The sequence below is a fragment of the Coturnix japonica genome, chromosome W, assembly GCF_054131305.1.
Source record: "Coturnix japonica strain WE chromosome W, WE-NBRP24, whole genome shotgun sequence".
Classification (NCBI taxonomy): domain Eukaryota; kingdom Metazoa; phylum Chordata; class Aves; order Galliformes; family Phasianidae; genus Coturnix; species Coturnix japonica.
In genome coordinates this window covers 8,854,173-8,926,261 of record NC_140701.1, presented here as the reverse complement: position 1 = coordinate 8,926,261, position 72,089 = coordinate 8,854,173, and the positions used below count along the sequence as shown (strand labels likewise).

Here is a 72,089-nt window from a genome sequence, read left to right as displayed (position 1 = left end):
ACCCCAAACCCCATAACTGCATCTCCAGCCCCATAATTGTATCCCCAGCCCCACAACTGCGACCCCAATGGGGACCTTATGGGGGTCCCTGGTTGACATACCTGTACCCAGCCCCATAAGTGTGACCCATATGTGGTTCCTCAGCCCCATAAGTTCATCCCCAGACCCATAAGTGTGTCCCCAGCCCCATAAGTGTGACCCATAACTGTGTCCCCAGCCCCATAAGTGGTTCTCCAGCCCCATAAGTGGTTCCCCAGCCCCATAAGTGTGACCTCATAGGGGCCAGTGGGGACCCCAGCCCCATAAGTGGGAACACAGCCCCATAAGTGGGAACCATAAGTGGGACCCCATAGGGGCAAATGGGGACCCCAGCACCATAACTGTGACCGTGGCCCCATAACTGAGACCCTGAAGACTTCAAGATGTCCCCAGCCCCATAAGTGTGACCCATAAGTGTGGGGATACAAGAAAAGCTGTTCAGAGCAGCAGCTGTGGAGCAAGATAAACAGCATGAGAACCAAGGACACCTCTGCAAGGAGAAGAAGAGTCTCACAGCTCTGATTGGTTATGTGCCTGCATGGACAGTTGAAAAGTGTTTTGTAGAATGCTTTGTTGACATGTAAGATGTTTGGGAAAGTTGTAAGGGCGGATGGGAAAGTTAGAAAATAACAACTTGTGAAGGTATATAAGGGATGTGAGAACTTGTAATAAACGATTTGGATCGTTCACATCTGAGTCTGTGCCGAGACGCTGCAAATGGCGCCCACAACGTGGAGCAAATCAACCCGCGGCTGAGCGAGCCCGGTCCGGCAGCATCGCCCGACTGAACTTCGGAGAGACTATTTCGCGCGCACCCGCACCGTTCTGCAGGACAGAAGGTGAGCAGTCGGGAACTATGGGGAGCTCACTAACGAGGGAGCAGAAAGTAAATCTCGAAGTATTGCGGTCAGTGTTACCGTATCAGGATAAGACTGTGTCTACTTCAGCATTAGCTACTCTTCTTAAATGGATAAGCAAAAATGTCCCTGAATTTCCAAAAACTGAGTTCTCTCTCGATGGAGAACTTTGGGACAAAATCGGCTCAAAACTCTACAAGGCTTCTCTCGCTAAAGACAGAACGGCTGCTAAGCTGTTGCCCGTTTGGAGCCGGATAATGGAAGGGATTAAGCAATCACGACGGGAAAGAATTTATTCCGACCATTCCCTGCCGCCCTCCGTCCCAACCCCGCCGCTGCCTCTCGCTGCGGGAAGCGGCCCGTGCCCGGATCCAACTTGCGGCTCTGACCCCTCCCGATTCGGGGAGATGAAAAGCCGCAACCGCCCCCCCTCGCGCTCCCGCCGTTCGCTCCTCCCCCGACGTTCGCCGCGTTGCCGCCCTCTACGGCGCCCCCGCCCTTCGCTCCGCCTACGACGTTCGTCGCGCCGCTTCCGCCCCCCGCTCCGCCCACGTCGTGCGCTGCTGCGTCTGTGCAGCCCGCGTGTAACGTGGTTAAAGACACGGACGGATCGAAACCAGGGGATCGTTGTGACCCTGGTCCAGTAGATCCGGAAGGCGAATTGGGTGCATTGCCTCCTGATGATAATTTGAAGGGAGCAGGAACGACAAATTTCTCTACAGCGTACTGTGATGTCTTAGGGCAGTGCAGAAAAGAAGCAATATGGAAAATTGCATCTCACACTATCCAGCCACAAATCCTCAAAATAGTACCTCACATACGGACATTAAACAATCTGCAAAAGTTATTAGGAACCATCAATTGGTTGCGGCCACTTTTGGGAATTACTACTCAAGAGCTGCATCCTTTATTCAAACTACTGAAAGGAGACCCAGATCTAACTTCTAAAAGACAATTAACACCAGAAGCACAACAGTGCTTAGACTGTGTAATAACATCAGTGCAAAATCGATATAGCCATCGTGTTTGTTTATCACTTCCAGTACATCTCATAATAATATCCAACTTCTATCAGCCATATGGCTTGTTATGTCAATGGGATACCTCAAGAAAGGATCCTCTCGTTATCCTCGAATGGGTATTTTTACCTCATACATTTTCAAAAACTATTACATCACGAGTGGAAATGTTTGCTATGCTAATACAGCGAGGTCGACATCGTCTACAAATTCTACGAGCTCTTGACCCTGTATCATAGAATAGATACCTCTCTTACATCCAACTAATTGGGATTTTTGAAATATAACCATGCATCATTTTAGACAAAAGTGCACACTAATAGAACTAAACTTGATAGTTTATTTTGTTTTCCAAGCAGGTGTTCCACTTGGGCTCTATATCACGCACTGGCCATGCGGATATGGTGTACAACTGGAAGAAATCCTTCAGACCCTGAATGCAGGAGAGAATCTGTGATGGGTGAGAGAGGAAAGGTGCACCTTGAAGCAGGGGACGCCCTGCTGGCACTACCTGTCGCATCCACCACCAACATGGCTTGCTGTTTCTCAAGGGTCAAAAAGTAATAATGCCCCTAGCGATACTTTAGTACATTTGTCCTCTAAAATTGGTTCTATTTGACATGCTATTCCATTAAATTGTGCGATCATTAATCAATTATTAGCCCGGATAACTCAGTTGGTAGAGCATGGTTATGAACATCTTAAAAGCATTTACTGCACAAATTTTAGTGGTCATTAAAAATCAATATATCAGAGTATATCAAAATTGAAGACTTTTCCTGATCAGTTACAGATTAACACAACGGGACCCTCATGGATTTATTTTCAGGTTGCAGAAACTTAGGTTGCAGTACAAACATGTTTGTTCTTTTTAGTGGTTTTAACAGTAATGTTGTTATGTTGTATTTGACTTGTCTCTTTTTTCACTTTTAGAGTATTGTCAATCGAGGCCTTGATTGAGTTATAATGATTATGTTATTAATATAATTAGTGTTATTATTTTATAGTATGGTAGTAGCTTGTCAATAAACAAAAAAGGGGGAATTGTGGGGATACAAGAAAAGCTGTTCAGAGCAGCAGCTGTGGAGCAAGATAAACAGCATGAGGCCCCATCCATTCCTGCCCCACAACTTATGGGTCCCATAGGGTTCTGCTCTGGGTCCGTATGCTGTATTACCTGAGGCAGGAGGTGATCGGGGACCAGGCCGACAAGGTGCTGGCTGGAGCCATGGCCAGGTGAGTCCTCCTGCCCCATAACTAGGTCCTCCAGCCCCACAGCGAGGTCCTCCAGCCCCATAGATTCCCATATTAGGGTCCTGCAGCCCCATAGCGAGGTCCTCCAGCCCCATATTGTGGACCTCCAGCCCCATTGATTCACTCCCTTGCCCCTTATTAAGGTCATCCAGCCCCATAGATTCTCATATTAGGGTCCTCCATCCCCATATTGGGACCCCTGCCCCATATTGGGGTCCTCCAGCCCCATATTAAGGTCCTCCTGTCCCATAGCGAGGTCCTCCAGCCCCATAGATTGCCATATTAGTGTCCTCCAGCCCCATATTAAGGTCCTCCAGCTCCATAGATTCTCATATTAGGGTCCTCCAGCCCCACATTGAGACCTTTTAGCCCCATATTGGGGTTCTTCAGACTTATATTGGGGACCCCATACCCATATTGGAGTCCTCCTGCCCCATAGCGAGGTCCTCCAGCCCCATAGATCCTCATATTAGGGTCCTCCTGCCCCATATGAAGGTCCTCCAGCCCCATCGCGAGGTCCTCCAGCCCCATATTGGTGTCCCCAGCCCCATATTGGGGGTCTTCTAGACCCATTTAGACCCATTTTGGGGTCCTCCAGCCCCATATTAAGGTCCTCCAGCCCCATAGATTCCCACCCTCTGGTCCTCCAACCCCATATTAAGGTCCTCCAGCCCCATATTGGAGTCCTTTGGGGTCCTCCAGCCCCATAGATTCCCTCCCTCCGGTTTTCCAGCCCCACATTGGGGTCACTTGGGATCCCTCAGACCCAATATAGGGGTCTCTGACGTTCTCCAGCCCCATATGAAGGTCCTCCAGCCCCATAGATTGCCACTCTATGGTCTTCCAGCCCCATATTGAGGTCCTCCAGCCCCATAGATTCACTCCCTTGCCCCATATTAAGTTCCTCCTGCCCCATAGCGAGGTCCTCCAGCCCCATAGATTCCCACCCCCTGGTCCTCAAGCCCCATATCAAGGTCCTCCAGCCCCATAGTGAGGTCCTCCTGCCCTATATTAAGCTCCTCCAGCCCCATAGATTCCCACCCCAGCCTCATATTAAGCCCCTCCAGCCCCATATTAAGCCCCTCCAGTCCCATAGATGCCCCCCTGCCCCATATTAAGGTCCTCCAGCCCCACATTAAGCCCCTCCAGCCCCATAGATCCCCACTCCAGCCCCATAGATCCCCCCTGCCCCACACTGTGCCCCACACTGTGCCCCACAGCGCTGTGTCCATCTCGTTCCTGTTGCTGGATCAACTGGAGCCCCCCACGTCCTGGTGGGACACGGAGGCTGACAAGTCCCTCCTCATCGGGGTCTTCAAACACGGTATTTTTGGGCTGAAAAACGTCGATTTTGGGTCATCTTGGGGTCTTTAAATATGATATAAAATATGAGGTGGATTTTGGGCTGAAAAACGGGGGTTTTGGGGCTTTTTGTGGGCTTCAAATATGGTATTTAATATGGAGGGGGGCATGGATTTTGGGCTTAAGAACGGGGTTTTGGGGGCTTTTTTTGGGCTCAAAAATGGTGTTTTTGAGGACTTCAAACATGATATTTAATATGGGGGGGGGAGGGTGGATTTTGGGCTTAAAAATGGGGGTTTTGGGGCTTTTTGGGGCCTTCAAAAGGGGGTATTTAATATGAGGGGTGCAGTGGATTTGGGGCTTAAAAATGGGGTTTTTAGGGTCTTTAAAATGGGGTTTTTGGGGGATTTTTGGGGTCTTCAAATATGGTATTTAATATGGGGGAAGAGGTTGGATTTTGGGCTTAACTTATGGGCCAGACCCATAAGTGTGACCCATAAGTGGGGATCCAGACCCATAAGTGGGGGGACAGACCCATAAGTTGGGGGGCTGGACCCATAAATGGGGCCTAAGACCCCATAAGTTGGACCCCAAAACTTTGGAGATATCCCTAAACCCATAACAAGATCTTCAAACCTATAAGTGGGACCCCAGCCCCATAAGTGAAACCACAGACCCATAAGTGGAACCAGAGACCCATAAGTGTGACCCATAAGTGGGGGGCTGGACCCATAAGTGGGGGAACAGACCCATAAGTGGGGGGCCAGACCCATAAGTGGGACCCCAGACCCATAAGTGGGACCCCAGATCCATAAGAGTGACCCATAAGTGGGGGCCGGACCCATAAGTGGGAGTCCCAACCCAAAGGAGCTGGAGCAGGAGAGCAACATGGAGGGCAACGACGGGTATGTGAGGCCAGACCCATAAGTGGGACCCATAAGTTGGGGGGCTGGACCCATAAATGGGGCCTAAGACCCCATAAGTTGGACCCCAAAACTTTGGAGATATCCCTAAACCCATAACAAGATCTTCAAACCTATAAGTGGGACCCCAGCCCCATAAGTGAAACCACAGACCCATAAGTGGAACCAGAGACCCATAAGTGTGACCCATAAGTGGGGGGCTGGACCCATAAGTGGGGGAACAGACCCATAAGTGGGGGGCCAGACCCATAAGTGGGACCCCAGACCCATAAGTGGGACCCCAGATCCATAAGAGTGACCCATAAGTGGGGGCCGGACCCATAAGTGGGAGTCCCAACCCAAAGGAGCTGGAGCAGGAGAGCAACATGGAGGGCAACGACGGGTATGTGAGGCCAGACCCATAAGTGGGACCCATAAGTTGGGGGGCTGGACCCATAAATGGGGCCTAAGACCCCATAAGTTGGACCCCAAAACTTTGGAGATATCCCTAAACCCATAACAAGATCTTCAAACCTATAAGTGGGACCCCAGCCCCATAAGTGAAACCACAGACCCATAAGTGGAACCAGAGACCCATAAGTGTGACCCATAAGTGGGGGGCTGGACCCATAAGTGGGGGAACAGACCCATAAGTGGGGGGCCAGACCCATAAGTGGGACCCCAGACCCATAAGTGGGACCCCAGATCCATAAGAGTGACCCATAAGTGGGGGCCGGACCCATAAGTGGGAGTCCCAACCCAAAGGAGCTGGAGCAGGAGAGCAACATGGAGGGCAACGACGGGTATGTGAGGCCAGACCCATAAGTGGGACCCATAAGTTGGGGGGCTGGACCCATAAGTGGGACCCATAAGTGGGGGGTCGGACCCATAAGTAGGACCCATAAGTGGGGGTCCAGACCCATAAGTGGGGGGCTGGACACATAAGTGGGGGGGGGGGGACCGGACCCATAAGTGGGGCCAGAGACCCATAAGTGGGATGGGTCAGTGGGGGGGGGCTTGGACCCATAAGTATGACCCATAAGTGGGGGGCTGCACCCATAAGTGGGACCCATAAGTGGTGGGAGATTGAACCCATAAGTGAGGCCCATAAGTTGGGGGGGGGATCGGACCCATAAGTGGGGGGCTGGACCCATAAGTGAGACTTGAGACCCATAAGTGGGACCCATAAGTGGGGGGACAGACCCATAAGTGGGACCACAGACCCATAAGTGGGGACCCAGACCCATAAGTGGGGACTCAGACCCATAAGTGTGGGGCTGGACTTATAAGTTGGGGGGCTGGACCCATAAGTGGGACGTAAAACCCCATAACTGTGTTCCTTAGTGTGACCCCAGCCCCATCAGTGGGGCTTCAGATCCATAACTGCATCTCCAGCCCCATAAGTGTGACCCCAATCCCATAATTGTGAACACAGACCCATATGTGGGACCCATAAGTGGGACTTAAAACCCCATAACTGTGTTCCTTAGTGTGACCCCAGCCCCATCAGTGGGGCTTCAGATCCATAACTGCATCTCCAGCCCCATAAGTGTGACCCCAATCCCATAATTGTGAACACAGACCCATATGTGGGACCCATAAGTGGGACCCCAGCTGCGCTCGTGCATCCGGTGCCGTCCTGCGGCACCCAGTCTTTGTTACAAGCATTGGAACGAGGCACAGGCTCTGTCAGTCTCATCTCCGTGTTGTTGTACCTCAGCGGTGTCTCCCGGTAATAGGAGATGAGGTCGTAAAGGCTGTCAAATATTTGGTTATTAATGAGAAAGTACTTATGTGGCTGCTGGCATCCTTCCACCATTGGATGCGACAGTGCTGCACCTCTCCATTGCTCCAGATGGACAGGACATAGTCTGTAGAGAGTGTTTTTTACAGCTAGTTAGCTGAGATGGGTCGTAAACACAGTGCAGCTAGACAAGCAGCCGTATCACCTGCAAGGGCAGTTAGAATAACAAGATGCCCTGGGATGGTGAGAAACTAGCCATGGTTTTGGGAACTCAGCAAGGGAGTAGCTTTCAGTTGATAACAACAAGCCGTTAAGATACTCGGGGATGGTATGTAATTGGGAACCAATGATGAGCTCCATTTTTGCAATATGTATGAGCTAATTATCCGTATTATAAATGTACACGCAGCCAAGGAATAAACAAGAATAGCTGATCATATGTCAATGACAGGTGTAGTCGTCTGCTTTTCTCCAACCGTTCTGCAACAATTGGTGACCCTCGACGTGGCCTACCAGGAAGGATCGCAGCGGTGAAGGTGTTCGGATCCTTAAGCAGCGGGGATAGCATGCGCCAGGAAAAGAAGGTGCAAGTGCTCTACGTGACCTTATAGAAGGGCCTAGCTGATACGAGCCGCCAACGTCCTTTAAGGCTGCAACAGCGTGCTGACAAACAGGTATGGGAAGGCAAGCGGTTTATGAATTATTTTCTTGCTTTTTTAAAAAAAAATGTCAGGTATTTTCTTGCTTTTTGAAAAGAAAGCGTCAGGTTAGGGGGATAGACTTGCAAAAGGAACTCCCCGAGTTATTAGCGTATGGGTATGCTAAAGGGTTATTTCAGAATCTGCATTTAGTGCATGACCTTGCTGAGTGGCGAAAATTTGGAGATGTAATTTTTCAGGGAATGATAGATGGGGAGAAAATGGCTAAGAAATGCGGGAAATGGTGGCGTATGGTTTATAATGATTTACTGCAATATCAGGCAGAAAAGGAAGTGGCAGAGCAAGCTAGTGCTGTGCAGGGGAGGAATAAGAATTATAATGAATGGTCAGATTGCCCGGTGCCCCGTGCTTTGTCCACCGTAAAGTTGCTGCCGGCCGCCGAGCCTACATTGCCAGTGGCTGCGGAGCCGAGTGCCCCGTCACCGCCTCCCGGCACGTCTGTATCAGACGAGCCGCCTGCATCGACCATGGCGCTACAGCCGGCCCCCTCGACCCCCCTTTGCAATGAGCCGCTCCCTGGGGCACAGAGTGCCCTGGCGGAGGCCATCGCGCGGGAGTGGGGGGGGGCTTGGGCTGCGCTGGCGTGGGCTTGTTTAGAGGCGGGAGACGGTGAGGTGTTGGAAGCGGTGCAAAAGGTGGTGCTGCCGGGGGGGCATTCGCCTGATCCTGCAGGCAGGACACAGGCTACTATCAGTGCCTTAGGTTGGAAGTTGTTGTCACAATTGCGGTCTACGGTCAGTCAGTTTGGAGTAAAAAGTGAGCCAGCGAGACAGATACTGGATTATATCTGGAATACTCAGGTTTTGTTGCCATCTGATTGTCGGGCTATAGCTAGGTTGATTTTTTCGCAGCACCAACAACTGCTATTTAATGCTTATTGGGAAGAGATGTGCCAACAGAGCGCTGCGATAGTTAGGCAGCCCAGAGATCCCTTGTATAATGTAACCGTTGAAGAACTTTTAGGGGTGGGTCCTTTCATCCGGACGGAGGCCCAGGCTTTATTAGGACCAGCTAAATGTAGGGAGTCAATGTATCTGGCCAGGCAGGCTATGGATAAGATCAAGGTGCCAGGTGGGCTACCGTCTTATATGGGAATCCAGCAGGGAAGAAATGAGGATTTTGGAGCATTTCTAGATAAGGTAGCTGGAGCCATAGAGAAGGCTCTATGGAGTACCAGAGTACATGAGGGAAATAATGCTAAAACATTGTGCACTTCAGAATTGTAATGCTACAGCTCGTGGCATTCTAAGTACTTTGAGGAGTAACTGGACAATAGAGGAGGCGTTAGACAGATTATCAAGTGTGCCCACAGGGGCTCAGGCTTTCATAGTTGAGGCTATTAAAGAGCTAGGGGCAGGATTAAAGGCACAGGCTGAGGCTTCTCAGAATCAAGTGTTAGCAGCTCTTGCACCCTTACAAGCGTCTGCGGTAACCAGTGCAGGCCCAAGCACCTCTTTTAAATGTTTCCGGTGCGGCGTTAAGGGACATTTGCGACGGAATTGCCAAGTCGCCGGTGTGTGGTGCCAGAACTGCCGCTCGGACAACCACAACACCGTCACCTGCCGTCGCCGGTCAAGAAACATCCAGCCCAGCGCAAGAAAGAACCGCGGCTGCGCTCCGATACAAGCAGCCGTTCCCAGCCAGCGGCCGCCTGCCCCCCGGACACGTCGCTCGCAGCGTTGTCGGTCTCTACGGCGCCCCCGCCGTCTGCTCCGCCCACGTCGTTCTCTGCGCCTCGCCATGCCGCCCCCCCCTTGTCGTGCGCGGCTCCGTCTGTGCAGCCCGCATGTAACGTGGTTAAAGACACGGATGGACCGAAACCAGGAGATCGTTGTGACCCCGGTCCTGTAGATCCAGAAAGAGAATCGGACGCATTTCCTCCTGATGATACTTTGAAGGGAGCAGGAATGACACATTTCCCTACAGCGTACTGTGATGTCTTAGAGCAATGCAGAAAAGAAACAATATTAAGGGGTGATGCTGACACGTTGCAAACTTTTCCTGCGTTGAATCAGGCCCCCCGTTGGGAATCCCTACCTTATGAGGCAGTGAAGGAGCTAAGGGAGTCAGTGATAACATACAGAATTCAGTTAGCCTTTACATACAATCTTTTGGTTGCAAACAGTGACAGTTACGCTATGACCCCTCATGACTGGAAAATTGTGTTAAGAATGATCCTCTCTGCTATGCAGTACACCGTGTTTATGACTGAATACCGGCTACATAATTTGACTGATACCTCTTTGCCTCAAACTGGGACAAATCCATGTGGCACAGCACCTCTTCAACTGTGTCAGACAAATGTCACTCACGTTCCTGAATTTGGCTGTCTAAAATATGCACATATAACGATAGATACTCATTCTTCTTATGTATTTGCCACAGCACATACAGGTGAACGCAGTCATGACACCCGTAAACACTGGTTATCTGCTTATGCTGCTATGGGAATCCCACATACTACAAAAACAGATAATAGGCCTGCATATACTTCTAAGGCCACTCGAACTTTCCTCCAAGAAGGGAGTGTTAAACATACTACAGCCATTGCTCATTCTCCCACTGAACAAGCTGTCATTGATCACATTTATCAAACATTGAAATCTATTCTTATTATTAAACAAAAAAGGGGGAATATGGGAGACACACCACAAGAAATATTATGCAAGGTTTTGCTTGTTTTGCTTGTGCTCAATTTTTTGAATCGTGTTCATAGAGATACAGCTTATGTGGATCGTCATTTTGAGGCTTCCCCAGTGCTAAAGGAACAGCCTATGGTTAATGTTTGGAATATGGCCACAGGACTTTGGGACTGTCCCCTACCACTGACAACTTGGGGTCGTGAATATGCTCGTATTTCCACAGGGACTGGCCCTTCGTGGGTTCCAGCATGATATGTTCGGTCTCATCTGAAGGCAGAAAATAGCATCCAGCCTTTATAGTAATTGTAATGGTGTGTTTCTTACTTAGTGGTATTGCTTTGTAACTTGCTGTGTTATAGATGATATTAGTAATATTTTGACATAGTGTGTGATTTTCTGTTTTACCAATGCAGTCTCAAGAATTAGAGTTTAAGGCATTAGCTAGGATGTTGTGTGCTTCTTCTATTTTAGTAATAGATCAGATGTGTATTAAACAGGATTTGATCTAATCAATTCTAGAATCTACCGGAATAGCTCTTTCAAAGTTTTAGTACTGTTTGGTTATGATGTTATTAGCCTATTAATTAGCTTTTCTTAATTTGCAAAGACAAAACCTGGAAAGGAATCTCAGTCAAAGAGATGACCCTGTATCATAGAACGGATACCTCTTTTACATCCAATTAATTGGGATCTGAAAATATAACCATGCATCATTTTAGACAAAAGTGCACGCTAATAGAACTAAATTTGATAGTTTATTCTGTTTTCCAAGCAGGTGTTCCACTTGGGCTCTATATCACGCACTGGCCATGCGGATATGGTGTACAACTGGAAGAAATCCTTCAGACCCTGAATGCAGGAGAGAATCTGTGATGGGTGAGAGAGGAAAGGTGCACCTTGAAGCAGGGGACGCCCTGCTGGCACTACCTGTCGCATCCACCACCAACATGGCTTGCTGTTTCTCAAGGGTCAAAAAGTAATAATGCCCCTAGCGATACTTTAGTACATTTGTCCTCTAAAATTGGTTCTATTTGACATGCTATTCCATTAAATTGTGCGATCATTAATCAATTATTAGCCCGGATAACTCAGTTGGTAGAGCATGGTTATGAACATCTTAAAAGCATTTACTGCACAAATTTTAGTGGTCATTAAAAATCAATATATCAGAGTATATCAAAATTGAAGACTTTTCCTGATCAGTTACAGATTAACACAATGGGACCCTCATGGATTTATTTTCAGGTTGCAGAAACTTAGGTTGCAGTACAAACATGTTTGTTCTTTTTAGTAGGTTTAGCAATAATGTTGTTATGTTGTATTTGACTAGTTTTTTTTCTTTCATATTTAGAATATTGTCAATCGGGGCCTTGATTGAGTTATGATAGTTATGTTATTAATAGAAGTAGTGTTGTTATTCTATAGGCAGTATTGTAAGAAGAATTCTACGGAGCGTTAGTCATGGATCGAGATGCGAAGTTCACAGAACAGCAGCTACGAAGCAGGATTAAACTACATGAGAACTGTTTGAACAAATGAACTGAACTGCTTGTTAAATATGATTAGTCGGTCGGTAAACTGAGCCTTTTCAGCCTAAAGGAAAACGGGGGAAATGTAGAGAGTGTTTTTTACAGCTAGTTAGCTGAGATGGGTCGTAAACACAGTGCAGCTAGACAAGCAGCCGTATCACCTGCAAGGGCAGTTAGAATAACAAGATGCCCTGGGATGGTGAGAAACTAGCCATGGTTTTGGGAACTCAGCAAGGGAGTAGCTTTCAGTTGATAACAACAAGCCATTAAGATACTCGGGGATGGTATGTAATTGGGAACCAATGATGAGCTCCACTTTTGCAATATGTATGAGCTAATTATCCGTATTATAAATGTACACGCAGCCAAGGAATAAACAAGAATAGCTGATCGTATGTCAATGACAGGTGTGGTCGTCTGCTTTTCTCCCGCCGTTCTGCAACAATAGTCCCCAATGAATGTCCCGCTCTCCCTAACAAGGAATGAGCCATCGGGAGCCCTCATCACAGTGCAGTAAGGCGTCATCAGCTGCTCAGCAATGTGCCGCCCACTGCGCCCTGCTCCCATCCTGCCATGGAACCATTCCTGGGTCAGATGCAGATTGATGTTGGCGCTCATCTCCCTCTGCACAGGTCGTCTCCCCTGTCTGTTCCAGGCTGGAACGTCATAGAGTGGGTTCCACGCGTAGGTTATGGGGGCATCCATGATTTCAAAATCTGCGGTCTGCTCCTTCTGCTCCTCTTCCACGATTTGGCTATCCGCTGTATGCTCTTCTGTATTTGTCATTTGCTCCTTGCTCATACATGAACCCATGGTCTCTTGCCACTCACTCCAAGCCACCTCAGGTTTGGCGGGTCTTGCCAATGGTCTTTATAGTATCTGCTCACACTTATGCTAGGCACACAAGCTAGATGTCCCGTGATCATGCCAAGATGGTCTGTCTGGCAGGAATTGATACAGTCTTTCGGTTTTTTTCCCTCCTTGTCTGCAGAACTGTTTGCACCTCTGAAGGTCTCCTGTTAGTCCGGGCAAGAATGTCTTCATTTTCTCCCAATAATATACACATTTAGGGAACTAGGGTAGGGGACTTGGACGGACTTGTTGATGGAGCTTGGAAATTGTATGGAGGGGGAATTGTAGTGGGGGAGTTATGAACGGTGCTAATTCCAGACATATGCTGAGTCCTCCCAGAGAGTGTTTGCTCAAAGAGGGCATTCATACAAGGATGGGATATCATTGAATCATAGAATCACCAAGGTTAGAAAAGACCTAAAAAATCATCCAGTCCACCTGTTCCTCATGGCTCTATTTTAGGGCCACTTCTCTTTCATGTTTTTGTGGATGACTTGCATGCAGGACTAGAAGATGTTCTGAGCAAGTTTGCTGATGATACCAGATGAGGAGGTGGTGTTGCCTCTACTGAGGGGCGAGAGGACTTTCAGAGAGATGTGGACAAGTCAGAGAACTGGGTACCAGTTGGTACTAAGCACCAAGTGCATAAAGTATAACAAAAACAAGTGCCTGATTGTGCACCTGGGTAGGGGCAACCCTGAACATACACACACTGACTGGATATGGAACACAGGAGAGCGGTCTGACTGAAAAGGATTGGGGGTCCTGGTCAACGTCAAATTGAACGTGAGTCAGCAGTGTGCCCAGGCAGCCAGGAAGGCCAACGGTCCCCTGGAGTGCATCAAGCAAGTATTGCCAATTGGGTGAGGGAAAGGATTGTCCCTGTGTGCTCTGCACTGCTGCAGCCTCACCTGGAGCTCTAGGTGCTCTTCTGGGCACTGCAGAACATAACGTGCATCAAACTATGGGAGAGTGTGCACAGGAGGGCACTGGAACTGAGAGATCTGAAGTTCAGAGTTTCACTGTGATTGACTGCTTGTTCAGACTGGGCCCTTCTCACATCCTACATCCTGCGATGAGACACAGGGCACATGTGGGATATGAACTTCACAGCATCCTTGCACCGCATGTAGAGCCTGGGATCTTCTGTCCCCTTGTCTTTCATTTAACATCATACAGACCTCCATCCCACTGCCCCAGGAAGGGTCCTGAGCCAACATGAGAGACAGGATCTCTCTACCACTGGTCTTGCAATCAGGGCTTGACCTGTCTGCTTTGTAAGGCAAAGGAGAGGTTTCTTAGCATGCCAGTGCCTTTCCCTGCCTATAGTCATGGCTTCCAATTATCTTCTCTAACAAGTCCCTAGGGAAGCTTGCTTGATAATGGCCCTCAGTGGGTCCATTAGTACTGCAAGATACTTCACTGTTACTTCTGACTTTGTCTTGCTGAGTACTTTGTGCAAACTTCTCTCTGCACTGGAGGTTGATGGACTCAGCATCAAATGCACCCTGGGGCCCATTATAACCGAAAGAGTCTCCTGTGCCTTATGCCATCTTGTTATCTTATTCAGGTTATCAGAACTTGTTCAGCAAAAAGGAGGGATATCTGGAGAGAGCTTAAAGAGAAAGAATCCATTATAAATTTACTGTTTATTTGTTTATAGTTGAGTTTAAAAAAGACATTAAAGCAGCACTGTGCAAATGATACCAATCCAGGATGTCCCAATGAGTTCTGTACTGTTACTGTGTTGACAAAGGTCCTTCTCAACCTCCCTACCCAATTTCTGCTCACAGTGGACCTATGGGACTTGCATCACTTTTCTTCACATCACTCTTCTCCTCTGCATTCATCCACTCAGTGTTAAAACTGCTTTGCACCAACTCCCACTGGCTTTCCTCAGAGAACCAGCTGCACATGGAAAAGGAAAGATTTCTCTTTTTTATCTGGCCAGCAAATGGAAGGAAAGGTGATACAATTGAATGAACAGTAAAACACAGTGATCAACTGCATGCCATGTTCAAGCTGCATCAAAATTTGTCTTTCCTATGGAATACTTTTAAAAGAAATTATTTAGACTGAGATAGGATAGGATAGATTGAATCACAGTGAAGTAGTTGACAACAGAGGCCATCAGACTCTGGGAGATGGAGCAAATTCCAGTAATCTCCCTGGGACATTTCAGCCAGGTAGTTGAGAGGTATCAACTTAAAATTGATCAGGACTTGTGAGTATTTCACACACTGAGACGGGTTAACACATTCTCATTGATTTCTATCTTTGTCTCCAACTCTGTTTTTCACTTTTACTGACATTAATGAACATCTTTCAGATTTCGTGCCTTAAAAAAAAAAAGAGACAGTGATTGAGAAAAAGAAAAAGTATAAGAAGAAAAAGAAAAAGAATAGATAGGAAGGGATAGATCAAATCACAGTGAAGGAGTTGACAACACATTCCATCAGACTTTGGGGAGATGGAACAAATTCCAGTAATCCCCCTGGAAGTCGGAAATCAGACAGATAATTGGGAGGTATCTGACTGAACAAAGAGCAAGGGATGGAGAAATCCGGAGGGCAGTGGGAGTAGTGTGTGCCCAAATGGCATCTGAAAACATGCCCTTAACCATGGCCATTTATTTAGGAGAGCTGAAGACACCTGGAGGATGAGACACATCAAATAGGCAGCAGGGAAGAGTAGTGCCGGGCACCGGGCTATAGTCACAGGGCATTGGCACTGGCACCGCTGTCTGTGTCTCTGAACCTGAAGGCATTTGTGTCCAGCAAACACAGTTCTGGAAAACATCGTAGTTTCAGAAAAAGAAAAAAAAAAAAAAGACATCAAATCACCTCAAAGATTCATATTTACAACTTAAAATGGAACAAGACTCATGAGAATTTCTCATGTTGAGAAGGGTTAAAACATTTTCATTGATTTCCATCTTTGTCTTCAATTCTTTGTTTCAGTTTTATTGACATTTATGATCAACTATTAAGCTTACAGCCTCAAAATAAATAAATAAATTAAAAGAGATCCATTTGCATCTTGTGCTTGGCCTGATGCCCCTTTGACCTTCACAGTTCCCACAAGTCCTTCCATGCCGGAGAGTATGAGATCCAGCAGAGAACCTCTCCTCTTTGGTTCCTCCACTGCTTGGTCAAGAAGCCGCCATCTGTGCTCTCCAGGGATCTGCTGGATTCCACATGCCCTGCTGTGCTGTCCCTGCCACAGATAATGGAGTGACAAAAGCCACCAAATGGGACAAGGGACAGACAACATCAGATTCCCATCTGTCTGCAGAGGGCACCTTCCATTTACTCTCCCTGATCAGGAAGACAGGAAAAGACACTGATGGTCTCCTCTGTTGGCCATTTCCATTAGCTCTGACTTGTCTGCTCTTCCATCCCCAGGCAGAGCTCAGTGCATTCACACAGAGGGCAGTCGCCCTTCTTTGTATCCTCTCCCATCCATCCTAAAGACTCGGTATCCCCCTTGTGCTACAGTGCAGTTGTGGAAGACATTAAACTGTGTCTCCATGGTCAAAACAGAAGCTCAGGCCTGCAGCTCTACCAAGATTTCTAGCTTATTGTGTGTTGGTGTTTGCATTAGTGCAAAACCACAGAAGTAAACATCTGTCATGGTTTTGTAATTCAGTTATTTTGCTATCAGTATTCCACATCATAACATCATGTAAAGTATGGATACTTCTATTGAATGTGCAGTCCACAGAAGAAGACTACATATCCCAGAGAACAACAGGGTTAATGATAAGTCACGGGACCAGGACGCTGTATAATCTCGTTCCCAGGCTGGAGTGCCCTCCTTCTTCTCTCGAACTTCTCGGAGAGTGGGAAGCGTTCCAGCCGTGTCGCCTAGAGTTCACAGTAGGCCTCTCGGTTTTCGGGGACTCTCTCTCTCTGTTTCGTTCAATTTGTTAGCCTCAATTATATTATATTGTGTTATCTTGTATTTCGGTATCATATTTAGTAAAATAAGTTTTTCCTCCTTAGATTGTCGCTGTTTTATCCCACTCCCTTTTTCCCCCTCCTTTCCGGGCCCCGGGAGGGGGGCCCACGGGGTGGCTTCCCCTGTCACGGGCATAGGTAAATCTAAGTAACCCGTGACAGATTTTTTGGTGGAGAATGCGGGCATAGAGCTTTTTAGCTTTTAGAACGACTCTCTCTTTGCTCTTAAAGAGCTATGTTAGCTTCGTTACGGGAGTGTTATCTTTTCGTAGCTGCTCACTGAGAACGTGACCTTGAAATACCAGACAAATTGTCAACATTAAGGGCTGCTGCACATTCTCAGCATTGCTATCTAACTTTTGTGTAGAAAACAAAGGGATTTCTTTCTCCCTTAGAGCAAAGCTAGCTAGCTCTGACTTTTACAGAGCCTGCCAGCTATGAATCCACTCTTCATCCCAGTTGCTCTGTTTAAGGGATTGAAAGCAATTATGATCTTCTTAAAGTATTGGTCAACTATTAACACCATAATTTGGTGTTGTGGAATTGTGCAGGTATATAGCCTAATAAGGTGGATACTGATGGAGACACCTGCCTGGTACTTTTATGAGATGTGGTATGGTCAGAATTTTGGCACCTACATCCCAGATGGAATTGTGAATCTTACAAACACTTGCATCCCAGATGGAATTGTGAATCTTACAAGTACTTGCATCCCAGATGGAACAGGCAATTTTACAAACAGCACCATGTTTAATTCATTGTACAGGCTAAAAAAACCCTTTTTATTTAGGTTGTACTCTCAGGTTTCCACACGCCTTTCAATAACTGAGATAGGGTTCATACTTGCATCCATGTTATCACTATTAATGAATGCATATATGTTCCTATGCATTCGTTCTATGCGGAAGTCTCCTCCAGAACCAGAGAATGATGACTGGCAGGGAATATGGAAGGGTTTAGGAAAAGTCTTAGAAGCATGGGGACCCGCAGTGTCATGGGATTTCACTCTTGAACACCTAAGGGACCCTAAGAAATTAAGTGAGTATTTGGGTCAGAGATCTAAGGAGGTAAACCTTATGTGGGGTTTGGCTTATGCATACCGTGCTTTGTATCATACTATTCTGGAGAGAGAGAGTTTCCGATCTGAGATTCAAGCCCAAGTTAATTCTGACCAGTCACAGGAGGCATCAGTAGCAATATCAGTTGCCCCTGTGGAAGGCAAGAAATGGAAACGGGTGTCCATGCGTCTAGAACGAAAAGAAGGAGAAGCACAGGGGGGGGCTGCAGAAGACCCAGGTGCCGGGCATGGAGCAGTACCAAAAAAAGCAAAGGCAAAAACCAAGAGGCATGAAGAAGAGACTGATGATGAGGAGGAAATCACCTATTGTCGACCTCTGAAGCTGACTGAAATCCAAGGCTCAAGAAAGGAGTTCACACGGCGTCAAGATGAAGGTATCCTTGCTTGGTTGCTTCGCTGCTGGGACAACGGGGCCAACAGCTTGTCTCTAGATGGTAATGAAGCTCGCCAACTAGGAAGCATTGCCCAAGATGCAGGTATGGACAGAGGGATTAGCAGATGTTCGGATGGAGCTGCCACTCTCTGGTTGCGGCTGTTAGAAGCCGTGAGAGAAAGGTACCCCTATAAGGATGCTTTGAAGCCTAAATTTGATAGTTGGAATACCGTCCAAAAAGGTATTCAGCGCCTGAGGGAATTGGCCATGGCGAAAATGTTGTACAGCCCTGATCCAAGCGAACTTGACCCTGAGAGAGTGAGGGCCGATCCTGACATGTGGCAGAAAATCACAAGTACAGCACCAGAGAGAATGGCACAGTCATTGGTAACAGGTTCTAAAGGGTTCGTGGACAGATGGCCCCGAGTTGTTGAGCTGATTATAATGCTTCAAACCACCGATCAGCAGCTCCCTCAACTGCATGCCGCAGTTTCTGCCATCTCACGGCTAGAAGACCGACTAGATGAAATGTGCAAGAAATTGTTTCCACCAACTAATCGTAATGATCCCGTAATAGTATCAGAAACAACTGATGAAGGTCAATCCTCGTACGGGCCACCAGGTCTAATGAAGGATCTGATCAAAGTATTCCAGTCGTACTCCTCACCTGCATCATCAAAAGTCTCAGCTGTTAAACGCACACGCTTCCCAGCTCGAGCAAAGAACAACAGTACGATTGCACCGCGTGTTTCCATGTGGCGCTACCTACGTGACCGTGGAGAAGACATGAGGAAGTGGCATGATCAGCCTACGTCTGCACTACGAGCACGGGTGAAAGAACTACTAGACATACCAACCACCAGTGGAGTTGCTCCAGTCATCACAGGTAACCAATAGAGGGGCCCTGCCCTCAGTCAGGGGAGGGAAAGGGATAATAGAGTTTATTGGACTGTGTGGATTCGATGGCCTGGCACATCAGAACCACAGGAATATAAGGCGCTGGTGGATACCGGTGCACAGTGCACCCTAATGCCCTCCAGTCATGAAGGGACAGAATCAATCCATATTTCTGGAGTGACTGGGGGCTCTCAAGAATTGACTGTTCTGGAGGCTGAAATAAGCCTCACTGGCAAAGACTGGCAAAAACATCCTATTGTGACTGGCCCAGGGGCTCCATGTATACTGGGTATTGATTACCTCAGAAGGGGGCATTTCAAGGATCCTAAGGGGTATCGATGGGCCTTTGGGATAGCTGCTGTAGACATGGACAACATTAAGCAGCTGTCTGTTTTGCCTGGCCTGTCAGAGGACCCGTCTGTTGTGGGGCTGCTACGAGTAAAAGAGCAACAGGTACCGATAACTACAAAGACAGTGCAGAGACGGCAGTATCGCACCAACAGGGATTCCTTGCTCCCCATTCATGATTTGATTCGCCAGTTGGAGAATCAGGGAGTGATCAGTAAAACTCACTCACCTTTTAACAGTCCCATATGGCCAGTGCGTAAAGCCAGTGGAGAATGGAGGCTGACAGTAGACTACCGTGGCCTGAATGAGGTCACACCCCCATTGAGCGCTGCTGTGCCGGACATGTTGGAACTCCAGTACGAGCTGGAGTCAAAAGCAGCCAAATGGTATGCCACCATTGACATTGCCAATGCCTTCTTCTCTATTCCTTTGGCTGCAGAATGTAAGCCACAGTTTGCCTTCACCTGGAGGGGCATTCAGTATACTTGGAACCGTTTGCCCCAGGGGTGGAAACACAGCCCAACCATTTGCCATGGGTTGGTCCAAACTGTACTGGAACAAGGTGGTGCTCCTGAACACCTGCAGTACATTGATGACATCGTTGTGTGGGGTGATACAGCAGAAGAGGTTTTCACAAAAGGAGAGCAGATCATCCAAATTCTTCTACAAGCCGGCTTTGCTATTAAGCGAAGCAAAGTAAAAGGACCTGCCCAGGAAATTCAGTTCTTAGGTATAAAGTGGCAGGATGGACGTCGTCACATCCCAACAGATGTGATCGACAAAATCACTGCCATGTCTCCACCAACTAGCAAGAAAGAGACACAATCTTTCCTGGGTGCAGTAGGCTTTTGGAGGATGCACATTCCAAACTACAGCCTCATTGTAAGCCCCCTTTATCAGGTGACGCGGAAGAAGAACGATTTTGCATGGGGCCCTGAGCAGCAGCAGGCTTTTGAACAGATTAAACAAGAGATAGCCTGAGCTGTAGCTCTGGGGCCAGTACGGACTGGACAGGATGTAAAGAACATCCTCTATACTGCTGCTGGAGAGAAAGGCCCCACTTGGAGTTTGTGGCAAAGAGCCTCAGGAGAGACCCGAGGCCGACCCCTGGGATTCTGGAGTCGATCATATAAGGGGTCTGAAGAGTGCTACACTCCAACTGAGAAGGAGATCTTAGCCGCGTATGAGGGGGTTCGGGCTGCTTCCGAAGTAGCTGGGAGTGAAACGCAGCTCCTTTTGGCACCTCGAATGCCAGTGCTGAACTGGATGTTCAAAGGACAGGTTCCCTCCACTCATCATGCTACCGATGTCACCTGGAGCAAGTGGATTGCGCTGATTACACAGCGAGCGCGAATGGGAAACCTCAATCGTCCAGGAATCCTAGAGGTAATCATGGACTGGCCTGAAGATAAAAGGTTTGGAACATCACCAGCAGAAGAGGTATCACGAGCTAAAGAGGCCCCACCATACAACGAATTACCAGAAAATGAAAAGAAATATGCCCTATTCACAGACGGATCATGTCGCATTGTAGGGAAGCATCGCAAATGGAAAGCTGCTGTGTGGAGCCCCACACGACAGGTTGCAGAGGCCACCGAAGGTAAGGGAGAATCAAGTCACTTTGCAGAGGTAAAAGCTGTCCAGCTGGCCTTAGATGTTGCTGAACGGGAGAGGTGGCCAATGCTGTATCTTTATACTGACTCATGGATGGTGGCAAATGCCTTATGGGGGTGGTTACAGAGGTGGGAACAAAACAACTGGCAACGGAAGGGTAAATCTGTTTGGGCCGCTGAATTATGGAAGGACATTGCTGCCCGAACAAAGAATATGGTTGTAAAGGTGCGTCATGTGGATGCACATGTGCCCAAAAGTCGGGCTACTGAAGAACAACAAAACAACCATCAGGTAGATAAAGCTACCAAAATTGAGGTGGCTCAAATTGACTTGGACTGGCAGAATAAGGGTGAATTATTTCTAGCTCGATGGGCTCATGAGACCTCAGGTCATCAAGGAAGAGACGCGACTTATAAGTGGGCCAGAGACCGAGGGGTGGACTTAACCATGGACGCTATTGCGCAGATTATTCATGATTGTGAAACATGTGCCATAATTAAACAAGCCAAAAGGATGAAACCTTTCTGGGAGGAAGGGCGGTGGCAAAAGTATAAATATGGGGAGGCATGGCAGGTTGATTATATCACCTTGCCACGATCTCGCAGTGGTAAGTGTTATGTACTCACCATGGTAGAGGCAACCACTGGGTGGCTTGAAACATACGCAGTACCCCATGCTACTGCTCGAAACACCATATTAGGTCTTGAGAAACAAGTCCTGTGGCGACATGGCACCCCAGAAAGAATTGAATCTGATAATGGGACACATTTTAAAAATTCCCTTATAAATACTTGGGCCAAAGATCATGGCATTGAGTGGATTTATCATATTCCCTACCATGCACCAGCTTCTGGTAAAATTGAACGATATAATGGGTTGTTGAAAACTATGTTGAAAGCAATGGGTGGTGGAACATTTAAGCACTGGGAGAAGAATCTGGCAGAAGCCACTTGGTTGGTCAATACTAGAGGATCTGTCAATCGTGATGGTCCTAGTCAATCTAGCCCCCTACACACTGTAGAAGGAGATAAGGTCCCTGTTGTACATGTAAAGAACATGTTGGGAAAAGCTGTTTGGGTCCTTCCAGCTTCTGGAAAGGGCAAACCTATCCGTGGAACTGTCTTTGCCCAGGGACCTGGGTGCACTTGGTGGGTAATGCAGAAGGATGGGGATGTTCAATGTGTGCCACAAGGGAATTTGATGCTAGGGGAGTGCAGTCAATAATTTTATGTATTTATATATATATGTTTGCATGTGTAGTGTATTTTAGTTATTATAGTTGTACATTTAGTTATGTTACATGTAATTCTACTGTTTAGCTATCATAATTTTACATACGTGTATATATATGTATATATATATTTACCATGATGTAATAATGTAGAATAAGGGGTGGAATGTCATGGTTTTGTAATTCAGTTATTTTGCTATCAGTATTCCACATCATAACATCATGTAAAGTATGGATACTTCTATTGAATGTGCAGTCCACAGAAGAAGACTACATATCCCAGAGAACAACAGGGTTAATGATAAGTCACGGGACCAGGACGCTGTATAATCTCGTTCCCAGGCTGGAGTGCCCTCCTTCTTCTCTCGAACTTCTCGGAGAGTGGGAAGCGTTCCATCCGTGTCGCCTAGAGTTCACAGTAGGCCTCTCGGTTTTCGGGGACTCTCTCTCTCTGTATCGTTCAATTTGTTAGCCTCAATTATATTATATTGTGTTATCTTGTATTTCGGTATCATATTTAGTAAAATAAGTTTTTCCTCCTTAGATTGTCGCTGTTTTATCCCACTCCCTTTTTCCCCCTCCTTTCCGGGCCCCGGGAGGGGGGCCCACGGGGTGGCTTCCCCTGTCACGGGCATAGGTAAATCTAAGTAACCCGTGACAACATCCTAATTGAAAAGCATCACTGGACATAGCTGGACTAGATAGCTCACCTATGGTATCAGTGTGCAGAAGGTGGCACACAGACATTAGACCGATCATGGGTCTTGGAGGTGACGTAGCAGCACGGACACACCATGGGCATGTCTTTGCTGAAGGCCCTGTGCTGCTTTTGAAGCTGCATGTGAATTCACCAGACAGCCGGTACTATCCTCTCTCTGGCCCTCGGCTGATGCCCAGGAAGGAGGTGTCTATCTCAGGGACTTCCCACACGGTTTACAAGCACTGGCACACATCAGGAGCAGCCCAGGCATGGTGGGCATCACCCAGTGTCTGTGTGTAAGCAGCTGCGTCCCTGCTGAAGGGCCGAGGACTCAGAGCAGGAGCTTACATGCAGGCAACTCCTTGTGCACTTCTGAACTGAACCAGAGGAATCCCAGGTCCTGTGGTTCTGTTGGGAGCTGAATTCCATTTCAGCTCCAGGATTTCTGTCAAGGGATGAGACTCCTGCACTGCCTCAGCTGCATCACTGTCCTGCACAGGGAAAGTCCAAACCTCGCCTTCCTTGTCTGGGTGCCCTTATTGTTTCATCAAACGATCTCTGGTAGCACTCCCCATATGTTTCCAATCAGTCACTGACCACTGGACATGTGGTGGTTAATTGAGCGGATTTCAACACACAGTCATGATGCTGTTGTCTTTCAGGAGCTATTGGCCATGAGGACCCATGGACATGTCAGGGGAGATGAATGGGAAGGATAAAAATGACATAATCTGTTGCTGAGCTGGGCCGAGCTCCTGGGACACAGGGAGCTCATAAATGTGGGCAGAGCTGCAGAGAGACAGCTGTGCCCAGGAGCAGCTCTTGTGCACAGCACAACCTGCAGCTGACAGAAGGAGAGGAGAGAAACTGGAGAGAGCTTCCAGGATGTGTGTGGTGTGAGCGGGCTGCGTGCTCTCTGCAGGAGCATTGCTCACAGACCATGACAAGGTAAAGTCTCACTGCAGACCGTGAGCTGCTTTTCATAGAGGGTTAACTTAATTTGGGATATCCCATAGCAGATCTGGATGTAGGCACTGCATGTTTCTTTACTCTGGAAAAAGCCTCCTGCTCCACCTGAGGGCTTCCGTGCTGCAGCATCAGAGCACATCCCTGAGGGCTGCGTGTCCCAGCACGTGGTTTAAAGTTTATGGATTGAGACAAAGATAAAAAGAAAAGGATAATAATTATGACAAATGTATTTATACATATATAATATATTTAGTATATTTTCACACATATACAACATATGCAGTTGCAAACATATATGCACAGATACTAATACATATGCATATCTGTTTGCAAGTCCAGGACTAGTTGCAGGGGTTTTAACAGCCATAGGGTTCACTGTAGGAGCTGAAGTGGCTGTCGGGCTGTTGCAGGAGTTGAAGTGACCTCAGAGTTCATTGCCAGAGCTGGAATCACCACAGGACCTGTGACTAAGTTGGAGCAGCCACTGGGCTCATTGGAGGGGTTGGAGCCACTGCAGGACTGTACTTCCTCCCTTGGGAGGAATTTGTTGCATTTTCTTATTACCATACTTGGAACAGCTACAGGACCCGTAGCAGGAGTGACTGCAGAGCTCATTATGAGGGTGGAGTGACAGCGGGATCTTTCCCAGAGCTTGGAGCAACTGCAGGACGTGTAGCAAAACCTTGGAGCTGCTGCAAGGTCTGTGCCAGGAGTTGCAGAGGCTGCAGCACTGTCAGCATGTCCAGCTCTGTGGATCGGGCACACTGCAGTCATGTATGCCTCTTGGGGGTTACCAGTGCCACAGCAGACCTGCCCCCAATATTCTACCAGTTTCTCAGGATCCTGCAGTTGCTCAGAGATGAAGTTACAAAGCCCTGGGGGTGCCCACCGCTCCAGGCAGCTGCCCAGACCATCCCACACCCCCTGCCATGCAGAGCCTTCTCATCATGGGGCAGATCTCTCAGTGATATTCCTGAATAATTGTTTAACCTCAATCATAGATTCATAGAATCACCAATGTTGGAAAAGGCCTAAAAGATCATCCAGTCCAACCGTTCACCTATTACCTATAGCTCCCACTAAACCTTGTCCCTCAACACAATATCCAGTACACCCCCGGGCTCACAAATGCGACAATGTAAATTGTGTAATTCCTAATCATATCGACAATATTACTTCCAAAACCCAAAGATGACCACAGAGCTGAATGTGCACAAAACTTCACTTTGTCAGTTGCCAATTTTATCGTGGTACAAACTGAGGTCAAACAGCATAGCAAATTAAATACCCTATTCCAGCATCCAAGCACCAAGTAAGGAGCTGTGCAGTGAAGCTTCATGAGAAGACTCAACAAGCTCCACAAATAGGGAAACAATTAGCATCATGGCCTGCACTTTTCCAACTCCCACAAAGCCCTGAGTTATCTCGCTCTGGACAGTTGTGCTGTTATCTCAACCCTTGGAGTCTCACATCAGGCACCGAAATGACAGTGGTTGTTGAACCCAACATGTGGCTCAGCAGCACACAGTGCTTGGTGCACTGCCCCATTCCCTGTGGGATGGGGAAGAGAATTGGCAAAAAAAAGTACAGCTTGGGGTTGTAACAAAGCAATTTACTAAGAGAGATAAAAGGAGAGGAGTAATAGTTATCACTATATATCCGTTGATATGGAATTTATGTAACAACTGATGCGCAAGCACTTGCTCAGCACCACCAGACTGATGCCCAGCTGGACCCTGGGAAGTGAAGAGACTGAGGTGAACTCCCACCTGTTTCAATACAATTTCTGCTTGCTGTCAGCTGATAGAGAACGCCCCTTTGGCCACTTTCAGTCAGCTGTCCTCACTCTGTTCCCTCCCAACTCCATGTGCCCTCCACTGACCATGCATGGCCTTGGCTCCGTACAACACTGCTTAGCAGCAGCTGTAAGCACCAGAGTGCTATCAGTGATTTACTCCTAGAACCAAAACACTGCACCATAGCAGGCAGTCTGAAGAAAACAATTCCATCTGAGCTGTAACTCAGATTCCTGCCTGTCCCCCTCCTCTTGTTCTTCTGGATCAGGAAGCAAGGAACAGAATATGCCACTCTCCTCTTTGAGCCCTTTCCATCAGTTCTCAGCTGGCTCCTCTGCCATCCCCAGGCAGAGCTCAGTGCACTCTCATGGACGGCAGCAGCTTTTCCTCATCTTCCTTGTCCATTTGTCATAAAGAGTCTCTATCCCATTTGCTACAGTCCAGAGGCAGGAACCATCCCACCATGTCTCTGTGAGACAAACAAGACCATAGGCATGTAAATGCACAGTGATTTCGAGCTCACTGAGTGAATGTTTGTGGTCTTCTCATTAGTGTAAAGACTCTTCAGAAAGCATCCCTTTCAAGAAGCATGATTAGATTTAGCTTGGCTTGGCCTCTCATCTACAACATGGTACTGGTGTTCAGAAGGTGGCACACAGGAACGAGACCCATTGTGGGGCTCACAGTTGTCCAGCAAGCACTGACACTACCAGGGCATGGCTTTCCTGAAGGTCCTCAGCTGCATTTACCAGATGCCTTAAGGTGTGCTGGAGACCCCACAGAAATGCCATTTAAATGAGAGCCCAAAACAAACAAAGGTGACATCAGTGGCAGAATGTGGGTTTATCACAGCTTTGGAATGCCTTAAGCTCTGGAATTTTCACTAGACGTATAGAGAAATATCTGTCTCTTCTTTTGGTGTACTCATCCATTTGGTCAGCTGAATAACGCTGCACTCTCAGGTGGCCATTACTCACAGAATCACAGACTCACAGAATCGTAGGGGTTGGAAGGGACCTCTAGAGATCATCGAGTCCAAACCCCCTGCCAAAGCAGGCTCCCTACACCATGTCACACAGGTAGGCGTCCAGGCGGGTCTTAAATATCTCCAGAGAAGGAGACTCCACCACCCCCCTGGGCAGCCGGTTGCAGTGCTCCATCACCTTCACTGTAAAGAAGTTCTTGCACACATTCGTGCGGAACTTCCTATGCTGAAGTTTCATCCCATTACCCCTAGTCCTATCCCCACGCACTACTGAAAAGAAACCAGCCTCGCCACTATGGCCCCCACACCACAGGTATTTATAAACCTGGATCAAGTCCCATCTCAGCCTACTTTTTTAAGGCTAAACAGACCCAGTTCCCTAAGTCTCTCCTCATAGGGGAGATGCTCCAGGCCCTTCACCATCTTAGTGGCCCTCCACTGGACTCTTTCCAAGAGATCCCTGTCTTTTTTGTACTGGGGAGCCCAGAACTGGACACAGTATTCCAGCTGAGGCCTCACCAGGGCAGAGTAGAGGGGGGAGGATCACCTCCTTTGACCTGCTGGACACGCTCTTTTTAATGCACCCCAGTATGCCATTGGCTTTTTTGGCTACAAGGACACACTGCTGGCTCATGGTCAATCTGTCGTCCACCAGGACGCCCAGGTCCCTCTCAGCAGAGCTCCTCTCCAGCATCTCTTCCCCCAGACTGTACTGGTGAATGCAATTATTTCTACCCAGGTGCAAGACTCTACACTTGCTTTTGTTAAACCTCATCCAGTTTCTTACTGCCCAGCTCTCCAGCCTGTCCAGGTCTCGCTGAATGGCAGCACAGCCTTCAGGCGTGTCAGCCAATCCTCCCAACTTCGTGTCATCAGCAAACTTGCTGAGGGTGGTCACTATCCCCTCATCAAGGTCGTTGATGAAGATGTTGAGCAAGACCGGACCCAGTACAGACCCCTGCGGGACGCCACTAGTTACAGGCCTCCAGCCAGGTTACGCACCGCAAACGACAACCCTCTGCGCTGTCAGTCAGCCAATTCTCGACCCACTTCACCACCCACTCATCTAACCCATACTTCCTCAGCTTTGTTATAAGGATGTCATGGGGGACAGTATCAAAAGCCTTACTGAAATCAAGGTAGACTACATCTACCGCTCTCCCCCCGTCCACCCAGCTAGTGACATCTTCATAAAAGGCCACCAGGTTGGTCGAGCACGACCTACCCTTGGTGAACCCATGCTGAGTACTCCTGATAACCTCCTTATCTCCCAGTTGTCTGGAGATGGCATCCAGCACAAGCTGTTCCATCACCTTCCCTGGGACAGAGGTGAGGCTGACTGGCCTATAATTACCCGGGTCTTCCTTCTGGCCCTTTTTGAAGACTGGAGTGACATTGGCCGTCCTCCAGTCTTCAGGCACCTCCCCAGTTCTCCAAGACCTCTGATAGATTACAGAGAGCGGCTCAGCAACGACCTCCGCCAGCTCCCTCAGCACCTGCGGATGCACCCCATCAGGTCCCATGGATTGATGGACCTTAATGTTTCCTAGGCACTCACGGACCATCTCCTCCCCGACTAAAGGGAAATCTCCCATTCCCCAGACCTCCAGGGTCCGGGATTCCTGAGGGAGAGCCCTTTCACTAAAGACAGAAGCAAATGGTCCTGCGGGGTTAGGAAAGGGCACAACAGAGCAGTCAGTGAAGAGCACAAGGCAGTGAAGCGCAGCACGAACCATTGATTGCCTGCACAGATGATCTTCTGCAGCCACCTCCATTGATATCTGTGTCCTGAGTATGGATGGAAAGTGAAGGGAAAGGAGAAGTGGGGGATGGAGGGGCAGGAAGCGCTTCGTGCTGGCGGGAGCAGTTCCGGGCCATGGTGGCATGGCGGCGCCGGGAAGGTGATCGGGGCCGGGAGGAGCGGGCTGTGCGCTGCCAACGGGGTCAGGCCGCGGTGTGGGGCATGGAGGGATGTCGGGGGAGGAGCTGGCGGTGCTGCGGCACGCAGAGGCGATGCGTGTGGTGCCAGCGAGTGCGTGGAGCTGAACGAAGGTGTGTAACATGTCCTTGCTCTGGCTTTCAGTGAGCGGGACGAGTCGGGGCTTCAGTTCTGTGCTGGTGTTTGTTGCTGGGACTGGCTGCCTGAGCAGAATGGGGGCGGCGAGAGGGAGACTGGACAAGTGGCAGCATCAGGAGCACGGCCCAGTTCTGCTGTGCTGATGGTGCTGCACGTCTGTGGGTCCCCACTGAGGGTCGGTTAGGCAGAGTGGCCCCGTGTGTGTTCCAGCATGGTGTGCGGATGTGGAACGTAATCAGAGTGATTGGATGCAAATGGAGTTGGAGGTATTACAAGGAGAGGCCCTGGATTTGAACATGGAGAGCAGAGATGGTGTGTCCGAGCAGGCAGGAGTAGTCAGGTGCCCTTTGGAGCCTGCTGTTGTTGGCGCTGAGCTCAGGAGCCCAATCAGCGTGGTGCTGCGTGCTGCGTATGGCAGCGCCAAGAGATTCCCTTGTGGGAGAAGGGGGAGGATGAAGGAGGCTGAGGGCCCTTTGCTCAGGGCCGGCTCCTCTGTGCCCTCTTGCCGGCCGGAGAAAAGGGCTGCCCGCTGGGCACAGGCAGTGCCTTCTGGCTCCCGTGCCGTGCCCTGTCCTCCAGCCCCCTCTTCATGCCATGTGGAACGCCAGTGCCAGCAGTGCCAGCAGTGCGGCCGCCATGTTAGAACCCTGGCCATGTCACCTTGGTCACCTTGGTCACCGCTGCCCCACGCAACGCACTCGCCTCTGAGAGCTCCGGCCATTGACAGCAATGTGGGGAGCTAAGAGAGCGAGGCTGGAGGATTCCCAGGATTTAGGTGGGAAGATGGAGCCGGGGACAGCATGGTCGAAGAGAAGGAGGAGGGGGCCCGCCAGGACCATCAGACGGCAGACAGGCAAGCGAGCCCATTCCCATTGCGCCTGGACCAGCCGCGTGACCACCTCCGTGGAGCCCATGGAGGTGGATCCACCTCCTGATGAGCCCATGGAGGTGGATCTACCTCCAGATGAGCCCATGGAGGTGGATCCACCCGCGGCACAGCTGTCCTGGCACCATACCACCATGCCAGGCCCCACATCCTTACCATCTCAGCTCCGCCATCGCTGGTCTAGGCGCTGGGCTCCTTACCGTCCCGCCCCCGGCATTAGCTGGGTGGCTTCGTTTAACATCATCTTCTCCTTTGAGACCTCTGTGGGCCCCCGGATCCATCTTAACCCTATTTCTATTGTGGATTTCAGTGTTGCACTGTTAGTAGTAGATTATTGTTAGTGTTTTTTAATTAGGAGTAGGTTATTGTTCATGTTTTAGTGTTAGGTCTAGGTTTCTGTTCCTGTTTTAGAGTTAGGCATAGGTTACTGTTCCTACTTAGAGTTAGGTGGGGTCCTACCAGCAACTGGCAGCAAACAGCACTCACTCGGTAAGCACATGTCTGCTTTCTCACCCAATGACATGAGTGCTGCTCCATGAGTGCGGAGGTCTGTGACATCTCCGAGGGATGGGATTTGCATCTTGTGACTTTTCTGTTGCAGATTGTCGAGGAGCAGAGCGTGAGTGGCTGTGAAATGCAATTGGGCGTCATGGAAACAGCTGTGTCTGGAGCTTCCTGCGTGGCCATTGTAAGGTAGGTGTGCCTTACTGTAAGCATGCTCTGAAGCAGTGTTGGTTAAGCACAGCTCACTCCTCTGTCTTCAACAGATCAGCTTTCTGCACACTTTATTTCTGTGGCTGGCGTTGTAGAGCACAGCAGCAGCAAGACAGCAAACACGTCCACAACCAGGTACGTGAACATGGGAAACTTTAATTCTGTGAATAATACTGGTATTAATATTAATATGGCAGTGGTCACTCGTGTGATGGAGCTCAGGGATAGGTTTATTCTTGTCTGTTAAGCTCTTCCCTTATTTGACGTCCACCTGTCCTCTCTTGCTTCTCTTCCCCCCACCTGCAAGTGCAGCAGTACTGAAGGCTGAGGGCTCTTTTCCTTGGCAGGCGGGCAAAGGCAACTGAACTGCAAGTTTGATATCCCTCTTTGTTCTCGGGTCAGTAGGCCCTGGATATCTTCCCAGCACCTCTCTAAGTCAGCCTGGAAATGTTTGCTAGCAGGAAGTAACCCCATCACAGAACCTGAGACTAACGATGCCTTTTTCCCCCCTCACATCAGGCAGCCTCTGTGAGAGCAGTGGAGCAGCAGCTGTCTGCGCTATGGCTGCTGAACTGCATTTCTCACCACCTGAGATCCCTGAGCCCACACTATTGGAGAACGTGCTGTGCTACAGACTCTTGTTTGGAGCCCTTTTCCAGCTCCTGTGTGTGCTGGCCATCATCCTGCCAGTTTCCAAGTCCCCAAAGGCAGTAAGTAGCTCTGTGTGAGATTGATAGGAATGCTCAGGCAGTCAGCTGGGAGGGAACCGTCTGTAGTTGTTGCCCATGGCAGTGTGCCCCGGCACTGCTGAGAGTGCCGCACTTGGTTCTGTCCTTCCTTCCGCACGCCAGCAGCCTTGAGGTGCCAGCTCATCCTATCCTGCAGCTGCTGCTGCGCCCTGTGAGCTGCCAGGCAGAGGGTCCACCCTCCCAGCACGGACCGCCTTGCAAGAGAGGACTTTAGGCTCTGGTTTGCATGGGATTTTTGGGAACTAGACAGAGGTGGAGTTTCTAATGTGCCCTGAGGTCAGGAAGGCAATTTCCAGTGATGGCCCCCAAAGCTGCTCTGTTAGGTGACTTTTGCTCCCAAAGCAGCTGTCAGCCAGTGTTTAGAAAGCTCCCTGACTGTTTCCCAATTGCTTCTTGCAGGACTCGGAGGGTTTTGAGTCTCAGACTTGGGAGACAGTGAAGAAACCCAAGGCAAGTGCTGCTCAGCTGAGCAAGAAAGCCAAGATGAAAAGCAAAAAGAAACTATAAGGGCTTGAGCAGGAAGGCACAAAGGACAGCAGAATTGCCTGGAATGCTTCCTCAGAGGTGCACCAAAGGCAACGGACTGCGTGGCCTGTTTTTCAGACATGGCCGTGCTTTCCCTTTCGTGGACTGTGGAGAGGAACTAAGGAAGTTTTAGTCATTACCAGTATCCCTCCTACTTGATTTCATATTGAAATGTATTTTGGATACATTTAGCATCTCTCTATTGCAAATAAAAGCGAAACATACATTTGAATAGTGGTGCTGCCTCTTTCAATAGCTACTCAAAACATGCCTGGCTCGGGCTGGTAATTGCAGGGCCATGAAGTGGTCAGCTTCACGTCCTTCCTGGAAATGGAGCTGCTTGTCCCACGTTTCCATGTTGGTGTTCCCAACTGGTGGCCTTTCAGCCCAACTGGAACTGCTGGCGACGGACTGTGAGCATCCCCTGCTCTGTGAGGGCTGAGAGAAACGAAAGCAGCGTGGGAGGAAGAAAGGTGTCCCTGCGCCTTGAGCTTGTCTCTCTTCCCTGTTGGCTTTTCCGGCTTCTGATGCACTGTCTGTTGCTGTTTGCACTGGATGCCCAGCTGCAAGTAGGACTCGGAGGTTTTTGTGTTTACTGGCTGTTTCCAGTACTGGCTTCCAGACTTGCTCTTTGAGGTTGTACAGCTGAAGCTTTAGGTGAAGTTTTCATGTGAGACAGGAGACTATGATGCCACCTTCCCTTTAGTTAAAATTGGACCTCAGTGGTGTGGTCTACAGTGAGGCAGAGCCTGCAATTGCCGGTGCTGATTCTCTTTTACTCCTCTGTTCCTTTGCAGCCATCACTACCCATCATTTCCCTCAATGAATTTAGTTGAGATACTGTATATCTAGTGCTTGTTCTTTGAGAATGATGACCGCTTTGTTTGATGTGGGGTTTCTGGCCCTCATTCCTCCAATTAATGCGATAGAACTGACAAGCTTGTTTGTGTTCAGGTTGTTTGTATGCTCTGTTTCTTATTTTCTCCGTATATGCACTGTCCCCATGATTTCCTGTGCATGTGATTAATTCACATGACAATAAACAAAAGAGACACTCTCCATTTCTTAGGAATGATGCTTAGGTTCAGGTACAGATGAGCTTCTTTGTTTTAGAGGCTTCAGGCTTTGGAGACTACCTTGGTTCGAACAGCAGAAGGCATCAGTGTTCACTTCTGAGCAGCACCAATCTACAAACCTGAGTAATAGCTGCTTGTTGCTCTGTTTCTGCAGAGCCTTACAGCTCCCCGTGCACTGATTACAGCCTTTGGAAAGGCAGCCAACTCACTTTCCTTGGGAAGCCACACAGATGTGAACTGTAATAGCCCAGTGACTTTAGAGATGATTGAACAGGACTCTTTGATTAAAGGATACTGTCAGATGCATGTCTGCCCCTCTATTATCTGGTGCTCTGTGTTGGGAGCTTGAAGCTAGCACATCTTGCTCTGGCATTTTCTGTGCGACCTTTTCCAGTTGGCAAGCTCTGACTGCTAGAACCCAAGATTCTAAAGCAATATTTAGACTCAAATGCATTTAATGGAAGGGGGCAATCTGTGTGTGTGCGCTTTCTCCAATGAGACTGGTGCTGTTCCCTTGTGTCTTTACCAGATAACTAGACTTTATTTCCCATGGCTGAAATACTACCTGTCATCTCCCCTGAAGGAAACAAGCTTTATACCTTAGGATTCCTTGTTAGTCCAGGTGAAGAGAGCTTTGCCTTCGGTGCCCTGCCTGGATTTTGGTCTTGGTGTAAAGGCTCTGAACATGACATTCTGACTGCTGTTTTGTGGCTTACCTTTTGTCTCGCACGTGATAAGGATGAAAATTTGGCAGAAATACCTTTTCAGTGGTTCAATACATGCTGGTGATTCTGTGATATCTTCTCCTTTTTCTGGTGTGAATAATTGTTGTTTAGTGTTGGTTTTTGTCCTGCTGTTAGAAGGGGGGCGTTTTTTTTCTACAAAGCCTGATTTAGGCACTTAAGCTTATAACGACCTCTGTGGTAACAGGCTGTGTGTGAATTCACACTCATCCAGAAATACATGCAGAGGAAGCAGGGATGGTGCTGCTCAAGTCTTACTAAATGTAGGCTCAGCCTGATATAAATGCATTCCAGCGGAGATACCCAGCACTTACCTATTTTTGCTTTCACATAAATGCCCGAAATGAACTGGGCATCAGCCCGTTGTTAGAAAGCTCCCTGACTGTTTCCAAATTGCTTCTTGCAGGACTCGGAGGGTTTTGAGTCTAAGACTTGGGAGACGGTGAAGAAACCCAAGGCAAGTGCTGCTCAGCTGAGCAAGAAAGCCAAGATGGAAAGCAAAAAGAAACTATAAGGGCTTGAGCAGGAAGGCACAAAGGACAGCAGAATCGCCTGGAATGCTTCCTCAGAGGTGCACCAAAGGCAACGGACTGCGTGGCCTGTTTTTCAGGCATGGCCGTGCTTTCCCTTTCATGGACTGTGGATTGGAACTAAGGAAGTTGGAAGGGAAGGGCTTCCAATGCATTAGCAGCAAAGAGGTCTTCACCTATTTGGGACTTGATATATGGCAAGAGCTGGAGACACTGCATTCCTTCAGGGTCTGTCTCTTCAGGGCCAGGGGCGGTCTAGTGTTAACCTGAAATATGGCTAGACGGGACTGGAGAGTGAGGTGGTGTCATAGCTAGAGTCTCTGTAAGGCATCTGGAGCTTCCTGATGCCAGCTCACTGCTTGGTTTGTTTGATCACAAATGAGTCAATGGGAGGAGAACCTGCTGTGTTAGGTGCCACAGGGCTTACAGTGGCTTTGAAGAAAAGGGTTCTGTGGTGGGGCTGCAGGTCTGCCATCCTTTTGCATACACAGACTACCATCCTCAATTGACAAATGCGTTGTGTTCCCAGGTCCGGCAGCAGTACTGTGCTGTGTCTGTTCTCTACCAGAAGCCTAACAGCACATTTGCTGGAACCATCAGTGTGAGAAGGACCGCGTTTGCTTCTCTCCCTTGCTGTTGGTGGATGAGTCAGGTGGGCAGCATGAGGAGAACAGAACAAAGCATGCGAGACAAAAGCATTCCGAAGTTGCTTGGAGATCTCAGGACAAAGAAACATGACAAAAATATCTCACATGAAGAATAAAGACTAATACTGAGCTGTGAGTTTCCACAAATGGGGATGGTAGTTGTTTTATTTAATCCTGTCCTCCTGCAGGTTCACTAACGTTGGTTCTGTTGCTTTCTTCTGAGAGACGTACAAATACTGAAAGAGTAATGTGTACGTTACCCAAAGTACAGGAGTGCTTCCACTGCCAAGAGCAGTGAGCAATGAGCCCTGTGTGGTTGTTAACTCAGAGCAGCTTCTCCTCCTGTCTGAGCTGAGGCTGAATGACTTCTTGTTAAGTGGAATTCCTGGATATTCCTGGGGTTTCATCTTGTGTGGGGGAGGTGGGATTGTGCTATGTTTGCTGTTGGTTCCTAACAGCTCAATACCTGTTTTAAAACCTTGATTATTAGCTGAACTTATAGCATGCCTTGAGTAATTACTAGTATCTTACATATTTTATGTTCTGTGTACATATAATCTTTGTTTCAAATTAAAACAAAAGTAACTTTTAAAAGTCATGCTGCCTCTTTCTGTGTGTTTACTATGAAAGCTGCTGGAGCTCTGTAGAAACACAGGGACATCCCTGGCCTGTTCACGAGAGTGACCCGTTTAGGGGAGGCCTTTCAGCTCCTTCGATCTGTGTGAAGGTGGTTAGCTCATACTTTCAGGCATGCGTGTGTCCGTGCTTGACTTGGAAGCAGCAAAATGTCTGCCAGAACACCTCCACCTTCCTGGAAAGAGGAAATGGTGCAATGTCTTAATTAATTTGCCTCTCATGAGGGATGTTGGCTCTAAGAGCCCCCGTGGAGGTAGCAAAATAAAGGCAGTGTTTGTTAATAGGAGCAGGGGATTAGATGGGGATTCAGTCAATTGATAATGGGGATTTCTGTAGGCTCCCTGGCAAGTGTAGATGTAGCAGGGAGCTGCCTGGCAGTCACTTGGGCTGCAGGAGGAGCGGTGAGCTGGGTGAGCTCTGGCTGGTGTTACTTGGTTCCCTCCCCAGAAGAGGAAAGGAAAGAAAGACTGCGGTAAGTCCTCAAATTCCCAGGCATCTATCTCAAGCAGTTTTTCTGTTCCATTTTTGACTGTTCAAGCAGGTCTCCCTCTCTGACCACTCATCGTCCCGCTCACAGTGCATCCTTGTGCTCCTCCAGTGCAAGCTGCAAGATCCCTTGAGGCAGGCTCAAAAGCAGCTTGTGACCCAAGTTCCAGTTCACATAGTTCAATTAAAACCCTGTTAATCCTGCTCAGACCTAATTGACTTTCATTCTCATACATGTGCTTCTCTGCTTTAGAGATGCTCTCTGCTGATGTTCCCCACTGGCAGCAGCAGAAGAGCCAAGGCTGTCTGTGAAGAGAACCAATACTTCCTTCTTGCTGCTCTGAAAGTTTTGAAGCCAAGATTCTTTCCCAGACTGCTGTAAAGAACATGAAAAGAGCCCTTTGGTGCCTGGGTGCCAGGGAAGGTCAAGGCTCCATGTGGTGATACTTAAGGAGAAAGCAATGAGGCTGTAGGAGGGGAGGAGGTGGTCGCTGCCTCTGTTCATGGAGGTAGTTCTTCCAGGAAGGTGTTCTGTTGCTCACAGTGTGTTCCTGCAGGGATCAAGATGACTGTATTGATTTTGTTTGCTTCTGAATCTCATGAAGCATCGGACTGACTGCAGCGAGGAAGTGGGATGATGAATGGAGAGTGCTGGCGTTTGGATCCCGGCTGCTTGTTTGGTGATGAGGTTGGCTGCCAGGTTTGGTGCTCTAAAAGGATCTGACCCTCCTCATCCTCAGACCAGAAGGGATGATTTGTCTGGGGCCGTCCCATAAGAGATACGGTAGCAAACCAGTGTCGGCTTTGGTGTTTTTGAAACTGCCGGGGACTGCAGGGCAAAGGTCCTGCTCTTCTCCAGTACCTGTAGCTTGTGGCTTTGAGCAGTTCTTCTAAGTTTATGGAGTGGTTTTCTGGCTTTTGTTAAGTGGATCAGAGCAGTCGCTGGTCAAAACGTCCCTTGTTTGGGCTGGCAATTACAAGGTGATTATCCTGTTGGTTTCGCATCTCTTCCTTTAAATTCAACTGCTTTTCCCATCTTTCATTCTTGGTCTTCCCAACTTCACCGCCCACCCCAATCTGTCACCACACATCAGTGCTGTGCAGTCCCCACCTCTGATGATGTTCACTTCCTTCCCCTCAGCTTGTGGGGTTTCACACGGAGCCTGAAGGCCCTTGTGTGACTCTGGAGCTTTCTGCACCCTGTGTGAACAGCAGCTGGCTGCAGCCAAAGGCCCTCAGACTGCAGCTGAAGCAGAGCCCAGTTGATTCCTGCACGGCCTGGGTCCAACCCACCTGCCAAACACAGAACCATGCTGCTGTGTGAGAGCCTCCAGGCCGGAGAGAAGGATCCCAGCATTAGTCCCCCTGCTTGGCAAACCTAAACTAGCCCTAAGCTCATAACCATGAGTTCCTGATGCTGGCCACGCTAATTGCTTGCTGTCACACCCACACTCTTTGCAAGTCTGCCAAGCTCAGTGATTGTAAAATGATAGAATTCCTGAGCTGGATGGTCCCTGCGAGGACCACTGAGTCCAGCTCCTGGCTGCACGCTTCAGTGGCTCCAGGTGGGGATGGCAAAAAGCTGCTTGAGTGAAAAGATCAGAGCAAAGGGCTCTGCTGCGTCTGTCTGCGACTCAAACACCACCATTGTGTTATTCATAGTAATAATTCCTACAAATATAGTTGGAATTTGCAGCGAGCAAAGTGCAGCTCACCTCAGGAACAGAATCAAAGGCTGGCACAGTCTGGAGCACACACCTCTGCCTGTTTTGCTGTTGCCTGGGAAGACTGCAGCTTGATGACGTCCAACAGCAAGGCAGTTCTCCTTCAGCAGGTATCTTCTGAACTCACAAGCACCTCTGCACTACAGAGCGGCCCTGTGTTAAACAAGGATGTCCATCATTCACACTGATTTCAGATCTGACATTCCTCTCCTAGCACCCAGGACCAATGCTTAGTCACTTTTCCGTGAGGAGGAATGACTTAGCATTAGGTAGTAGATGAGAACAGGATTCTTTCCTATGTTGCTCCCTTCAAAGATCAATAACCACATGCCGCACGTAGGTAACAAGAGCCAAACAGGAGCCATTCCATCCCAGACTACACCTGCAGATGTCTCCACAAGGTCTGTGTGAAGAGTCTCACAGCTGAAGGCCCTGGGACTGCTCTTCCTCTTTCCAAACACATGGTAGCTGAGGAAAGCTCCCTATTAGCTGAAGAGACCAATTTCAGGACCTTTACTGACTGGAGGAGCCACTGTGGGACACAGGTGTCCTCTCCCACTCACCCTCTCTCCACAGCCGGCCATGGAGCAGCTCTTGAAAAGATGGCGGAGCTGTCTAAATCAAACCCTAGCACTGACTACATAAACAAATACATGGACTAGCTGCATGAAGAGCAAGCAGCAGACATTGCAACAGCAAGTCAAATGCAACCTCAAAGATTTACTAACAAAGAGTCAAAATGCTACATTTCCATGGGAAGCCTAGAACAGATTGACTCAGGTGTGACAGTGGCTCCCAAGGCGGTTCTGCTCCACACATTGCTGGTGCACTTGCTAAGACACCTCATCTTTGTCTTTGGACACTGGGAAAAGGGGAAAACATATTTTGCTACTGGTATGTCATTCTTGGGAATGGGAAAGAAAGTGAGTGTGGGACTTGGGTCACATCACTGCAGCCTATGGAGACCCTTTGGGTGTGTAGCTGCCCTGCAGCACAGCACTGCCACTCCGCTGCTCCAACAACACCTACAGCAGCTGTGCACATAAGGATGGCAGATTACAGGGAGTGCCATGCGGGTGCTGCAGGGCTTCATCCCCTAACCCTGCAGTGATATATCAGCAGTGCCCAGCTGGCTTTGCTGCACATTGTTATCACCCAAGAGTCTGAAGACTTGGGGGAAAAGCTCAGCAGCTGCGCAGCTGCCGATGTTCCATGTCATGCCCTGGCCTGCACACAGCCCAGCTCTCCCCACTCTGCTCTCCCAGTGTTTCCCGCAGTCCCTGTGCTGTGACCAACACAAGTGGGGCTCGGGCCCAACGCCTGCTCACATCCCCAGCAGGCAGAAATATCACCCGACAGAATCCCAGCCTACCTGCAACCCCCAGCAGCAGTTCAATCCTTCATTTCTACACTTGTGCTTCATAACACCAAACCAATAACAACAGGACGAGCATCTATTTGAGTCATTTTATAAAAGTATTTGACTTACAGAGATATTGTTACAGTTACCTGAGTATTGGAAATTACAATACAAGGAAATTTCCACAATGAATTTCATACAGTATTTTACCATCCAGTGCTGCTGATCCCTGTTCATGTCCTTGTTCAATAGAGCATATATACACAAACAGTGATGCTGGAAGAAAATGAAGACACCACAAGAATCAGGGGCTGCAGATACCAACAGAACCGAGAGCTGAATTCACAGACAGAGCGCAGCATGTCAGAATGATGCAAACAAGACAATTTTAAAAGGCTTTTCTTTTTGAGGTTTTTTTTTTTTTCTTTTTCTGGAATAGAAACACATTAAAATATCAGCTCCCGCTGCTTGATCAGATGAAGACATGGCACATTTACTGTGCAGCTTCATATAGGAACACCTGAGCTACCTGGAGTAATAAGGCTTTGTTAATTAGTCCATCAGCAGCTCAGCATCTCATTCAGTTTTTCATGTCATTTTCATAAGGCAAAAATCGAAACAGAAGTTATTTTCATGCTTGAGAATTGGGATTAATTGGCAGCTACATACAAGTATGTATTTGTTATGCAGTATGAATTCACACAGACCAGGTTGCTCAAGCAGTGCTGGGAGCAGTAAAGTCATTCATCTCAGCTGGAAGTCCAGTATTACCTGGGGTAGCAGATGCTGTGGGGTTATCCACAGCATCCACGGGATGTTTCCAAAACATAAAGAACAGCAAAGTGCACCAATGGTTCATAGGAACAACGTTTTATTTCTACAGAACATGCTATAGAAAAAACAAAAGACTTGTTGGCTTACAAAGCAAAACGTGTAAGTAAACATTATTTCAGACTTCAAGAACGTTGCCAATTGAACACACTGGCAGGTTTACTTTCCTGCTTGGCCAAATGCAGCGTTTCACAGACTGCTTTTCCCATCTGACTCTTAGTTTGCAGTACATTAAAGTAAGTTCTGGTGCTTGGGATATCCAGCCCCCTTTCCCCATCCAATACAGCAGGAATGACACAAACACGCCACTTAAATTAAAGAAAGAAAACATGGAGGAAATGGAATCCGAGACTGCAAAAATATATACAAGCATTTGTCTTTTTCCTGAACTAAACATTTCAACCATAACAATATTCAACAGCCGTACCCTATAGAACTAGGGCTAAGGCTATTTCAATTAGAACTGCTTTGTGTTTTAAAAATATAGGGCTGAAAGCCTTTTGGGTGATATTTATACATCCACGGCATGTCTAGGTTCCCTATGTGAATCAGAAATCATTATGCAGAACATAAACTAGTTGTCTTAGCTTAATCTTGCATTATCCTGTTTAATTTCATCTCTCCTGTAAATATGTTAGATAACTAGGTTTCACTGTCAGAATTAACATAAACAGAATATTCATAAGGCTTTTTTCTTCTCCTTCTGAGCTGTATACGGTAAAATACCCATCCAGTGTTTTGGAATAGGCAGATCTTCCTCCTAGTAAAACTGTGAAGCAAGGATAGCTTTCACCGCCAGTGAGAAGGTTTCTGAAAGTGCTCAGTAGAAATCCAGAGTTTACGTGGATAAAACCTCAGGATAACATCCATTTACTTACACGCTACTATTGTTAAATAATCCAAGTCAAGTCTACTTTACTATGAAGTGCGCAACAAGCAGAAGAAGCGAAGAACATCACACTGAGTTCACATTCTTCAAGGTGCAAATCGCAGCTATTCCTGCCCAAAACCTTGTTTCTTCAGTTGCAAATAACAGCTTTTCCTTCAGCTGCTCATAATTCTTATAGGCTGGAAGGTCCAAGCGATTGAAACTGAAAACAAAGAGAAACCTTAAGTATTGAACAACAGTTTAAACCACCAAAAAATCCATTAGGAACACAGGCATATGAACTGTCCTGTTCAGAAGGAAGACTGCATTTGTACCCTCTAAAACACCTGTATCTTGACATGCATTTGTCTATGAAAGTGAGAGTTAAAGCACAACAAGCACCTGAGCAGTGATAACTTTCCAGAACTGGCAATGTATTTAGTAACAAGTCTCAGCTAATCTCTCTTCTGTATCTGAAACTTAAAATCTGAGCATCTTCACAAAGCACCAGCATAACTGAGAAACTGAGCAGAAGCTACATTTTCTCCAGTCAAGAGGAAGCATGAGCGTGGCTATTTATTTTCATTGCCAAGATCGAGCGTGGTGATAATGAAAGATCAATCCCAAACTCTTTAAAAAAAGGACAACCTTAAGTACTAAAAGTAGCTTTATGTTTTTAGTGGTGTGCAAATCCATGGCGTTTACAATGGAATCAGCTCCACAACAAAACTGCTTTTCAGAAGTTCAACTATTAGTCAGCAGAGCTTACTGCCATAACCCAGTGTTTTGCTTTCACACAGTCTCAGACACTTCCATAACACACCCACTTCCTAAAATCTCAAAGTAGATTTCCATCCATAAGAACAGAACCACAGCAGAGTTTGATCCTTCGTACTTACCAGGTGTGAATTCCAGGTAACCAGTTTTCCTTTCCAACTTTCTCAATGCAAAATTTTTGGGGTCTGTTGCTCCCTGTACAAAAATCAAACAATGAATTCTTAGGTCGAACTGCCCATGTATACCAGTAGGTAATACATGACAACAGCGCGTGAAAACAAGACTATAACTACTTGCAGAGCACAAAGACATTTGTCTCTCACTACATCCCTCTGAAGAAATCCACGTAGTGAAATGCATAAATATGAAGCGGTTTTCAAAGAAACTCAACCACTGAATCACATCGTTGGTTTGGTACTGGAAAGAATCTCTGGAGTTTACCTAGTCCTTCCACTCTGAGCAAGCAGGGATACCCAGAGCAGGCTGCCCTGCCAGGACCACGTCCAAACCATGGATCAAGTCACTGATGCAAGGCGTGTTCACATTCCCTCCATTCATTTTTCTGTCACAGCTCTACCAATATGCAAGACTCAGAAAAGATTCCACATAGATTCATTAAAAATACACTTAAAAACACAGTTTGGTCCTTATTAAGAAAAAAAGAAATAACATGAGCATAAAATGCATTAAAGAGGGCTCGTTACCCGTGAGGTCAGCAAATCCTCCCACTGGTAATCTGCACATTCCAGTAACGAACTGTAGAAGTCTCATTCTCTTCTTGTTATCTATTTCTTTCACAAACTGAAAGATAATAATTAACACTGATGTAAAGTTTAATATTTATGTGATCACTTCCCCATCACCCCTAGGACAGCTGGATTAGCAGTTATCATTTACATTTACATGCTACTTATCTGTTGAGTAATTCTGACTGTTGCTCACTAAGCTGTAGCTGTGTTCTTGTGAGGAAAAAAGAAGTCTACAAACCTGCCAGATCCACAGTATCTTTCTGCTGGTTCTGGTATCATGCTGGTAGATGGTATTGCCTCTGCCAGTCATTCAGATCAATTTCTTGCATTCCACATGGGAGCACCTTTAGGGAAGAAAAAGGATCATGAACATGGAAACTACAAGCTACTACTTTGCTTCTACAGCAAGACTATTGTACTTAAATACTACTGTACTTCAAAGACCCGCAATCACAGTACGCTTGGTTTTAATATTAAACTCTTAAACTTCCACAGCAAATAACATCCGTTCACAAAGAAAATGTAGAGTGGCAACAAAGGAGATACCCCAGTCGTGAAAATGAATGTATTTAGACATATAAACCTTACTTTCTCATTGCCTAACTGTACCATTCTGTGCTAGAAATACGATGTTCTGCTGCAGAATATAATTTGCAGAGACCAAAAGCAGCTAAAACCTGCTCCACTCTGTAATTTGACCATCTGCTGATATTTGGTTCTTATCTCCCTTGCTTTCCAATTGCTCACTCTTTAGACACACGCAAATCACATGGTCAAGGATTACAAAAACACTGTTAGCCAAAAAAAATTATGCTGGCAGAATCTTAACCTTAGAAACGTGTAATTTGGTTGCAAAGAAGAAAGTGAAGATGAACACAGTAACCAAATACTAACTGATACATAAGGCTTCTCTCACACATCCTGAAAACAGAACCACCAGCCTCAATGAACTCTGCTCTTCAGACACTGACTGAAATTCAAGTATTACATGTAGCCGCCTGAATCTGGCAATAGTCAAAGAATCCTCTACCTCCAGCTCCTTAGCATCAAAGGACCGCTGTGGCAGAATTTCACTGAAGCCTTCAAAAAAAGCTTGTGTCTGTTCCTCTACGCCTCAGGAAAGTCTCCATTCTGCTACCAGCCTGGAAAAGATACAGAAGGATCATTTAAAATGGGCTACGCTAACCCAAGTTCATCTTTGTTAGTTTGTTTTGAAACGAAGCGTAAGCTGTGTTAAGAAAAATGCTGGAAAGTTCTGGGGATAGAGCACTGTATAACTGTACTCTAATTTTATTTACAACCTTCAATCTGTGCAAACAATTTTAAGTTAAAACGCTATGTTTCCAACCACTCAACTATGGAAACCTTTCCAGATGACTCGTGACAAAAGCAACTGCTTCAGCGCACACTTACAGTAAGGCACACCTACCTTGTGCTGGCCACGCAGGAAGCACGTGACGCAGCTCCAGACTGCTTTCCTGAGGCCCAGCTTCATTTCACGGCCACTCACTCTCTGCTGCTGGACATTCTGCAACGGAAAAGCCACCAGATGCAAATCCCATCCCTCGCAGATTGCATCAGACCTCCGCTCTCATGGCAGTCGCACTCACGGCTCCGGGGGAGAAAGCAGACGTGTGCTTACCGAGCGAGAGCTGTTTGCTGCCAGCTGCTGGTAGGAACCCACGCCTAACCCTACAGTACCAACAGTAACCTATGCCTAACTCTACTATGGGAACAATCAACTACTCCTAACACTACAGCACGAACAGGAACCTACTCCTAACAGGAAAACACCAACAATACCTACTCCTAACACTAAAACATGAACAATAACCTACGCCTAACTCAAGAACATGAACAACTTACCTACACCTAACTCTAAAACTAAACTAAACACTAAAACCAACAAGAATAACTGGAACGGGGACAAAGAGAGTAAAGATGGGACTGGGTGCCCACAGAACGTGGCTGCAGAAGAGGCCCAAAGGAGGAGCAGATGTTACAAAAATGCCACCCAGCTAATGCCGGGGGCGGGGGCCGCACAGTGGGTAAGGAGCTCAGCGCCTGGACCAGCCACGGTGGAGCTGCAATGGTGCCAACGCAGGGCCTGGCACGGTGGTGTGGTGCCAGGCCAGCTATGCTGCGGGTGGATCCACCTCCATGGGCTACTCTGCAGGTGGATCCACCTCCATTGGCTCATCCAGAGACGGATCCACCTCCATTGGCTCCACATGGGTGGTGGTCACCAGGCTGGTGCAGGCACGATGAAAAATGGCTCTCTTACCCCTCCTCTGCCTGATGGTCAAGGCGGGCCCCCTCCTTCTCTTCGGTTCTGGGGCCTCCAGCTCCATCCTCCCGCCTGAAACAGGGAAAACTTCCACCCTCGCCCTCTTCGCTGCTGACATGGCTGTTACATGTCACAGCTGTCAGATGTGAGTGCATTGTGCGCGGCAGCGGTGACCAAGGTGACGTGGAGAGGGTTCTAAAATGGCGGCTGAACTGCTGGCACTGGCGTTCCACATAGGATGAGGAGGGGGCTAGAGGGCAGGGCACGGCACGGGAGCTAAAAGGCGCTCCCTGTGCCCAGCAGGCAGCCCTTCTCTCCAGCCAGCAAAAGGGCACAGAAGAGCCGGCCCTGAGAAAAGGGCCGTCGGCTTCCTTCACCCTCCCCCTCCTTCCACAAGGGAATCCCCCCTTGGGGCTGGGGCACGCAGCACACAGCAGCACACTCAGGGATCTCCTGAAGTCAGTACCAACAACAGCAGGCTCCAAAGGGGACCTGACTACGCCTGCCTGCTGCTACACAGAATCCTGGCTTCCATTTCAGCACCCAGCGCCTCTTCCTGCAGGTCACCTCTGGGCATTCAAACATCACCTACAATAAATACGACCAACTGAGTTCTGAACAAAAGCTTCAGAGTCTCTGAGGGAAGACCTCATTCCCTATGAGCTTCCTCCACAAGGCTGCTTGTTACTTGCCTGGCTTAGAAAGCCCTTGCATTCAACAACCCCAAAATCACACCCCCACTGCTCACCAGAGCATCTCAGGCAGCCTTGCTGGCAAAGACGGGCTAGGGAAGTATTGCAGGACTCAACTTCCATCTCCTCCTGCCACGAAGCAGGCAGCCGGCAGCCGGGAGCAGGGAGGCAGCATCTGGGACACAGAGCTATCAGCAGAACAGCTGTGGGAGGCTCACACCGAGCCCAGCAACACTTCAGCTGCACCGAGGAGACCGGCACGCACTGGTGCTGTGGCTCCGTGCCCAGGGGCGCAGCTGCCGCAGGGCCAGCCTACATCAGCCCCGGCAGCTTCTGCCAGCTCCCACACAGCTTCTCCCCTTTGCACTTTCTCGTGCCAGGGAAAACCAGGCCAACAGGCAGAGACCTGGTGCGGGACGCAGACTGCCCACCAAGGCCACCCAGTCCAACTGCTGGCCCCGCACAGGAACACCCAAATGCAAACCCCAGCTCCCAGAGCATTGTTCAAATTCTCCTGCAGCTCCGGCAGCTCGCTGCTGGCATCACCGCCCTGGGCAGTGCTTCCACTGCCCTTGCTCCTGCCACAAGACACCAACGTCTGCTTCTAATGCGGCTCCATGATGGGACCCTGTTTGCAATAGAAAAACACACGGAGGCTGCCAGCCACTGCAACACGCGCTGTGAAACCCCTGGCACTGCTGAGTCCGAAGAGCAGATGAGAGAAGCATCTGCCTGCGATGGACGGGCTGCGGAGGGATTGAATCCTGCCTTCGAATCGGGACACCGCAGAGCCTCCCTGGGGACCCAAAGACTTACGGCAGCGCCAACACAGCAGGCAGAAACGCGACATGCTCCTGACTGCCCGCACTGTTAAAAGCTCCCTCTCCCTCCCTCCGCCCTATGACGGCAGCCCTTCAAAGCAACCAACACAACCACGCCAAACCGCAGCCCGGACTCGTCCCGCTCACTGCAATCCAGACCCACTCCATCCGTACAAAACTTCATCCACGCCGTTTCTTAACCGGGCCTCGGCACCACCCGGATCTTACAGCCAGCGAGCGGCCGGCAAACAAACGGCCGTCTTCCTCTTCCTGCCGCACAGCCCAGCATGGTCGGAGCCGCACCACACGATCCGGGCTGGGGCCGGCTCAGGCTCTGCCTCCAGGCTTTTGGGGCCGGCCGGGTGACTCCGCAGCACAGCGAGACCGTGGAGCTGCCCGGGAGCTGCCTCTGGGTGCCGGCAGCGCTGCGAGCTCCTCCCCTGACAGCCCCTCCATGCCCGCCATGGCCCGGAAGTGCTCTCCGCCGCCTGCAGGAAGCACTTCCTGTCACATGGCTCAGACCGGGCTGGGGCCTGTTGGGGAGGGGCAGTGAGGGGCCCAAAACTGGACACAGCGCTCGAGGTGCTGCCTCACCAGAGCTGAGTACAGGGGGACAATCACCTCTCTGTTCCTCCTGGCAACACCTTTCCTGATGCAAGCCAGGATGCCGTTGGCCTTCTTGGCCACCTGGGCACACTGTCGGCTCGTGTTCAGCCGAGCATCAATCAGTACCCCCAGGTCCATTACCTCTACGCAGTCTTCCAGCCACTCCGCCCCAAGCCTATAGCACCACCTGGGGTTGTTGTGGCCAAAGTGTAGGACCCGGCATTTGGTCTTGTTGAACTGACTTGCGGAATCAAACTCTATAATCCAGAAATGGGTTATAAAGCAGGTATGTTTATTCCAGAGTTGCACAGCACTGGGTGCAAGGGGGATAGCTCCTCCAAACTTGCACACCGACTTGTAAAACCGTGATACAGATATAGGTACACCTCATGCATAGTCATTGATTTCCCGTAATTCTGATACATATTCTTTATCATGCAGACCCCCTCTTGTTATCGCCCATCTTGTCAGGGAGATGCAACTCCTCTTTTGATATTTACAACACCTAATCCCCTCCTTGCCAGGTGTCTCAGGGAGTTCTCACTCCTTATCTGCATCCTTCCTGCTCTCCCAGACCCATTGTCTCCATTCCTTGTTATTCTAACTAACTAAATCATTTTCTGTAAACTACCTTTAACTATCCCCCTTGTAGCCCCCCCTTTATTCTGAATTCCAGCAGAGCATCTGTTTTCTGCTTCACTGTTCATTCCCCCCTTTTCTTTAATCTAGCAGGATTTCTCTCCTGCTAGATCATTCTTTTTCTGGTGTGTGGCTAGCTGTTCTGCTATTCTCTTAATTGCACTTTTGTATATTTCATATGTAGTTAACCCAATCTACGTTCTTGTTGATTGTCACCCACCAAAACAGTGACTCAAATTTTGCAGGATTTTGATTTCTTGCCTTAAATTTATCAGGGACTCCTCTAGGTACCTTGATTGAATCTATATATATTGCATCATCAAATGATATCCCTAAACCCCTTTTGGTTCTTCCAGAATTTTTGGATATGCCTTTTTCAAATGCCAGGGTGAATGGTATAACTAATTGAACAAGTGCACAGGTGCCTCCCCAGTTAGATGGTAGGGTGGACCATAAAATCTTTCCCCCACAGTACCACCAGAGATCTTCCCTGGAGATTCCCAGTCTTGAATAATTTCCTACTGAATCCTCCATAACATTCAAGACCTCACTGCACAAGGAAAAGTTTCCCATAGGCCTGGTAGCCTTCACACCCTACCATGAGAGGCAAGCTGTATGGTTACCTACCGCTGTAGAGATTGCAGGAGGGATCTTGACATCTGTATCAGGCACTGGAGGAGACAAGAGGGAGAGAGATCTGCAGTCTCTATTTCCCCAGGCAGTTTTCTCTTGGTACAGGGCAATCATGCATCGTATTCCCTTTGGGTCCTTGGTGATCCCAGCAGAATGGGTACCACCTGAGCTATGGGCCATCCGGATGCACAAGCACAGCAATTGCTATGGTTGAGACTCTGGACAATATACTTAATCCATTCTACCCAGGCATTACTGTCCCCATATCCTGTTTTGATTTCAAATGTTTATCTAAGATCTTTTATCTCCTCAGCTGTCACAATTGCAGGGTTTTCAAGATGATTTTCTAACCCCTTTTTAAGCTCTTCCCTATCCTGGACATTCTGGGTATTTTCAAGGAGTGTACCTGTCCAGTCTCAATTGGCAGTTGTCCACCATACATCATTCCATCACTTGGTCCCTCCCCTGCATTATTGTCAAATTTCACCTTTTCTAGATAATCATCAGGATAACAAATGGGTACAGCAGTAAAAACTTTTTGTTACAACAAGGAAAACTTTTGTGAGCATTAGTTCTATATAGGTTATAATACTCTCCTACTTAAATACTTAAATACACAATTTATTTACCTATTCGAGGAAAAGTTAAAGGTTATTTAAAATAATAATAATAAAAATATGCATATAAAAGCTTTTCATTATTTCCTTCTAATTCTTATCTTTTAAAGGTTTTTCTGTCTCAACAGTTTCCACACCTCAGGGCTAGTGGATGCCTTTACCAGTGTGTCATAAGTCCATCCTTTCTCGGCTGTCCTCACAGCTGTTTCGGTTGTTAGGAGTACTTGGAATGGTCCTTCCCAGTCAGGTTGCAGCTTTGTCTCCTTCCCAGTCTGTATCAGGATCCAGTCCCTGGCTTGAAATGGGTGAACTGGAAGTTTCAAAGATGATGTTTGTGTTCTGCATCTTCTAAGGGTTTGTCCTTCAGGTCTGACTGACATGTCCCCCTTGTGCCTCCAATACAGTAAACACTGTATGAGATATTAAAACTGGTATCCTTTGGCCCAGTGTAGATTTACAGGCTTCTTGAATATTGAGCACTAGTGCAGTCACCACCCTCAGGCACCCTGGCCATCCCTTACTCTCCTCCTTGGCAATTTGCGGCTCATGGGTTTGGCAGATGGCTTCCCCCCTGGCAGTCCTTAAGGTTCACTTGCTGTTGAGTTATATGTGCTTTCTGTAAACCAAGAAATTCAGCAAACTCACAGACCATTGCACAGTTCTCTTTTGTCGCTGTGGCACTGACGTGCTGCAGTAAAGTTCCACCTTGGGATGGAGGATCCCAGGTCTCAGGCTCAGAGCTGACCAGTTCTCAAAAATCATTAATCTGTTCTCAGAACCCCGGGTAACGCTGTCCTGGTTAACTGAGTGTCTCTTCTCCCCATATTGGCCAAAGCAGGCAGAAGAAACATCCTTCAAATCCAGAAGGTAAACTACTCCACCTATTCATTCCTTAATTGGGTTAATAAAGTGCATGGATTTGCCACCACTGAGTGTATGCATTCAACAATTCTATTACTTGCCTTCAAGCGTTGTACCAAACTACAGCACTTGCTATCAAAATTTTTGCAAAATTGGAGTCCAAACTCCAGAAAGTCTTCTATCCTTCTACAGTTACATATCCTTATAGGGTACCACTTTATCCTGACTGGGCAATCTCTTGCTTTAACTTCTATTCAGGGCTTCACGTGTGGCCCTGATGCCCACACCCCTAAGTGCATCATGTTTGATATTGCTGTGACTCCTGGGGTACGACATTGTTTTTCCTTGTTTGTGTTAAAGTCAGACTTACAGTTTTTAATCAGTCAATATTGTTGGACCCTTAGCTCCAGTTTTACTAAATTTCTTGCCAGAGTAACCTGGCAGGTACAAGAATTTCTGCATTCCTACTTAGCTTATATTTAATTAATCCAAAAAACGTAAACCTTTTCTTGTTGGGCAGTAGCTTCTATTACTGTTACAAAACCATGTATGAGTAGTAAGAAGCACCCATATCCACCAGAAAATAAACCTCTTTATCTTGCTTCCCTAGATGCAGTTTCCCATTGTAGTTTGCACACTGCTTTCCTTCCAGTGGGGCGAAGCCCTCCCTGAGTTATTCAAGCCCCCACTCCCCCCACCTCTTCCTGAGGGGATCTCTGGGTCCTACGGCCCTATTCTGGCACCACAACAGTAACAGTTGTTATTATCGCCAATTCCCTTACTATCTGTGTGTCAATTAGTTTTGTTTTGTTTTCATATCGTTCACCTCTTTTCAGTCCTGTGTCATGGTTTTGTAATTTTGTAATTTTGCTATCAGTATTCCACATCATAACATCATGTAAAGTATGGATACTTCTATTGAATGTGCAGTCCACAGAAGAAGACTACATATCCCAGAGAACAACAGGGTTAATGATAAGTCACGGGACCAGGACTCTATATAATCTCGTTCCCAGGCTGGAGTGCCCTCCTTCTTCTCTCGAAGAACTTCTCGAAGAGTGGGAAGCGTTTCAGCCGTGTCGCCTAGAGTTCACAGTAGGCCTCTCGGTTTTCGGGGACTCTCTCTCTCTCTGTTTCGTTCGATTTGTTAGCCTCAATTATATTATATTGTGTATATATATCGGTATCATATTTAGTAAAATAAGTTTTTCCTCCTTAGATTGTTGCTGTTTTATCCCACTCCTTTTTTTCCCCTCCTTTCCGGGCCCCGGCGGGGGGGGGGCCCACGGGGTGGCTTCCCCTGTCACGGGCATAGGTAAATCTAAGTAACCCGTGACAGATTTTTGGTGGAGAATGCGGGCATAGAGCTTTTTAGCTTTTAGAACGACTCTCTCTTTGCTCTTAAAGAGCTATGTTAGCTTCGTTACGGGAGTGTTATCTTTTCGTAGCTGCTCACTGAGAACGTGACCTTGAAATACCAGACAAATTGTCAACATTAAGGGCTGCTGCACATTCTCAGCATTGCTATCTAACTTTTGTGTAGAAAACAAAGGGATTTCTTTCTCCCTTAGAGCAAAGCTAGCTAGCTCTGACTTTTACAGAGCCTGCCAGCTATGAATCCACTCTTCATCCCAGTTGCTCTGTTTAAGGGATTGAAAGCAATTATGATCTTCTTAAAGTATTGGTCAACTATTAACACCATAATTTGGTGTTGTGGAATTGTGCAGGTATATAGCCTAATAAGGTGGATACTGATGGAGACACCTGCCTGGTACTTTTACGAGATGTGGTATGGTCAGAATTTTGGCACCTACACCCCAGATGGAATTGTGAATCTTACAAACACTTGCATCCCAGATGGAATTGCGAATCTTACAAGTACTTGCATCCCAGATGGAACAGGCAATTTTACAAACAGCACCATGTTTAATTCATTGTACAGGCTAAAAAAACCCTTTTTATTTAGGTTGTACTCTCAGGTTTCCACACGCCTTTCAATAACTGAGATAGGGTTCATACTTGCATCCATGTTATCACTATTAATGAATGCATATATGTTCCTATGCATTCGTTCTATGCGGAAGTCTCCTCCAGAACCAGAGAATGATGACTGGCAGGGAATATGGAAAGGCTTAGGAAAAGTCTTAGAAGCATGGGGACCCGCAGTGTCATGGGATTTCACTCTTGAACACCTAAGGGACCCTAAGAAATTAAGTGAGTATTTGGGTCAGAGATCTAAGGAGGTAAACCTTATGTGGGGTTTGGCTCATGCATACCGTGCTTTGTATCATACTATTCTGGAGAGAGAGAGTTTCCGATCTGAGATTCAAGCCCAAGTTAATTCTGATCAGTCACAGGAGGCATCAGTAGCAATATCAATTGCCCCTGTGGAAGGCAAGAAATGGAAATGGGTGTCCATGCGTCTAGAACGAAAAGAAGGAGAAGCACAGGGGGGGGCTGCAGAAGACCCAGGTGCCGGGCATGGAGCAGTACCAAAAAAAGCAAAGGCAAAAACCAAGAGGCATGAAGAAGAGACTGATGATGAGGAGGAAATCACCTATTGTCGACCTCTGAAGCTGACTGAAATCCAAGGCTCAAGAAAGGAGTTCACACGGCGTCAAGATGAAGGTATCCTTGCTTGGTTGCTTCGCTGCTGGGACAACGGGGCCAACAGCTTGTCTCTAGATGGTAATGAAGCTCGCCAACTAGGAAGCATTGCCCAAGATGCAGGTATCGACAGAGGGATTAGCAGATGTTCGGATGGAGCTGCCACTCTCTGGTTGCGGCTGTTAGAAGCCGTGAGAGAAAGGTACCCCTATAAGGATGCTTTGAAGCCTAAATTTGATAGTTGGAATACCGTCCAAAAAGGTATTCAGCGCTTGAGGGAATTGGCCATGGCGAAAATGTTGTACAACCCTGATCCAAGTGAACTTGACCCTGAGAGAGTGAGGGCCGATCCTGACATGTGGCAGAAAATCACAAGTACAGCACCAGAGAGAATTGCACAGTCATTGGTATCAGGATCTAAAGGATTCGTGGACAGATGGCCCCGAGTTGTTGAGCTGATTATAATGCTTCAAACCACTGATCAGCAGCTCCCCCAACTGCATGCCGCAGTTTCTGCCATCTCACGGCTAGAAAACCGAGTAGATGAAATGTGCAAGAAATTGTTTCCATCAACTAATTGTAATGATCCCGTAATAGTATCAGAAACAACTGATGAAGGTCAATCCTCGTACGGGCCACCAGGTCTAATGAAGGATCTGATCAAAGTATTCCAGTCGTACTCCTAACCTGCATCATCAAAAGTCTCAGCTGTCAAACGCACACGCTTCCCAGCTCGAGCAAAGAACAACAGTACGATTGCACCGCGTGTTTCCATGTGGCGCTACCTACGTGACCGTGGAGAAGACATGAGGAAGTGGCATGATCAGCCTACGTCTGCACTACGAGCACGGGTGAAAGAACTACTAGACATACCAACCACCAGTGGAGTTGCTCCAGTCATCACAGGTAACCAATAGAGGGGCCCTGCCCTCAGTCAGGGGAGGGAAAGGGATAATAGAGTTTATTGGACTGTGTGGATTCGATGGCCTGGCACATCAGAACCACAGAAATATAAGGCACTGGTGGATACCGGTGCACAGTGCACCCTAATGCCCTCCAGTCATGAAGGGACAGAATCAATCCATATTTCTGGAGTGACTGGGGGCTCTCAAGAATTGACTGTGCTGGAGGCTGAAATAAGCCTCACTGGCAAAGACTGGCAAAAACATCCTATTGTGACTGGCCCAGGGGCTCCATGTATACTGGGTATTGATTACCTCAGAAGGGGGCATTTCAAGGATCCTAAGGGGTATCGATGGGCCTTTGGGATAGCTGCTGTAGATATGGACAACATTAAGCAGCTGTCTGTTTTGCCTGGCCTGTCAGAGGACCCGTCTGTTGTGGGGCTGCTACGAGTAAAAGAGCAGCAGGTACCGATTGCTACAAAGACAGTGCACAGACGGCAGTATCGCACAAACAGGGATTCCTTGCTCCCCATTCATGATTTGATTCGCCAGTTGGAGAATCAGGGAGTGATCAGTAAAACTCACTCACCTTTTAACAGTCCCATATGGCCAGTGCGTAAAGCCAGTGGAGAATGGAGGCTGACAGTAGACTACCGTGGCCTGAATGAGGTCACACCCCCATTGAGCGCTGCTGTGCTGGACATGTTGGAACTCCAGTACGAGCTGGAGTCAAAAGCAGCCAAATGGTATGCCACCATTGACATTGCCAATGCCTTCTTCTCTATTCCTTTGGCTGCAGAATGTAAGCCACAGTTTGCCTTCACCTGGAGGGGCATTCAGTATACTTGGAACCGTTTGCCCCAGGGGTGGAAACACAGCCCAACCATTTGCCATGGGCTGGTCCAAACTGTACTGGAACAGGGTGGTGCTCCTGAACACCTGCAGTACATTGATGACATTGTTGTGTGGGGTGATACAGCAGAAGAGGTTTTCACAAAAGGAGAGCAGATCATCCAAATTCTTCTACAAGCTGGCTTTGCTATTAAGCGAAGCAAAGTAAAAGGACCTGCCCAGGAAATTCAGTTCTTAGGTATAAAGTGGCAGGATGGACGTCGTCACATCCCAACAGATGTGATCGACAAAATCACTGCCATGTCTCCACCAACTAGCAAGAAAGAGACACAATCTTTCCTGGGTGCAGTGGGCTTTTGGAGGATGCACATTCCAAACTACAGCCTCATTGTAAGCCCCCTTTATCAGGTGACGCGGAAGAAGAACGATTTTGCATGGGGCCCTGAGCAGCAGCAGGCTTTTGAACAGATTAAACAAGAGATAGCCTGAGCTGTAGCTCTGGGGCCAGTACGGACTGGACAGGATGTAAAGAACATCCTCTATACTGCTGCTGGAGAGAAAGGCCCCACTTGGAGTTTGTGGCAAAGAGCCTCAGGAGAGACCCGAGGCCGACCCCTGGGATTCTGGAGTCGATCATATAAGGGGTCTGAAGAGTGCTACACTCCAACTGAGAAGGAGATCTTAGCCGCGTATGAGGGGGTTCGGGCTGCTTCCGAAGTAGCTGGGAGTGAAACGCAGCTCCTTTTGGCACCTCGAATGCCAGTGCTGAACTGGATGTTCAAAGGACAGGTTCCCTCCACTCATCATGCTACCGATGTCACCTGGAGCAAGTGGATTGCGCTGATTACACAGCGAGCGCGAATGGGAAACCTCAATCGTCCAGGAATCCTAGAGGTAATCATGGACTGGCCTGAAGATAAAAGGTTTGGAACATCACCAGCAGAAGAGGTATCACGAGCTAAAGAGGCCCCACCATACAACGAATTACCAGAAAATGAAAAGAAATATGCCCTATTCACAGACGGATCATGTCGCATTGTAGGGAAGCATCGCAAATGGAAAGCTGCTGTGTGGAGCCCCACACGACAGGTTGCAGAGGCCACTGAAGGTAAGGGAGAATCAAGTCACTTTGCAGAGGTAAAAGCTGTCCAGCTGGCCTTAGATGTTGCTGAACGGGAGAGGTGGCCAATGCTGTATCTTTATACTGACTCATGGATGGTGGCAAATGCCTTATGGGGGTGGTTACAGAGGTGGGAACAAAACAACTGGCAACGGAAGGGTAAATCTGTTTGGGCCGCTGAATTATGGAAGGACATTGCTGCCCGAACAAAGAATATGGTTGTAAAGGTGCGTCATGTGGATGCACATGTGCCCAAAAGTCGGGCTACTGAAGAACAACAAAACAACCATCAGGTAGATAAAGCTACCAAAATTGAGGTGGCTCAAATTGACTTGGACTGGCAGAATAAGGGTGAATTATTTCTAGCTCGATGGGCTCATGAGACCTCAGGTCATCAAGGAAGAGACGCGACATATAAGTGGGCCAGAGACCGAGGGGTGGACTTAACCATGGACGCTATTGCGCAGATTATTCATGATTGTGAAACATGTGCCATAATTAAACAAGCCAAAAGGATGAAACCTCTCTGGGAGGAAGGGCGGTGGCAAAAGTATAAATATGGGGAGGCGTGGCAGGTTGATTATATCACCTTGCCACGATCTCGCAGTGGTAAGTGTTATGTACTCACCATGGTAGAGGCAACCACTGGGTGGCTTGAAACATACGCAGTACCCCATGCAACTGCTCGAAACACCATATTAGGTCTTGAGAAACAAGTCCTGTGGCGACATGGCACCCCAGAAAGAATTGAATCCGATAATGGGACACATTTTAAAAATTCCCTTATAAATACTTGGGCCAAAGATCATGGCATTGAGTGGATTTATCATATTCCCTACCATGCACCAGCTTCTGGTAAAATTGAACGATATAATGGGTTGTTGAAAACTATGTTGAAAGCAATGGGTGGTGGAACATTTAAGCACTGGGAGAAGAATCTGGCAGAAGCCACTTGGTTGGTCAATACTAGAGGATCTGTCAATCGTGATGGTCCTAGTCAATCTAGCCCCCTACACACTGTAGAAGGAGATAAGGTCCCTGTTATACATGTAAAGAACATGTTGGGAAAAGCTGTTTGGGTCCTTCCTGCTTCTGGAAAGGGCAAACCTATCCGTGGAACTGTCTTTGCCCAGGGACCTGGGTGCACTTGGTGGGTAATGCAGAGAGATGGGGATGTTCAATGTGTGCCACAAGGGAATTTAATGCTGGGGGAGTGCAGTCAATAATTTTATGTATTTATATATATATGTTTGCATGTGTAGTGTATTTTAGTTATTATAGTTGTACATTTAGTTATGTTACATGTAATTCTACTGTTTAGCTATCATAATTTTACATACGTGTATATATATGTATATATATATTTACCATGATGTAATAATGTAGAATAAGGGGTGGAATGTCATGGTTTTGTAATTTTGTAATTTTGCTATCAGTATTCCACATCATAACATCATGTAAAGTATGGATACTTCTATTGAATGTGCAGTCCACAGAAGAAGACTACATATCCCAGAGAACAACAGGGTTAATGATAAGTCACGGGACCAGGACTCTATATAATCTCGTTCCCAGGCTGTTGTGCCCTCCTTCTTCTCTCGAACTTCTCGGAGAGTGGGAAGCGTTTCAGCCGTGTCGCCTAGAGTTCACAGTAGGCCTCTCGGTTTTCGGGGACTCTCTCTCTCTCTGTTTCGTTCGATTTGTTAGCCTCAATTATATTATATTGTGTATATATATCGGTATCATATTTAGTAAAATAAGTTTTTCCTCCTTAGATTGTTGCTGTTTTATCCCACTCCTTTTTTTCCCCTCCTTTCCGGGCCCCGGCGGGGGGGGGGCCCACGGGGTGGCTTCCCCTGTCACGGGCATAGGTAAATCTAAGTAACCCGTGACATCCTGATATCCCTGTTACACCTTTGCCTTCTTCAGCCTGTGTCTGTTCCAAACTTTCTCACTTTCCAAACTCTCATCATTACATTAACTACTAACATCCTATTTCAGTTTCATCTCCTTCTCTCCAGAGGTGTCCAGTGCTAACACTGGAATTTCAGGTTTCCCAGACCTCTGCACATGAAGGCTATTCTCACTTCCAGTGCCCTGTCCTCTACACCTTCCCTTTCCACCTCCCCCTCTGTGGTTTACAGCAGCGGTCTCTGGCTGTCTCTTGTGGGGGGGGGGGGGGAATAGTGCAGGGGGTTTGCTCTCATACCAGCGCAGAAACTCACTTTCTCTTTAACCCTTTTTCCTTTGTAAACTATTTGTACCCTCCATTACACTTCGACATACCCTCAATTATATCATTAACAATTACACTTTCTTATACCATCAAAGCAGCTTGTCCCATTCCCTTCAGGACCCACAGATCAAACAGTACAGTTCTTCAGTTTCCAAAAACACCCTTAGTACCATATAACTTTCCCTTAGTAATCCATAGCATTCAGTTCCTTGGGCTGTTCCACCCTTAATTTTATGACCTTATTTCACATTTTTCCTGATTCCCAATTTCATCTTTATCTCCTAGTTTTAATTCAGTATTCTCAAAAAGTGGTACTGTCATCCAGGTTCTTATTATCTTTAAGGCCTCATTTCTTATTTTGAGTCTTGACACCTTATGGGCCAGCAATGAATAAGCTTCCCCCATGTCAACTATACCACAACTTATTCCCCCTCAGGTCCCACTGTTATATTTACCAGGGACTCCTGGTGGGTCCAAAATTTTGAAAGCCACTCTTATTTAATTAATCCTCAATTAAAGAATTTATTTTCTTCTTAAAATTTCTAATTTCTCCACTAGTGAGTGGGGAGTTTACATAGCGTATTTGTCCTTGTCCCAGTGGAGCCTCCCATAAAGGGTGCACTGAGGTGCCGGTACAACTGGTGTTTGGGAAAAGTTCTTTTGATATCCCTTTCACATTGTTTTAATTCTCTCCCGAGCCCAGCATGCCCCCCTTTTCTGTGAAATGTCCCTGTGTGCTTTACCATTTCCTCTTACTGGGGCAGTGCCTGTCTCCCTTTGTGCTACACTGGGGTTATATGGGGGGGGGGGGGAGATTCTCAGGAGGGTCCCATTGATTAGTTCCTTTTTCTAATTCCTCTCCTTCCTGGTCCGGGCCTTTTCTTTTTACTAATAACAGGCTGATTTCTTGTATCCAACAAGCAGCATATTCTGATTCCTCCTTTGAAAAGGGTTTTGTTCTTTACATATAAATTCGAGATCTGACAAACCCAACCTTCATCAGATCCATATTTTGGTCAAATATTGATTTTCCCTGTAGTGGCTCTCTAGGCCATATCTAACACAATATTTAAACATCTCTTCCCTATTCTTTTCCTGGTTTTGGGATCATTTTAACCCGTCCTCCAACTTATACACTAACCACCAATGATTACATTATTTGATGAGGGTGTTCTTGCTTAAGAGTCCCTCCCGGTTCCCCAGCAATATCCCTCCAATATGCCAATATACATCCTAAGAGATTTTCTTAGGTATCTCTTTCCCTTGTGTTCGTACACACACAAGGAGGGGGGGGGAACAATGGTTCAAAAACAAATTTCGTAAAGTTAACATGTTAAAGCAGAGGTAACACAACCCTATTGTTTCTCTAATCTGGATCATTGTCACATTTAAACCGCGGTATTTTCTACAACAAAAGCAACAGGGTCTCGATACTAATTGTGGTTTGCCTTCTGTGGGCTTTTTCCCCCACCCGACTCCATATGCACTTCACTATTATGTGAGTTACAATTGCCACAATACTAACAACAATTAATAAGACAAAAACATCGTAACAAATACAAAAATATCGCAACATATAGAACACAGAGGCCTTTCGCTTCGTCCGTCCCCGGCTGTTTCCCTCGCGGGTGGACGGAACCGCGGGTCGGGACTCCTCACTCGCCCCACAGCTGTGCTGCGTCTCACTCACAACCACACTCACACAAGACCGGTCTTTACACAGTTCAAGGTACAGCATTTCTCAGAAAATATCAAAGTTGTTGGTTCAACACTTACAGTAACAAGTGCTAATAAGAGATGTCAATAATGGCCAAATACAACAATTCCTGCTAATACAGCTAGGAAAACCCAGGTTACTTCGTCACCAACCAACCCCTTAAGGGGGAGCAAAAATAGCTCTCCTCGTTCACGCATGGTAATCCCGGTGGGACTCGAACCCACAGCTGAAACTGCCTTAGTGGGACCCAAACCCAGAATTAGAACAGCTCAGACCGCTTCAGTGGGACTTAAACCCACAATTGAAACGGCTCAGAGACCGCTTCAGTGGGACTCGAACCCACGATGTACACGGCCTCTGATCGTGATTACACAACCAACCACCTGGGCCCTTTACCAAAGGGGAGAGCTTGACAGCTCACACCTCCCGCGTAGGACGTCTCCTCACGACTTACGGATTCCCCTTTACCCATTAAACATACCTTATCCGCCAATAGAGGGTCCTTGTCTGATCCCGCAGTGATCGGATGAGGGAAGGGAGTCCTTCTGAGAAATCTCGGGGCGCGCCAAATGTGTCCCCCCTCTCAGCCGGTCCTGCAGCCAAACAGAGAGGGTCCCTTCGTGGTCGCCAAAATGACTTGCGGAATCAAACTCTATAATCCAGAGATGGGTTATAAAGCAGGTATGTTTATTCCAGCGTTGCACAGCGCTGGGTGCAAGGGGGATAGCTCCTCCAAACTTGCACACCGACTTGTAAAACCGTGATACAGATATAGGTACACCTCATGCATAGTCATTGATTTCCCGTAATTCTGATACATATTCTTTATCATGCAGACCCCCTCTTGTTATCGCCCATCTTGTCAGGGAGATGCAACTCCTCTTTTGATATTTACAACACCTAATCCCCTCCTTGCCAGGTGTCTCAGGGAGTTCTCACTCCTTATCTGCATCCTTCCTGCTCTCCCAGACCCATTGTCTCCATTCCTTGTTATTCTAACTAACTAAATCATTTTCTGTAAACTACCTTTAACTATCCCCCTTGTAGCCCCCCTTTATTCTGAATTCCAGCAGAGCATCTGTTTTCTGCTTCACTGTTCAGAACCTCATCCCATTGGCTTCAGCCCAGCTCTCCAGCCTGTCCAGATCCCATCTGCAGGGCCTCGCTACCCCCAGGCAGATCCACACTCCCAGCCAATTTGGTGTCATCCACGAACTTACTGAGGGTGCATTCAATGCCCTCATCCAGGTCATCAGTAAAGATGTTGAAGAGGACAGGCCCCAGCATTGACCCCTGGGGAACACCACTCGTGACCAGTCGCCAGCTGAATTGAACTCCATTCACCACAACTTTCTGAGCCTGGCCCTCCAGCCAGCTCCTTACCCAGCCAAGAGTGTACCTATCCAAGCTATGAGCTGCCAGCTTCTGCAGGAGAATACTGTGGGAGACAGTGTCAAAGGCTTTGCTGAAGTTTAGGTAGACCACATCAACAGCCATTCCCTCATCCACCAGATGGGTCACTAGATCATAGAAGGAGATCAGATTGGTCAAACAGGACCTGCCCTTCACAAACCCATGCTGGCTAGGCCTGATACCCCAGCCATCCTGCACATGCCACATGATCTCCCTCAAGACAATCTGCTCCATAACCTTCCCTGGAACCGAGGACAGGCTAACAGGCCTGTAGTTCCCCAGATCCTCCTTACAACCTTCTTTGTAAATGGGAGTCACGTTGGTGAGCCTCCAGTCTTCTGGGAACTCACCAGTCAACAAAGAGCGCTGATAGATGATAGAAAGCAGCTCGGCTGTCACCTCCGCCAGTTCCCTCAGCATTCTCGGGTGGATCTCATCCAGCCTAATGGAATTGTGGCAGTCCAGTTGGAGCAGTAGGTCTCTGACTGTTTCTTCCAGAATCACAGGGAGGTTAGTTTGCTCCCCAGCCGAGGCTACCAGGTCAGAGAGAGGAGTACCCTGAGGATAACTGGTCTGACTTTTAAAGACAGACATAAAGAAGGCTTTCAGAACCTCCGTCTTTTCCTTATCCTCAGTGGTCACATTCCCAGCCTCATCCAGCAAAAAGTGGATATTCTCCTTTGTCCTCCTCTTACTGTTAATGTATTTATAAAATATTTGCTTATTCCTTTTCACCCCAGCGGCCAGGTTAAATTCTAGCAGGGCTTTTGCCTTTCTGATTTCAACTCTACACATCCTAACAACTTCCTTGTATTCATTCTCAGTTGCCCATCCCTCCTTCCACAGGCTGTAGATTCTCTTTTCCTCCTGGAGCCTCAAGAATAGCTCCCTGTTCATTCATGCCAGTCTTCTTCCCCGCCAACTCATTTTGCGGCTCAGGGGACAGCCTGCTCCTGTGCCCTCAAGACTTCATTCTTTTAGAGCAACCAGCTCTCTTCACAGAATCACAGAATTATCAAGGTTGGAAAAGACCTAGAAGATCATCTAGTCCAACCATTACCAATACTTCCCGGCTAAATCATATTCATCAACACAACATCCAGACGTTTCTTGAACACCCCCATGGTCGGTGACTCCACCACCTCCCTGGGCAGTGCATTCCAATGCCTGACTACCCTTTCCGAGAAGTAATACTTCCTAATGTTCATCCTGAATCCCCCCTGGAGCAGATTAAAACCATTCCCTCTAGTTCTATCACCAATTACACGAGAGAAGAGGCCAACCCCCAGCTCACTACAACCTCCCTTCAGGAAGTTATATAGAGCTAGAAGATCTCCCCAGAGCCTCCTCTTCTCCAGGCTGAACAATCCCAGCTCCCTCAGCCTCACCTCATAAGGCCTGTGTTCCAGACCCCTCACCAGCTTCGTAGCCTTCTTCTGAACACGTTCCAGAGCCTCAATGCCTTTCTTGCAGTGAGGGGTGAAGGCTTTACGATCGTTAATGACTTTACGATCTTGCCTCCCGAAGAAGCACGCAGCTATTGTAGAATCTAAGACTACACGTTCTTCATGCTCTGCTTTGCGTAAGTGACCAATTACCAGGTCAAGACTAATAAATACACACAGACACTAATTTCATGAACAGTGAAAAATGGCTTCTTTTATTGCTTTTGTGGTGTTTGTTTATATACAGGCTCTACTTCGTCTACACCCCCTTAAGCTATGCATAATAATAGCCCATCACAGAGCAGGGGAGGTCCTGTCATGTCACAGCCCGAGTGTTCATTCATGCCTACTACAACAAACTCAAATTCTAACCCTACTATCTTATATCAAAAGTGTTAGTCATCATTTGATTTAAGCTTTGCTGTAGACAGCCTAAGAAGCAAGGTGCACAGATTGAGAAGCATACAAAGACAAGCAGCTCAAGTGAAAATGCATGTGGAAACACTCCATAACTGGACTTCGTCATCACAGCCCTTTGTAAATCCTTTATACTCTATCCTTTATACGTCGTGTTCTATGAGCTACAGTACGGTTTTGTGTTAACTGCATCCAAGAGGTGTGATTTAAAGCAAGCACTGTTAATTTCCCTAAATAACAGGGTAAAAACGTATGACATTAATAGAGAACACACAGCAGGAACCAATGGCAGAAAATGAAGACATTCTTGCTCGGACTAGCAAAAGACCTTCAAAGGTACAAACAGTTCAGCAGACAAGGAGGGAGAAAAACAAAAGATTATAACTATTCCTGCCAGACAGACTGTCATGGTTTAATAATTTTGTAATTTTGCTATCAGTATTCCACATCATAACATCATATAAAGCATGAATAATTTTACTGAATCTGCAACTTACAGAAGAAGACTACATCTCCCAGAGAACAACACGATAAGTCACGGGACCTGGACTCTATATTAACTCGGTCGCAGAATAGACTGACGTCTTTCGAGTTCTGGCGTTCAGGGGAGTGTGTGGGAGCCTTCAGCCGTCTCGCCTAGATTTCACAGTAGGCCTCTCGGTTACGGGACTCATTCTCTCTCCTATTTTGCTTGATTCGTTAGCTCAATTTTCAATTATATTGTATTATATTGTGTTATCCTGTATTTCGATATAGTATTTAGTAAATAAGTGTGCCTCCTTAGATCGTTGCCGCTGTTTTCTTTTCCTAATTAATTTTTTTTTCTTTCTTTTCGGCATAGGGCCCCTGCGGGGCCCATGGCCCCTGTCACGGATGCAGGTGGATTTCTCGTTAAAACCGTGACAGATGGGGACTCAACCACCTCCCTGGGGAGCCTATTCCAGTGCTTAATAACCCTTTCTGTAAAGAAGCTTTTCCTGATATCCAACCTAAACTTACCCTGGTGCTCCTTGAGGCCATTTTCTCTCGTCCCGTCACCCACCAGTGAGAAGAGATCAACCCTGCTCTCGCTGGAAGCACCTTTCAGATATTGGCAGAGAGCAATAAGGTCTCCCCTCAGACTCCTTTTCCCCAGAATAAACAGCCCTAGTTCCTTCAGTTGCTCCTTGTGGGGCATATTCTCCAAGCCCTTCACAAGCCTTGTTCAAGTCATTAATCTCTGGACAACTACATGCCTGGTAGCTCGAATGACTATCTACACAGTGAGTGCATGTACAGCAAATGGAAACTGGTTTCGAGGGGGAGGGGTGAGATCTTTGTGCTGTGTTTTTAGGGGAGTACAACACAATCCATGTGGTAAGCTTCCTGCAGTTCAATGTGCCATCTCCTAATAGGATGCAAAACACCTTCCTGGAGAGATCAGGATGATTTGAGATGAGCTCATGTGCTGCATGGTTTTTTTCTAATGAATCCCTCTTTAACATAAATTTATGCCAGAAGACAAAGTAACAGAAGCAATTTCCTTAAATATTGAGCATTCATACGTAAATTGCAGCCTAGTGGAATCTTTTCCTGTCCAAACAGAATTCTTTATCTATTTCTGTTACATAAGAAAAGCAAATAATTTCTTATCAGTCGACTTTGAAATACAGATAAGTGTTCACTTGAAGTGTTATGAAGTGTCAGCTTTTCTAGAGCATTTATTTTTCATGCTCTTAATTTCTCATTTCATTATCTCACCTTATTCTCTTGCCATGTCAGTGTTTTCATTCGATGGCTTCCATGTGACAAGAGCTCTTGCTGTGTGAGCGATACAAACGCAGCTTTAAAAGTGGTACAACTTGCTATTAAGGCAGCTCCCCTCCTCGGGAATTTCTTAAAGCTGCAGTGAGACCAGGCATACAAGAGAAACTTTGATATGCACAGCGGGCTAAGCCCTCCTGCAGTCCCAGCTATGGAGTGCTCTGCAAAATCTGTCTCTTTTTGTTCCTGATTTGCAGAGGTTTGATCTGCTTTTACACTAGCAAGAGAGAAGTGGCACCTCACACTTATATTTCTGAATATTCTTGCTGCATTCAGTGGGATGTAAGCAATAAATAAATAAACAAAAATATTATTGCTTTGGTTCTCAAAAAAAAAAAAGAACTGCCCAGATTAATTTTGCCCACCTTAACCCTAATAGAGAGAGGAAGGTACAGCTGGTGCAGTTTGGCGGAAGTGACCATCTGCAATCCCAGGCCTAAGAAATACATCACAAAGAAGACATCAAGATTTGTAGTTGCTTTCAGGAGTCTCAGAATCGTGTCTGATGCGGTCAGAGATGGTGGGGATTTTTTCCCCAGGTACCAGTAGACTGGAAAAGGGGCAATTGTGTAGAGTGTATGACATGTATGGGTCTGATATCTCTGTGTCAAAGGGAGAGAGAATAAGAATGTTTGGCTTTATAACACATGTATCACAGAATCACTGGATCATGGAATCATTAAGGTTGGAAAGACCACTAAGATCATCTAGTCCAACCATCAGCCCATCACCACCATTCCCACAAAACCATGCCTGCCTGCGCCTCATCTGCGTGTTTCTGAACACCTCCAGATATGGTGTCTCCATGGGCAGCTTATTCCAATACCTCAACACTCTTTCTGAGAATAATTTTTTCCTGATGTCCAACCTGACCATCACTGACACAGTTTGAGGCCATGACTTCTCATCCTATCACTGTTACCTGGGAGAAGAGGTAGATCCCCATCTTGCTACAACCTCTTTTCAGGAAGTTGTAGGGAGCAATTAGATCTCCTATGTGGCTCTTCTTCCTCAGACTAAACATTCATAGTTCCCTCAGCCACTCCTCATAAGACATGCTCCAGATCCTTCACTGCTTTGTTGCCTTTCACTGGACAAGATTTAGGGCCTCAATATCTTTCTTACAGTGAGGGGTCCAAAACAGAAAACTGATAAACAGACCGGTATTGTGATCAATAGAACTTGAGGAAGAAATTCATCTTTCATGAGGAGCTCCTCTTTGCACAACACCAGGAACTAAGACAAGTGTTTGATTATTTCCTGCTATGAGGCAAAGATGTATCAGCAGATACAGCTGTAATCTATCTCTCTCCTGCCCACTTTATTCCCCCCCTTCAATTCTTTTTGGAAAGGAAATGCTGCAAATCATGTCTTATTTGAGAAATCACCGTGCACACAATGAAGTGAGAAAGCACTATGTACACAATGAAGTGAGAAAGCACTGTGCACATGAACAAGGCAAGATCCTGGATCAAGCTTTCAGTGGAAGGGAAATGCCTGATTGAATGTATTCAGTAGGAATGGGGCAGCCCTCACCCACACTACTGTCCTTTTGTAGTAATAAGAACACGAGCTTGTAGCTCTTCAGATAGTAGGATTTCTTAAGAGGAAGCTTTAATTAGAAGTAATGGGAAATTGCACCACTGCAATGAGCAGAGTCATCTGTATACTCTCCAGCTGTATTTATGTTGTGGGCTGACTCACAACTCAAAGTAATTCAGCTTAGAGATTTTCTGTCTTATCAAGCAGTCTAAGGAAGGAAAAGACCAAATTCAGAATGCAGAGGAAGAGGTTGAAATATTTCTTCCTCTTCTGCAGAGGCATTCTTATTGAAAATATCTTAGAGCAATAACAGAATGGACAAAGGCTCAGTGATGGGTTTGAAGGCAACACTTCACATGTACTTTCAGAAGTAGTTACAGTGTTTGATTGCTCCAAGTTGAAGGTCAAGGTTGCTAACATGTTTGACTGTAAGCAAAGATACCTCAGACTGGATGCCATCTAGAGGGACCATGACAGTTCTGAGCAGTGGGCCCAGGTGAACCTCATGAGGGTCAACAAATCCAAATGTAACATCTTGCACCTGGATCAAGGCAACCCCCATTACCAGTACAAACTGGTGGAGGAAAGGATTGAGCAAAGTCCTGACAAAAAATACCTGGGGTTACTGTTGGTGGGAAGCTGAACATGAGCCAGCAGTGTGCTCTCACAGCACAGAAAGTTAACCATATCCTGGGCTGCATCAAAAGAAGCATGGCCAACAGGAGAACACGTTATCAAGGGGCATTGTCACAATAATGTCTTGATCAAAATAAATGCATCACTGGGTATATACACAAAATCAGATTCTAATATTCCAGACTCCTGGGGTATGTTATGGTAGATCAGGAATAGTTTTACCTCTCTCTGCATTATTAAGAGATTAATATATTTTCATCAACTCATGCATTTTTTTCCTTCTGTGCAGAAGCAGAGATGTCTCAGTAGGGAGCATGAACTTGCAGATTTCCATTAGGATATTTAGCAACACAGTCAGTAAGGGAACTTCTTAAAGGCACAGATGATTTGCAGTTGCCCATCCCTCAGTGAGCTTATTCTTCTAACTAGCCAAGAATGCCTTCAGCAAAGGAGTCATTGTATGAACAGGGCATCCTGGGATCCCACCTTTACTCAATAAGAGCAAGTCAAGTGCATTAGTAAACAACCCAGAAAACGTTTACTTTTAGCTGGGGAAAATGCCATGAGCCCCGAAGCCAGTCCAGTTCTCATAAGGTCTTCCATAAAATTAAAGTCATACCTACTGCAAGATGAAAAGTATTCAACCAATATGAACCACACAAAAGCAGAGCAGGATGTAGCAGTTTTGCACAGGGCCACACATTCTTTCTCTGCTCTAGGTTCCACCTCCACGATTAGTCAGTTCTGCTCTGATGGATAAACGTGATTTCTTGATTTTTTTCTTCCAGACAGTTATATTTTAATGAAATATGGTAATAGGAAAGTTTCTTTGTTTCATAGATTTGTCTTCTGGAAAGGAAGCCTAGGGAGACACACAGATTGATCATTGGTTTAATGGTATGGGCACTGGCTGAAATGAGAACCTGTCCTTCCCTATCTTTAAATCTTAACAGGAGGCAGGAACTTGCATTTTCTTATCAACTCTCCTTTTCCTCCAGGATATCAAATGGTGTTTTACTTTTAATATGGAAAAGAATCAATATTTGATGTCTTCCACTTTTGATAGAAGGGATTTCTGCATTTCAAGACAGCACCTTGGCTTGTAGAGAATGCAGGAGACAAGTTCCGTGTAGCCTTCATGAAATGTCCTTGCACAATCAATCTAATGGCCAACTTTGATAACTCTGTGAATCCTGCTCTTCTCCAAGTGGATTGTACTGGAAATAAAAATAAAAAGAGTAAGAACCACACTGCTGACTGGACAAGCTTGTGAGAGCTTCTGACATCCACAGATCTTATCCACATCCCTTCACTACAGAGTCACCCTCAGTCTCACAGTGGTTGATCCTCAACTTCAGGAAATCTCTCCCTCCTTCCACAGGTCTACTTTTCTTGTCTAGACAGAAACATCTGAAGTCAAGATGTCATTTCTCTCATTACCCCTGAAGGCAGGAAATTACTTCTTGTGATGGTGCATATGGTAAAACGTCATTTCTCTCATTCAGTACTTTGCATTTACTTTACCTTTCTGTGGCTTTATATACTGCTATGGCCAATATTTAATGAAGTCTGGCACAGAGGCAGACCAATTTTCTTTCTGCTTCTATCATTTATAATTCAAACTGAGTTTGTTTTGTTTTATTTCTCAACTCCAAGGAATCTCTACAATATTTCGTTGTTTCCAATGCTCTCATCCCCAAAGGCTCTCTATCTCCAACCACTCAAATGTTAATTTTATTAGACTATGCTGTACATGGAATTACTCTCTTATAATCCATTTGCTACTTGTTTATCTCATGTATGATTAGTGTTTCTCTCCTGATTCTTATATAACACTCACTAAGTATAAGCATAATCTGGGTATTGGGGTGAATGGCTACCCTCAGATTCCCCAAGGGATTAGAATACCATGATTGCTTTGTGATACAAATAGAGAAATGAGACCTGAAGGTTTTTTTGCCATTTTGCCAGCAAATCTGATTCCAGATAGATCAAGAGGCTTATGATGTGTTTGCTGCATATGTGACCACGATGAGAAAAGAACCAACATTTCCTGGGGCTAAGTCCTGTGTTAATCCACAAGAACACTCATTTTTCATCTCCATGATTTAATGTGAAGTAAAATGTGACATGATGGCTCTGTGGAAGAAGAAAACAAACAGTGTGCTGGTATAACACTCATGAGCATTAGAACTGATGGACTTTGAGGCTAACTGGAAATGGTTTTGGTTGCTTATGAGAAATCTGATAGAAAACTGTGCTTAGAATTCCACAGGAAATACAGAGGAAAAGACCTTTAGGAATAATTGTGCTATGTTGAAGATATGAGTATGTTTGTATGTATGAGATGATATGTTGAATGTATAGCTAAGTCTTCCTTAGTTTCTATTATGTTTTTTTCTAGTAGTATTTTGATTTTTTTCTTTAAAAGTTATAAAAAACACAAACGTTTGAATGCCTTAACTCTTCCCCACCATGTCTGACACAAACACACTGCAAAGCTGTCGATTCCTCAGTTCTGTTCAGACTCAAATCAGAAGGAATCCTTAAACTCTCACAAGTGGATATAGCTTTTATGAGCTATCAGTGCAAGCAGTCAGGAGGCTGCCCTGATTGGAATGAGGGCAAAAGACTTCTCAGCATGTGATGTTAGCAAGGTGTTGTGGCATCTGAAGCAAAAGGATCATCCCTTGCACACCTCTGGTCTCTCTCTCCCCACTTCTGACTTTTACTAGCTTTCTGAATTCACCATCATAGAATTGTAGAACCTTAGAATCATTTGAGTTGAAAGGGACCCTTAGAGGTCACCTAGTCTGTCAAATAAGACACTTTCCGTTTGAATGGGCAGGGTCTTCCATAGTGATGACACTATTTGTCTTAGCCCAAAGTCAAAGTTCACTATTGCTTCCACACTGTTTTCCCAGATAACCCCATACATGATTTTGGCCATGCTGTTTTGGTATTTTGAGTCTTCACAGCTCCCTCTGGTAGCAAAACTCCAGAAGTTCATTGACAGACTATTTAAATATAATAATATTATAGTAGAATAGGATTGATTGGAAGAGACCTTTAATCTTACTTTGGAAGAGACCTTTAATATCATTGAACTCTGCAACTTTATTGTCTTTCTTCACAGAACAGCTTCTTCTTTCCACTGGAAGTACAAATTGTTCTTCTCTTAATCTTTTTTAGCTCTGAGTTCTTTTCTCTCACTCTAACTGGTTCACACTTCTGCGTGACAAATGCATGTTTTCCAGCAAAATGTTCAGGCGATTTGACATTACTGAGAAATAGGGAACATGCAGCTTCCCTTGCTTGTTTATTGCAGTGACTAATAGCCCCTACTGTTAAAAACATGTTGGCTATTAGTGCTAGCCTGGCTGTCACTGCATTCTGCTCCTTCTTGCAATGTGTTTCCCTGCTAGGCTAAAGCGTCCTTTAGTACCCAGTACTTTCTCTTTGCTAAAATATTTCATATACTTAAAATATTTCTATTTTTTCTTTTATAAAATAAACAAATAAACAAATAAACAACAACAACAACAGCAACAAAGCATTAAGTTCTTTAAGTTAAGTCTTTAAATCACTGCAAATTACATCTGTGAATCACTTCCGGAGATGTGTCTTCATTGGTACAGCTTTGGGTTGGCAAATATTATCAGCTGCTAGTCATAAGCACCATGTATGTGCAGTCATTAGCACTCTTTTCCTGTTAGCTCAGTAGCCCTGAAAACAGTGAATGAACAGCTCATCCACCGTGCCATGTAGGTGCTTTCTTGTGCCTTTTCCTGTCAGGTTGTGCTCCCCATTCCTAAATGTTTAGCTGTGCCTTTAGCAATCATAAATGTTAGTCTGCAGACAGAAATATATTAAAGAAGCTCTAGGCAACTCGAAAATTTTAGTCCAGCCAATCTATTCTTTTCTTAAATCAGCTTTGTCTAAGAGGAAAACAATTAAATTACAACTTTGAGCAAGTGCTCTCTTGGGAGGCTGGAGAGATGTTAGAAGCTGCTTTTCTGCTTTATGGCTGAGCTCTCTAACAGCAGATATATAGGAGTGCCTTCTAGACAAGCCTGATCCTTTTTGTAGTTTATTCACTGATTACCAGGGATGGGGTGGGTGTCCCACAACATAAAAGAACAAAAGTTTTGTTCTTCAAATCCCACTTGCCTCATGTATGAACTGACAGATAAGGCAAACTACAGGCAATACTGCAGTGTTCCAGTGCACTCCATAGGGTATAATTTAGACACTTTCACATGACATCAGGAAACTCAGCAGTGAAGCTGCAGCTTAGTGAGAATATTAATTGCCCATATTTTGGCCAAGGCCAGGCTGGATGTAGCTCTGGCCAGCCTGCTCTTGTGGCTGGCGACCATGCACAGAGTTGAAAATTGATAATCATTATGGTCCTTTTCAACCCAGGCAATTCTATGATTCTATGATATGCCTTGAACAGCCGAGACAATGCATCATTTCTTGTTTCTCTCTCTGTGTTACACAGAGACAAGACTGATGGTAAACTGCCAGCACTGCTGTGCAGAGATGCAGCTTTAGTCTTCATTTGTGTGCATGCTTTTCTACAGGCCCACACACTGCTAACATCACAGAAGATGAAAGTGTTTTTAATCGGAGCAGAAAACATGGAGAAAAATATCACATTGTAGCCAAGAAAGAAAAACTTTTAGTGATACTCAGTTTAGAAGGCATTCATTCTGGCCTCCTTTGTAGTTTGTTTCGCTTAGGTTCTTTTTGTTGTTGTTACTGTTGTTCAGTTTTCTGCTAGAAAGAGATTAAATGAATGGCAATTGATTGGTATATCTAAAGTTATGTACAGGGAGATCTGACTGCTGTGGACACATATATCACAGAACAAACCTTCCTAGCGTGTTTTTTACTGAAATCATTTATTAAAGTTCACTTTTGCTTCAGTGTGATCTGCTTTTTTCACCCCACCTTCCCCAGGCTCACTCTTCAACTGATTCTTCAGCTTTTCCTTTCACTGGAAAAAGCACAAAGTATGAAATCAAGGCAGAATAAATATAAGGTATAATAAATAATATATTATCAGGCACTGTCCATTCCACCTCGTTCTTTCAAATAATTATATAATTGGTGATTCCCATCTCACAATAACCTTGAAGACAGAAATGTCAACATGGGTGTATGGATACACCACTGTATCACAGAATCACAGAATCACAGAATCACCCGGGTTGGAAGGGACCTCAAGGATCATGTAGTTCCAACCCCCCTGCCTAGCAGGGCCACCAAACATACACATTTATTAGATCAGGTTGCCCAGGGCCCTGTCCAACCTGGTCTTGAACACCTCCAAGGACGGGGCATCCACAACCTCATTGGGCAGCCTGTTCCAGGACCTAACCACCCTTCTAGTAAAGAACTTTCCCCTAACATCCAACCTAAATCTTCCCTCCTTCAACTTAAAACCATTTCCCCTAGTCCTGCTATTATCAGCCCTTTCGAAGAGTTTACTCCCCTCCTGGGAATAAGTTCCCTTCAGGTACTGAAAGGCTGCAATGAGGTCACTCCGCAACCTTCTCTTCTCCAGGCTGAACAAACCCAACTCCCTCAGCCTGTCCTCATAGGGGAGGTGCTCCAGCCCCCTGATCATCTTTGTGGCCCTCCTCTGGACCCTTTCCAAAATCTCCATATCTTTTTTGTACTGAGGGCTCCACACCTGGACACAGTACTCCAGATGGGGCCTCACAAGAGCAGAGTAGAGAGGGACGATCACCTCCCTATCCCTGCTGACCACCCCTCTCCTGATGGAGCCCAGGATCCCATTTGCTTTCCGGGCTGCCAGAGCGCACTGCTGGCTCATGTTAAGTTTCTCATCTATCAGGACCCCTAGGTCTTTCTCTGCCGAGCTGCTCTCAAGGACAACTCCTCCCAGCCTGTACAGGTGCCTGGGGTTCTTCCGGCCCAAGTGCAAAACCTTGCACTTTGCCGTGTTGAACCTCATTAGGTTCACCCGAGCCCAGCTTTCCAGCCTGTCAAGGTCCCTCTGAATAGCATCTGTTCCTTCCACC

General features: G+C 46.8%; 1 protein-coding gene and 1 pseudogene across 1 annotated transcript; one reads left to right on the top strand and one right to left on the bottom strand.

Annotated features, from left to right (window-relative positions):
- The first annotated feature begins 31,026 nt into the window (after positions 1-31,026).
- LOC146754478 (protein MANBAL-like) lies at positions 31,027-34,093 on the top strand. Its single transcript, XM_085527582.1, has 2 exons — positions 31,027-31,196; positions 33,986-34,093. The coding sequence occupies exons 1-2, from the start codon at positions 31,047-31,049 to the stop codon at positions 34,091-34,093; spliced, it is 258 nt and encodes an 85-aa protein (XP_085383708.1). The 5' UTR covers positions 31,027-31,046.
- Positions 34,094-43,490: 9,397 nt separating this feature from the next.
- On the bottom strand, positions 43,491-60,988 carry LOC146754477 (uncharacterized; annotated as a pseudogene).
- Between the last annotated feature and the right edge of the window lie 11,101 nt (positions 60,989-72,089).

What these genes read in the sequence shown, in the direction of transcription:
- LOC146754478 (XM_085527582.1), top strand. Translation starts at nt 31,047, where the DNA reads ATGGCTGCTGAACTGCATTTCTCACCACCTGAGATCCCTGAGCCCACA. An exon ending in TTTCCAAGTCCCCAAAGGCA is followed by an intron (nt 31,197 to 33,985) that starts GTAAGTAGCTCT and finishes TGCTTCTTGCAG; the next exon opens with GACTCGGAGGGTTTTGAGTC.